Source organism: Schistocerca gregaria, unplaced genomic scaffold (genome assembly GCF_023897955.1).
Source record: "Schistocerca gregaria isolate iqSchGreg1 unplaced genomic scaffold, iqSchGreg1.2 ptg000317l, whole genome shotgun sequence".
Lineage (NCBI taxonomy): Eukaryota > Metazoa > Arthropoda > Insecta > Orthoptera > Acrididae > Schistocerca > Schistocerca gregaria.
This window is the reverse complement of record NW_026061795.1, coordinates 14,014,659-14,086,747: the sequence shown is the minus strand read 5'-3', so window position 1 is coordinate 14,086,747 and position 72,089 is coordinate 14,014,659.

The following is a 72,089-nucleotide window of genomic DNA, read 5'->3' as shown; positions in this document are numbered from 1 at the left end:
ATTATTGTTATTATTATTACTATTATTATTATTATTACTAATATTATTATTATTATTATTATTATTATTATTATTATTGATTTTTATAATTATTTTTTATTGTTATAATTATCATTATACTACTGTCATAATATCTATTTTTTTTCTTTAACATCAATTCTGCATAATAGGCTATATGTCCTTAATGTTAAGTAGAAACTGTAACTCGTTCAACCTGAGTATGCCTGGTTAGGTGTAAGAGAGGGCCTGAAGGCCCTAATCTTGCCAGGTAAAATAAATGTATAAATAAATAAAATAAATAAAGAAAGGAAAAAAGTCAATAATCTATAAATAAATCTTGGATTGTACTGCTTCTAACTGGCTATAACATCAACTTAGAAGCATCTTCTGTGTTCTACTATTTTGCTTTTAGTGTCTCTGCATACCGCAGCACGCGACATAGCTTTGCTGACGATAAATGTAACCGTCTCAGAGAGAAGAGCGGCCAATGTAACGATCTGGCTTTAAGTCGATTCGATAATAAATGAAGAAAACGGACGGATTTCTCAGTTTTTTATTACATATGAACACTTTTCACATTCTCCCGTTCAACGCAGCTGCTAGTCCTCCTCTGGTGCAAAATCTTAAGGTCCTAGCTCATGTCCAAGGCACTAAAGAAGGGTAAAAAGTCAATAATCGATAAATAAATCTTGGATTGTACTGCTTCTAACTGGCTATAACATCAACTTAGAAGCATCTTCTGTGTTCTACTATTTTGCTTTTAGTGTCTCTGCATACCGCAGCACGCGTAATTGCTTTGCAGACGATAAATGTAACCGTTTCAGAGAGTATAGCGGCCAATGTAACGATATAGCTTTAAGTCGATTCGATAATAAATGAAGAAAACGGACGGATTTCTCAGTTTTTTACTACATATGAACACTTTTCACATTCTCCCGTTCAACGCAGCTGCTAGTCCTCCTCTGGTGCAAAATCGTAAGGTCCTACCTCATGTCCAAGGCACTAAAGAAGGGTAAAAAGTCAATAATCGATAAATAAATCTTGGATTGTACTGCTTCTAACTGGCTATAACATCAACTTAGAAGCATCTTCTGTGTTCTACTATTTTGCTTTTAGTGTCGCTGCATACCGCAGCACGCGACATAGCTTTGCAGACGATAAATGTAACTGTTTCAGAGAGAAGAGCGGCCAATGTAACGATATGGCTTTAAGTCGATTCTATAATAAATGAAGAAAACGGACGGATTTCTGAGTTTTTTACTACATATGAACACTTTTCACATTCTCCCGTTCAACGCAGCTGCTAGTCCTCCTCTGGTGCAAAATCTTAAGGTCGTAGCTCATGTCCAAGGCACTAAAGAAGGGTAAAAAGTCAATAATCGATAAATAAATCTTGGATTGTACTGCTTCTAACTGGCTATAACATCAACTTAGAAGCATCTTCTGTGTTCTACTATTTTGCTTTTAGTGTCTCTGCATACCGCAGCACGCGACATAGCTTTGCAGACGATAAATGTAACCGTTTCAGAGAGAAGAGCGGCCAATGTAACGATCTGGCTTTAAGTCGATTCGATAATAAATGAAGAAAACGGACGGATTTCTCAGTTTTTTACTACATATGAACACTTTTCACATTCTCCCGTTCAACGCAGCTGCTAGTCCTCCTCTGGTGCAAAATCTTAAGGTCCTAGCTCATGTCAAAGGCACTAAAGAAGGGTAAAAAGTCAAAAATCGATAAATAAATCTTGGATTGTACTGCTTCTAACAGGCTATAACATCAACTTAGAAGCATCTTCTGTGTTCTACTATTTTGCTTTTAGTGTCTCTGCATACCGCAGCACGCGATATAGCTTTGCAGACGATAAATGTAACCGTTTCAGAGAGAAGAGCGGCCAATGTAACGATATGGCTTTAAGTCGATTCGATAATAAATGAAGAAAACGGACGGATTTCTCAGTTTTTTACTACATATGAACACTTTTCACATTCTCCCGTTCAACGCAGCTGCTAGTCCTCCTCTGGTGCAAAATCTTAAGGTCCTAGCTCATGTCCAAGGCACTAAAGAAGGGAAATAAGTCAATAATCGATTAATAAATCTTGGATTGTACTGCTTCTAACTGGCTATAACATCAACTTAGAAGCATCTTCTGTGTTCTACTATTTTGCTTTTAGTGTCGCTGCATACCGCAGCACGCGACATAGCTTTGCAGACGATAATTGTAACCGTATCAGAGAGAAGAGCGGCCAATGTAACGATATGGCTTTAAGTCGATTCTATAATAAATGAAGAAAACGGACGGATTTCTGAGTTTTTTACTACATATGAACACTTTTCACATTCTCCCGTTCAACGCAGCTGCTAGTCCTCCTCTGGTGCAAAATATTAAGGTCGTAGCTCATGTCCAAGGCACTAAAGAAGGGTAAAAAGTCAATAATCGATAAATAAATCTTGGATTGTACTGCTTCTAACTGGCTATAACATCAACTTAGAAGCATCTTCTGTGTTCTACTATTTTGCTTTTAGTGTCTCTGCATACCGCAGCACGCGACATAGCTTTGCAGACGATAAATGTAACCGTTTCAGAGAGAAGAGCGGCCAATGTACGATCTGGCTTTAAGTCGATTCGATAATAAATGAAGAAAACGGACGGATTTCTCAGTTTTTTACTACATATGAACACTTTTCACATTCTCCCGTTCAACGCAGCTGCTAGTCCTCCTCTGGTGCAAAATCTTAAGGTCCTAGCTCATGTCCAAGGCACTAAAGAAGGGTAAAAAGTCAAAAATCGATAAATAAATCTTGGATTGTACTGCTTCTAACTGGCTATAACATCAACTTAGAAGCATCTTCTATGTTCTACTATTTTGCTTTTAGTGTCTCTGCATACCGCAGCACGCGACATAGCTTTGCAGACGATAAATGTAACCGTTTCAGAGAGAAGAGCGGCCAATGTAACGATATGGCTTTAAGTCGATTCGATAATAAATGAAGAAAACGGACGGATTTCTCAGGTTTTTACTACATATGAACACTTTTCACATTCTCCCGTTCAACGCAGCTGCTAGTCCTCCTCTGGTGCAAAATCTTAAGGTCATACCTCATGTCCAAGGCACTAAACAAAGGTAAAAAGTCAATAATCGATAAATAAATCTTCGATTGTACTGCTTCTAACTGGCTATTACATCAAGTTAGATGCTTCTTCTTTGTTCTACTATGGTGCGGTTAGTTTCTCCGCATACCGCAGCACGCGACATAGCTTTGCAGACGATAAATGTAACCGTTTCAGAGAGAAGAGCGGCCAATGTAACGATCTGGCTTTAAGTCGATTCGATAATAAATGATGAAACGGACGGATTTCTCAGTTTGTTACTACATATGAACACTTTTCACATTCTCCCGTTCAACGCAGCTGCTAGTCCTCCTCTGGTGCAAAATCTTAAAGTCCTAGCTCATGTCCAAGGCACTAAAGAAGGGTAAAAAGTCAATAATCGATAAATAAATCTTGGATTGTACTGCTTCTAACTGGCTATTACATCAAGTTAGAAGCTTCTTCTGTGTTCTACTATGGTGCGGTTAGTTTCTCCGCATACCGGAGCACGCGACATAGCTTTGCAGACGATAAATGTAACCGTTTCAGAGAGAAGAGCGGCCAATGTAACGATATGGCTTTAAGTCGATTCGATAATAAATGAAGAAAACGGACGGATTTCTCAAGTTTTTACTACATATGAACACTTTTCACATTCTCCCGTTCAACGCAGCTGCTAGTCCTCCTCTGGTGCAAAATCTTACGGTCCTAGCTCATGTCCAATGCACTAAAGAAGGGAAAAAAGTCAATAATCTATAAATAAATCTTGGATTGTACTGCTTCTAACTGGCTATTACATCAAGTTAGAAGCTTCTTCTGTGTTCTACTATGGTGCGGTTAGTTTCTCCGCATACCGCAGCACGCGGTATAGCTTTGCAGACGATAAATGTAACCGTCTCAGAGAGAAGAGCGGCCAATGTAACGATCTGGCTTTAAGTCGATTCGATAATAAATGAAGAAAACGGACGGATTTCTCAGGTTTTTACTAGATATGAACACTTTTCACATTCTCCCGTTCAACGCAGCTGCTAGTCCTCCTCTGGTGCAAAATCTTAAGGTCCTACCTCATGTCAAAGGCACTAAAGAAGGGTAAAAAGTCAAAAATCGATAAATAAATCTTGGATTGTACTGCTTCTAACAGGCTATAACATCAACTTAGAAGCATCTTCTGTGTTCTACTATTTTGCTTTTAGTGTCTCTGCATACCGCAGCACGCGATATAGCTTTGCAGACGATAAATGTAACCGTTTCAGAGAGAAGAGCGGCCAATGTAACGATATGGCTTTAAGTCGATTCGATAATAAATGAAGAAAACGGACGGATTTCTCAGTTTTTTACTACATATGAACACTTTTCACATTCTCCCGTTCAACGCAGCTGCTAGTCCTCCTCTGGTGCAAAATCTTAAGGTCCTAGCTCATGTCCAAGGCACTAAAGAAGGCTAAAAAGTCAATAATCGATAAATAAACCTTGGATTGTACTGCTTCTAACTGGCTATAACATCAACTTAGAAGCATCTTCTGTGTTCTACTATTTTGCTTTTAGTGTCTCTGCATTCCGCAGCACGCGACATAGCTTTGGAGACGTAAATGTAACCGTTTCAGAGAGAACAGCGGCCAATGTAACGATATGGCTTTAAGTGGATTCGATAATAATGAAGAAAACGGACGGATTTCTCAGGTTTTTACTACATATGAACACTTTTCACATTCTCCCGTCCAACGCAACTGCTAGTCCTCCTCTGGTGCAAAATCATAAGGTCCTAGCTCATGTCCAAGGCACTAAAGAAGTGTATAAACTCAATAATCGATAAATAAATCTTGGTTTGTACTGCTTCTAACTGGCTATAACATCAACTTAGAAGCATCTTCTGTGTTCTACTATTTTGCTTTTAGTGTCTCTGCATACCGCAGCACGCGACATAGCTTTGCAGACGATAAATGTAACCGTTTCAGAGAGAAGAGCGGCCAATGTAACGATATGGCTTTAAGTCGATTCGATAATAAATGAAGAAAACGGACGGATTTCTCATGTTTTTACTACATATGAACACTTTTCACATTCTCCCGTTCAACGCAGCTGCTAGTCCTCCTCTGGTGCAAAATCTTAAGGTCCTACCTCATGTCCAAAGCACTAAAGAAAGGTAATAAGTCAATAATCGATAAATAAATCTTGGATTTACTGCTTCTAACTGGCTATTACATCAAGTTAGAAGCTTATTCTGTGTTCTACTATGGTGCGGTTAGTTTCTCCGCATACCGCAGCACGCGACATAGCTTTGCAGACGATAAATGTAACCGTCTCAGAGAGAAGAGCGGCCAATGTAACGATCTGGCTTTAAGTCGATTCGATAATAAATGAAGAAAACGGACGGATTTCTCAGTTTTTTACTACATATGAACACTTTTCACATTCTCCCGTTCAACGCAGCTGCTAGTCCTCCTCTGGTGCAAAATCTTAAGGTCCTAGCTCATGTCCAAGGCACTAAAGAAGGGTAAAAAGTCAATGATCGAGAAATAAATCTTGGATTGTACTGCTTCTAACTTGCTATAACATCAACTTAGAAGCATCTTCTGTGTTCTACTATTTTGCTTTTAGTGTCTCTGCATACCGCAGCACGCGACATAGCTTTGCAGACGATAAATGTAACCGTTTCAGAGAGAAGAGCGGCCAATGTAACGATCTGGCTTTAAGTCGATTCGATAATAAATGAAGAAAACGGACGGATTTCTCAGTTTTTTACTACATATGAACACTTTTCACATTCTCCCGTTCAACGCAGCTGCTAGTCCTCCTCTGGTGCAAAATCTTAAGGTCCTAGCTCATGTCCAAGGCACTAAAGAAGGGAAAAAAGTCAATAATCGATAAATAAATCTTGGATTGTACTGCTTCTAACTGGCTATAACATCAACTTAGAAGCATCTTCTGTGTTCTACTATGGTGCGGTTAGTTTCTCTGCATACCGCAGCACGCGACATAGCTTTGCAGACGATAAATGTAACCGTTTCAGAGAGAAGAGCGGCCAATGTAACGATATGGCTTTAAGTCGATTCGATTATAAATGAAGAAAACGGACGAATTTCTCAGGTTTTTACTACATATGAACACTTTTCACATTCTCCCGTTCAACGCAGCTGCTAGTCCTCCTCTGGTGCAAAATCTTACGGTCCTACATCATGTCCAAGGCACTAAAGAAGGGTAAAAAGTCAATAATCGATAAATAAATCTTGGATTGTACTGCTTCTAACTGGCTATAACATCAACTTAGAAGCATCTTCTGTGTTCTACTATTTTGCTTTTAGTGTCTCTGCATACCGCAGCACGCGACATAGCTTTGCAGACGATAAATGTAACCGTTTCAGAGAGAAGAGCGGCCAATGTAACGATCTGGCTTTAAGTCGATTCGATAATAAATGAAGAAAACGGACGGATTTCTCAGGTTTTCACTACATATGAACACTTTTCACATTCTCCCGTTCAACGCAGCTGCTAGTCCTCCTCTGGTGCAAAATCTTAAGGTCCTACCTCATGTCCAAGGCACTAAAGAATGGTAAAAAGTCAATAATCGATAAATAAATCTTGGATTGTACTGCTTTTAACTGGCTATTACATCAAGTTAGAAGCTTCTTCTGTGTTCTACTATGGTGCGGTTAGTTTCTCCGCATACCGGAGCACGCGACATAGCTTTGCAGACGATAAATGTAACCGTCTCAGAGAGAAGAGCGGCCAATGTAACGATCTGGCTTTAAGTCGATTCGATAATAAATGAAGAAAACGGACGGATTTCTCAGGGTTTTACTACATATGAACACTTTTCACATTCTCCCGTTCAACGCAGCTGCTAGTCCTCCTCTGGTGCAAAATCTTAAGGTCCTACCTCATGTCCAAGGCACTAAAGAAGGGTAAAAAGTCAATAATAGTTAAATAAATCTTTGATTGTACTGCTTCTAACTGGCTATTACATCAAGTTAGAAGCTTCTTCTGTGTTCTACTATGGTGCGGTTAGTTTCTCTGCATACCGCAGCACGCGACATAGCTTTGCAGACGATAAATGTAACCGTTTCAGAGAGAAGAGCGGCCAATGTAACGATATGGCTTTAAGTCGATTCGATAATAAATGAAGAAAACGGACGGATTTCTCAGGTTTTTACTACATATGAACACTTTTCACATTCTCCCGTTCAACGCAGCTGCCAGTCCTCCTCTGGTGCAAAATCTTAAGGTCCTACCTCATGTCCAAGGCACTAAAGAAGGGTAAAAAGTCTATAATCGATGAATAAATCTTGGATTGTACTGCTTCTAACTGGCTATTACATCAAGTTAGAAGCTTCTTCTGTGTTCTACTATGGTGCGGTTAGTTTCTCCGCATACCGCAGCACGCGAAATAGCTTTGCAGACGATAAATGTAACCGTTTCAGAGAGAAGAGCGGCCAATGTAACGATATGGCTTTAAGTCGATTCGATAATAAATGAAGAAAACGGACGGATTTCTCAGTTTTTTACTACATATGAACACTTTTCACATTCTCCCGTTCAACGCAGCTGCTAGTCCTCCTCTGGTGCAAAATCTTAAGATCCTAGCTCATGTCCAAGGCACTAAAGAAGGGTAAAAAGTCAATAATCGAGAAATAAATCTTGGATTGTACTGCTTCTAACAGGCTATAACATCAACTTAGAAGCATCTTCTGTGTTCTACTATGGTGCGGTTAGTTTCTCCGCATACCGCAGCACGCGACATAGCTTTGCAGACGATAAATGTAACCGTTTCAGAGAGAAGAGCGGCCAATGTAACGATATGGCTTTAAGTCGATTCGATAATAAATGAAGAAAACGGCCGGATTTCACAGGTTTTCACTACATATGAAAACTTTCCACATTCTCCCGTTCAACGCAGCTGCTAGTCCTCCTCTGGTGCAAAATCTTAAGGTCCTACCTCATGTACAAGGCACTAAAGAAAGGTAAAAAGTCAATAATCGATAAATAAATCTTGGATTGTACTGCTTCTAACTGGCTATTACATCAAGTTAGAAGCTTCTTCTGTGTTCTACAATGGTGCGGTTAGTTTCTTCGCATACCGCAGCACGCGACATAGCTTTGCAGACGATAAATGTAACCGTCTCAAAGAGAAAAGCGGCCAATGTAACGATCTGGCTTTAAGTCGATTCGATAATAAATGAAGAAAACGGACGGATTTCTCAGTTTTTTACTACATATGAACACTTTTCACATTCTCCCGTTCAACGCAGCTGCTAGTCCTCCTCTGGTGCAAAATCTTAAGGTCCTACCTCATGTCCAAGGCACTAAAGAAGTGTAAAAAGTCAATAATCGATAAATAAATCTTGGATTGTACTGCTTCTAACTGGCTATAACATCAACTTAGAAGCATCTTCTGTGTTCTACTATTTTGCTTTTAGTGTCTCTGCATACCGCAGCACGCGACATAGCTTTGCAGACGATAAATGTAACCGTTTCAGAGAGAAGAGCGGCCAATGTAACGATATGGCTTTAAGTCGATTCGATAATAAATGAAGAAAACGGACGGATTTCTCAGGTTTTTACTACATATGAACACTTTTCACATTCTCCCGTTCAACGCAGCTGCTAGTCCTCCTCTGGTGCAAAATCTTAAGGTCCTACCTCATGTCCAAGGCACTAAAGAAAGGTAAAAAGTCAATAATCGATAAATAAATCTTGGATTTACTGCTTCTAACTGGCTATTACATCAAGTTAGAAGCTTCTTCTGTGTTCTACTATGGTGCGGTTAGTTTCTCCGCATACCGCAGCACGCGACATAGCTTTGCAGACGATAAATGTAACCGTCTCAGAGAGAAGAGCGGCCAATGTAACGATCTGGCTTTAAGTCGATTCGATAATAAATGAAGAAAACGGACGGATTTCTCAGGTTTTTACTACATATGAACACTTTTCACATTCTCCCGTTCAACGCAGCTGCTAGTCCTCCTCTGGTGCAAAATCTTACGGTCCTACATCATGTCCAAGGCACTAAAGAAGGGTAAAAAGTCAATAATCGATAAATAAATCTTGGATTGTAGTGCTTCTAACTGGCTATTACATCAAGTTAGAAGCTTCTTCTGTGTTCTACTATGGTGCGGTTAGTTTCTCCGCATACCGCAGCACGCGACATAGCTTTGCAGACGATAAATGTAACCGTTTCAGAGAGAAGAGCGGCCAATGTAACGATATGGCTTTAAGTCGATTCGATAATAAATGAAGAAAACGGACGGATTTCTCAGTTTTTTACTACGTATGAACACTTTTCACATTCTCCCGTTCAACGCAGTTGCTAGTCCTCCTCTGGTGCAAAATCGTAAGGTCCTACCTCATGTCCAAGGCACTAAAGAAGTGTAAAAAGTCAATAATCGATAAATAAATCTTGGATTGTACTGCTTCTAACTGGCTATAACATCAAGTTAGAAGCATCTTCTGTGTTCTACTATTTTGCTTTTAGTGTCTCTGCATACCGCAGCACGCGACATAGCTTTGCAGACGATAAATGTAACCGTTTCAGAGAGAAGAGCGGCCAATGTAACGATATGGCTTTAAGTCGATTCGATAATAAATGAAGAAAACGGACGGATTTCTCAGTTTTTTACTACATATGAACACTTTTCACATTCTCCCGTTCAACGCAGCTGCTAGTCCTCCTCTGGTGCAAAATCTTAAGGTCGTAGCTCATGTCCAAGGCACTAAAGAAGGGTAAAAAGTCAATAATCGATAAATAAATCTTGGATTGTACTGCTTCTAACTGGCTATAACATCAACTTAGAAGCATCTTCTGTGTTCTACTATTTTGCTTTTAGTGTCTCCGCATACCGGAGCACGCGACATAGCTTTGCAGACGATAAATGTAACCGTCTCAGAGAGAAGAGCGGCCAATGTAACGATCTGGCATTAAGTCGATTCGATAATAAATGAAGAAAACGGACGGATTTCTCAGGTTTTTACTACATATGAACACTTTTCACATTCTCCCGTTCCACGCAGCTGCTAGTCCTCCTCTGGTGCAAAATCTTAAGGTCCTACCTTATGTCCAAGGCACTAAAGAAGGGTAAAAAGTCAATAATCGATAAATAAATCTTGGATTGTACTGCTTCTAACTGGCTATTACATCAAGTTAGAAGCTTCTTCTGTGTTCTACTATGGTGCGGTTAGTTTCTCTGCATTCCGCAGCACGCGACATAGCTTTGCAGACGATAAATGTAACCGTTTCAGAGAGAAGAGCGGCCAATGTAACGATATGGCTTTAAGTCGATTCGATTATAAATGAAGAAAACGGACGGATTTCTCAGGTTTTTACTACATATGAACACTTTTCACATTCTCCCGTTCAACGCAGTTGCTAGTCCTCCTCTGGTGCAAAATCTTAAGGTCCTACCTCATGTCCAAGGCACTAACGAAGTGTAAAAAGTCAATAATCGATAAATAAATCTTGGATTGTACTGCTTCTAACTGGCTATAACATCAACTTAGAAGCATCTTCTGTGTTCTACTATTTTGCTTTTAGTGTCTCTGCATACCGCAGCACGCGACATAGCTTTGCAGACGATAAATGTAACCGTTTCAGAGAGAAGAGCGGCCAATGTAACGATATGGCTTTAAGTCGATTCGATAATAAATGAAGAAAACGGACGGATTTCTCAGGTTTTTACTACATATGAACACTTTTCACATTCTCCCGTTCAACGCAGCTGCTAGTCCTCCTCTGGTGCAAAATCTTAAGGTCCTGCCTCATGTCCAAGGCACTAAAGAAAGGTAAAAAGTCAATAATCGATAAATAAATCTTGGATTTACTGCTTCTAACTGGCTATTACATCAAGTTAGAAGCTTCTTCTGTGTTCTACTATGGTGCGGTTAGTTTCTCCGCATACCGCAGCACGCGACATAGCTTTGCAGACGATAAATGTAACCGTCTCAGAGAGAAGAGCGGCCAATGTAACGATCTGGCTTTAAGTCGATTCGATAATAAATGAAGAAAACGGACGGATTTCTCAGGTTTTTACTACATATGAACACTTTTCACATTCTCCCGTTCAACGCAGCTGCTAGTCATCCTCTGGTGCAAAATCTTACGGTCCTACATCATGTCCAAGGCACTAAAGAAGGGTAAAAAGTCAATAATCGATAAATAAATCTTGGATTGTAGTGCTTCTAACTGGCTATTACATCAAGTTAGAAGCTTCTTCTGTGTTCTACTATGGTGCGGTTAGTTTCTCCGCATACCGCAGCACGCGACATAGCTTTGCAGACGATAAATGTAACCGTTTCAGAGAGAAGAGCCACCAATGTAACGATATGGCTTTAAGTCGATTCGATAATAAATGAAGAAAACGGACGGATTTCTCAGTTTTTTACTACGTATGAACACTTTTCACATTCTCCCGTTCAACGCAGCTGCTAGTCCTCCTCTGGTGCAAAATCTTAAGGTCCTACCTCATGTCCAAGGCACTAAAGAAGGGTAAAAAGTCAATAATCGATAAATAAATCTTGGATTGTACTGCTTCTAACTGGCTATAACATCAACTTAGAAGCATCTTCTGTGTTCTACTATTTTGCTTTTAGTGTCTCTGCATACCGCAGCACGCGACATAGCTTTGCAGACGATAAATGTAACCGTTTCAGAGAGAAGAGCGGCCAATGTAACGATCTGGCTTTAAGTCGATTCGATAATAAATGAAGAAAACGGACGGATTTCTCAGGTTTTCACTACATATGAACACTTTTCACATTCTCCCGTTCAACGCAGCTGCTAGTCCTCCTCTGGTGCAAAATCTTAAGGTCCTACCTCATGTCCAAGGCACTAAAGAAAGGTAAAAAGTCAATAATCGATAAATAAATCTTGGATTGTACTGCTTCTAACTGGCTATTACATCAAGTTAGAAGCTTCTTCTGTGTTCTACTATGGTGCGGTTAGTTTCTCCGCATACCGGAGCACGCGACATAGCTTTGCAGACGATAAATGTAACCGTCTCAGAGAGAAGAGCGGCCAATGTAACGATCTGGCTTTAAGTCGATTCGATAATAAATGAAGAAAACGGACGGATTTCTCAGGTTTTTACTACATATGAACACTTTTCACATTCTCCCGTTCAACGCAGCTGCTAGTCCTCCTCTGGTGCAAAATCTTAAGGTCCTAGCTCATGTCCAAGTCACTAAAGAAGGGTAAAAAGTCAATAATCGATAAATAAATCTTTGATTGTACTGCTTCTAACTGGCTATTACATCAAGTTAGAAGCTTCTTCTGTGTTCTACTATGGTGCGGTTAGTTTCTCTGCATACCGCAGCACGCGACATAGCTTTGCAGACGATAAATGTAACCGTTTCAGAGAGAAGAGCGGCCAATGTAACGATATGGCTTTAAGTCGATTCGATTATAAATAAAGAAAACGGACGGATTTCTCAGGTTTTTACTACATATGAACACTTTTCACATTCTCCCGTTCAACGCAGTTGCTAGTCCTCCTCTGGTGCAAAATCTTAAGGTCCTACCTCATGTCCAAGGCACTAAAGAAGTGTAAAAAGTCAATAATCGATAAATAAATCTTGGATTGTACTGCTTCTAACTGGCTATAACATCAACTTAGAAGCATCTTCTGTGTTCTACTATTTTGCTTTTAGTGTCTCTGCATGCCGCAGCACGCGACATAGCTTTGCAGACGATAAATGTAACCGTTTCAGAGAGAAGAGCGGCCAATGTAACGATCTGGCTTTAAGTCGATTCGATAATAAATGAAGAAAACGGACGGATTTCTCAGTTTTTTACTACATATGAACACTTTTCACATTCTCCCGTTCAACGCAGCTGCTAGTCCTTCTCTGGTGAAAAATCTTAAGGTCCTACCTCATGTCCAAGGCACTAAAGAAGGGTAAAAAGTCAATAATCGATAAATAAATCTTGGATTGTACTGCTTCTAACTGGCTATAACATCAACTTAGAAGCATCTTCTGTGTTCTACTATTTTGCTTTTAGTGTCTCTGCATACCGCAGCACGCGACATAGCTTTGCAGACGATAAATGTAACCGTTTCAGAGAGGAGAGCGGCCAATGTAACGATCTGGCTTTAAGTCGATTCGATAATAAATGAAGAAAACGGACGGATTTCTCAGGTTTTCACTACATATGAACACTTTTCACATTCTCCCGTTCAACGCAGCTGCTAGTCCTCCTCTGGTGCAAAATCTTAAGGTCCTAGCTCATGTCCAAGGCACTAAAGAAGTGTAAAAAGTCAATAATCGATAAATAAATCTTGGATTGTACTGCTTCTAACTGGCTATTACATCAAGTTAGAAGCTTCTTCTGTGTTCTACTATGGTGCGGTTAGTTTCTCCGCATACCGCAATACGCGACATAGCTTTGCAGACGATAAATGTAACCGTTTCAGAGAGAAGAGCGGCCAATGTAACGATATGGCTTTCAGTCGATTCGATAATAAATGAAGAAAACGGACGGATTTCTCAGGTTTCTACTACATATGAACACTTCTCACATTCTCCCGTTCAACGCAGCTGCTAGTCCTCTTCTGGTGCAAAATCTTAAGGTCCTACCTCATGTCCAAGGCACTACAGAAAGGTAAAAAGTCAATAATCGATAAATAAATCTTGGATTGTACTGCTTCTAACTGGCTATTACATCAAGTTAGAAGCTTCTTCTGTGTTCTACTATGGTGCGGTTAGTTTCTCCGCATACCGCAGCACGCGACATAGCTTTGCAGACGATAAATGTAACCGTCTCAGAGAGAAGAGCGGCCAATGTAACGATCTGGCTTTAAGTCGATTCGATAATAAATGAAGAAAACGGACGGATTTCTCAGGTTTTTACTACATATGAACACTTTTCACATTCTCCCGTTCAACGCAGCTGCTATTCCTCCTCTGGTGCAAAATCTTAAGGTCCTAGCTCATGTCCAAGGCACTAAAGAAGTGTAAAAAGTCAATAATCGATAAATAAATCTTGGATTGTACTGCTTCTAACTGGCTATAACATCAACTTAGAAGCATCTTCTGTGTTCTACTATTTTGCTTTTAGTGTCTCTGCATACCCCAGCACGCGACATAGGTTTGCAGACGATAAATGTAACCGTTTCAGAGAGAAGAGCGGCCAATGTAACGATCTGGCTTTAAGTCGATTCGATAATAAATGAAGAAAACGGACAGATTTCTCAGGTTTTTACTACATATGAACACTTTTCACATTCTCCCGTTCAACGCAGTTGCTAGTCCTCCTCTGGTGCAAAATCTTAAGGTCCTAGCTCATGTCCAAGGCACTAAAGAAGGGTAAAAAGTCAATAATCGATAAATAAATCTTGGATTGTACTGCTTCTAACTGGCTATAACATCAACTTAGAAGCATCTTCTGTGTTCTACTATTTTGCTTTTAGTGTCTCTGCATACCGCAGCACGCGACATAGCTTTGCAGACGATAAATGTAACCGTTTCAGGGAGAAGAGCGGCCAATGTAACGATATGGCTTTAAGTCGATTCGATAATAAATGAAGAAAACGGACGGATTTCTCAGTTTTTTACTACATATGAACACTTTTCACATTCTCCCGTTCAACGCAGCTGCTAGTCCTCCTCTGGTGCAAAATCTTAAGGTCCTAGCTCATGTCCAAGGCACTAAAGAAGGGTAAAAAGTCAATAATCGATAAATAAATCTTGGATTGTACTGCTTCTAACTGGCTATAACATCAATTTAGAAGCATCTTCTGTGTTCTACTATTTTGCTTTTAGTGTCTCTGCATACCGCAGCACGCGACATAGCTTTGCAGACGATAAGTGTAACCGTTTCAGAGAGAAGAGCGGCCAATGTAACGATCTGGCTTTAAGTCGATTCGATAATAAATGAAGAAAACGGACGGATTTCTCAGGTTTTCACTACATATGAACACTTTTCACATTCTCCCGTTCAACGCAGCTGCTAGTCCTCCTCTGGTGCAAAATCTTAAGGTCCTACCTCATGTCCAACGCACTAAAGAAAGGTAAAAAGTCAATAATCGATAAATGAATCTTGGATTGTACTGCTTCTAACTGGCTATTACACCAAGTTAGAAGCTTCTTCTGTGTTCTACTATGGTGCGGTTAGTTTCTCCGCATACCGCAGCACGCGACATAGCTTTGCAGACGATAAATGTAACCGTTTCAGAGAGAAGAGCGGCCAATGTAACGATATGGCTTTCAGTCGATTCGATAATAAATGAAGAAAACGGACGGATTTCTCAGGTTTCTACTACATATGAACACTTTTCACATTCTCCCGTTCAACGCAGCTGCTAGTCCTCCTCTGGTGCAAAATCTTAAGGTCCTACCTCATGTCCAACGCACTACAGAATGGTAAAAAGTCAATAATCGATAAATAAATCTTGGATTTTACTGCTTCTAACTGGCTATTACATCAAGTTAGAAGCTTCTCCTGTGTTCTACTATGGTGCGGTTAGTTTCTCCGCATACCGCAGCACGCGACATAGCTTTGCAGACGATAAATGTAACCGTCTCAGAGAGAAGAGCGGCCAATGTAACGATCTGGCTTTAAGTCGATTCGATAATAAATGAAGAAAACGGACGGATTTCTCAGGTTTTTACTACATATGAACACTTTTCACATTCTCCCGTTCAACGCAGCTGCTAGTCCTCCTCTGGTGCAAAATCTTAAGGTCCTACCTCATGTCCAAGGCACTAAAGAAGTGTAAAAAGTCAATAATCGATAAATAAATCTTGGATTGTACTGCTTCTAACTGGCTATAACATCAACTTAGAAGCATCTTCTGTGTTCTACTATTTTGCTTTTAGTGTCTCTGCATACCGCAGCACGCGACATAGGTTTGCAGACGATAAATGTAACCGTTTCAGAGAGAAGAGCGGCCAATGTAACGATATGGCTTTAAGTCGATTCGATAATAAATGAAGAAAACGGACAGATTTCTCAGGTTTTTACTACATATGAACACTTTTCACATTCTCCCGTTCAACGCAGCTGCTAGTCCTCCTCTGGTGCAAAATCTTAAGGTCCTAGCTCATGTCCAAGGCACTAAAGAAGGGTAAAAAGTCAATAATCGATAAATAAATCTTGGATTGTACTGCTTCTAACTGGCTATAACATCAACTTAGAAGCATCTTCTGTGTTCTACTATTTTGCTTTTAGTGTCTCTGCATACCGCAGCACGCGATATAGCTTTGCAGACGATAAATGTAACCGTTTCAGAGAGAAGAGCGGCCAATGTAACGATATGGCTTTAAGTCGATTCGATAATAAATGAAGAAAACGGACGGATTTCTCAGTTTTTTACTACATATGAACACTTTTCACATTCTCCCGTTCAACGCAGCTGCTAGTCCTCCTCTGGTGCAAAATCTTAAGGTCCTAGCTCATGTCCAAGGCACTAAAGAAGGGAAAAAAGTCAATAATCGATAAATAAATCTTGGATTGTACTGCTTCTAACTGGCTATAACATCAATTTAGAAGCATCTTCTGTGTTCTACTATTTTGCTTTTAGTGTCTCTGCATACCGCAGCACGCGACATAGCTTTGCAGACGATAAATGTAACCGTTTCAGGGAGAAGAGCGGCCAATGTAACGATATGGCTTTAAGTCGATTCGATAATAAATGAAGAAAACGGACGGATTTCTCAGTTTTTTACTACATATGAACACTTTTCACATTCTCCCGTTCAACGCAGCTGCTAGTCCTCCTCTGGTGCAAAATCTTAAGGTCCTAGCTCATGTCCAAGGCACTAAAGAAGGGTAAAAAGTCAATAATCGATAAATAAATCTTGGATTGTACTGCTTCTAACTGGCTATAACATCAGTTTAGAAGCATCTTCTGTGTTCTACTATTTTGCTTTTAGTGTCTCTGCATACCGCAGCACGCGACATAGCTTTGCAGACGATAAGTGTAACCGTTTCAGAGAGAAGAGCGGCCAATGTAACGATCTGGCTTTAAGTCGATTCGATAATAAATGAAGAAAACGGACGGATTTCTCAGGTTTTCACTACATATGAACACTTTTCACATTCTCCCGTTCAACGCAGCTGCTAGTCCTCCTCTGGTGCAAAATCTTAAGGTCCTACCTCATGTCCAACGCACTAAAGAAAGGTAAAAAGTCAATAATCGATAAATGAATCTTGGATTGTACTGCTTCTAACTGGCTATTACACCAAGTTAGAAGCTTCTTCTGTGTTCTACTATGGTGCGGTTAGTTTCTCCGCATACCGCAGCACGCGACATAGCTTTGCAGACGATAAATGTAACCGTTTCAGAGAGAAGAGCGGCCAATGTAACGATATGGCTTTCAGTCGATTCGATAATAAATGAAGAAAAAAGGACGGATTTCTCAGGTTTCTACTACATATGAACACTTTTCACATTCTCCCGTTCAACGCAGCTGCTAGTCCTCCTCTGGTGCAAAATCTTAAGGTCCTACCTCATGTCCAAGGCACTACAGAATGGTAAAAAGTCAATAATCGATAAATAAATCTTGGATTTTACTGCTTCTAACTGGCTATTACATCAAGTTAGAAGCTTCTTCTGTGTTCTACTATGGTGCGGTTAGTTTCTCCGCATACCGCAGCACGCGACATAGCTTTGCAGACGATAAATGTCACCGTCTCAGAGAGAAGAGCGGCCAATGTAACGATCTGGCTTTAAGTCGATTCGATAATAAATGAAGAAAACGGACGGATTTCTCAGGTTTTTACTACATATGAACACTTTTCACATTCTCCCGTTCAACGCAGCTGCTAGTCCTCCTCTGGTGCAAAATCTTAAGGTCCTAGCTCATGTCCAAGGCACTAAAGAAGGGTAAAAAGTCAATAATCGATAAATAAATCTTGGATTGTACTGCTTCTAACTGGCTATAACATCAACTTAGAAGCATCTTCTGTGTTCTACTATTTTTCTTTTAGTGTCTCTGCATACCGCAGCACGCGACATAGCTTTGCAGACGATAAATGTAACCGTTTCAGAGAGAAGAGCGGCCAATGTAACGATATGGCTTTAAGTCGATTCGATAATAAATGAAGAAAACGGACGGATTTCTCAGTTTTTTACTACATATGAACACTTTTCACATTCTCCCGTTCAACGCAGCTGCTAGTCCTCCTCTGGTGCAAAATCTTAAGGTCCTAGCTCATGTCCAAGGCACTAAAGAAGTGTAAAAAGTCAATAATCGATAAATAAATCTTGGATTGTACTGCTTCTAACTGGCTATTACATCAAGTTAGAAGCTTCTTCTGTGTTCTACTATGGTGCGGTTAGTTTCTCCGCATACCGCAGCACGCGACATAGCTTTGCAGACGATAAATGTAACCGTTTCAGAGAGAAGAGCGGCCAATGTAACGATATGGCTTTCAGTCGATTCGATAATAAATGAAGAAAACGGACGGATTTCTCAGGTTTCTACTACATATGAACACTTTTCACATTCTCCCGTTCAACGCAGCTGCTAGTCCTCTTCTGGTGCAAAATCTTAGGGTCCTACCTCATGTCCAAGGCACTACAGAAAGGTAAAAAGTCAATAATCGATAAATAAATCTTGGATTGTACTGCTTCTAACTGGCTATTACATCAAGTTAGAAGCTTCTTCTGTGTTCTACTATGGTGCGGTTAGTTTCTCCGCATACCGCAGCACGCGACATAGCTTTGCAGACGATAAATGTAACCGTCTCAGAGAGAAGAGCGGCCAATGTAACGATCTGGCTTTAAGTCGATTCGATAATAAATGAAGAAAACGGACGGATTTCTCAGGTTTTTACTACATATTAACACTTTTCACATTCTCCCGTTCAACGCAGCTGCTAGTCCTCCTCTGGTGCAAAATCTTAAGGTCCTAGCTCATGTCCAAGGCACTAAAGAAGTGTAAAAAGTCAATAATCGATAAATAAATCTTGGATTGTACTGCTTCTAACTGGCTATAACATCAACTTAGAAGCATCTTCTGCGTTCTACTATTTTGCTTTTAGTGTCTCTGCATACCGCAGCACGCGACATAGGTTTGCAGACGATAAATGTAACCGTTTCAGAGAGAAGAGCGGCCAATGTAACGATATGGCTTTAAGTCGATTCGATAATAAATGAAGAAAACGGACAGATTTCTCAGGTTTTTACTACATATGAACACCTTTCACATTCTCCCGTTCAACGCAGCTGCTAGTCCTCCTCTGGTGCAAAATCTTAAGGTCCTAGCTCATGTCCAAGGCACTAAAGAAGGGTAAAAAGTCAATAATCGATAAATAAATCTTGGATTGTACTGCTTCTAACAGGCTATAACATCAACTTAGAAGCATCTTCTGTGTTCTACTATTTTGCTTTTAGTGTCTCTGCATACCGCAGCACGCGATATAGCTTTGCAGACGATAAATGTAACCGTTTCAGAGAGAAGAGCGGCCAATGTAACGATATGGCTTTAAGTCGATTCGATAATAAATGAAGAAAACGGACGGATTTCTCAGTTTTTTACTACATATGAACACTTTTCACATTCTCCCGTTCAACGCAGCTGCTAGTCCTCCTCTGGTGCAAAATCTTAAGGTCCTAGCTCATGTCCAAGGCACTAAAGAAGGGAAAAAAGTCAATAATCGATAAATAAATCTTGGATTGTACTGCTTCTAACTGGCTATAACATCAACTTAGAAGCATCTTCTGTGTTCTACTATTTTGCTTTTAGTGTCTCTGCATACCGCAGCACGCGACATAGCTTTGCAGACGATAAATGTAACCGTTTCAGAGAGAAGAGCGGCCAATGTAACGATCTGGCTTTAAGTCGATTCGATAATAAATGAAGAAAACGGACGGATTTCTCAGGTTTTCACTACATATGAACACTTTTCACATTCTCCCGTTCAACGCAGCTGCTAGTCCTCCTCTGGTGCAAAATCTTAAGGTCCTACCTCATGTCCAACGCACTAAAGAAAGGTAAAAAGTCAATAATCGATAAATGAATCTTGGATTGTACTGCTTCTAACTGGCTATTACACCAAGTTAGAAGCTTCTTCTGTGTTCTACTATGGTGCGGTTAGTTTCTCCGCATACCGCAGCACGCGACATAGCTTTGCAGACGATAAATGTAACCGTTTCAGGGAGAAGAGCGGCCAATGTAACGATATGGCTTTCAGTCGATTCGATAATAAATGAAGAAAACGGACGGATTTCTCAGGTTTCTACTACATATGAACACTTTTCACATTCTCCCGTTCAACGCAGCTGCTAGTCCTCCTCTGGTGCAAAATCTTAAGGTCCTACCTCATGTCCAAGGCACTAAAGAAAGGTAAAAAGTCAATAATCGATAAATAAATCTTGGATTTTACTGCTTCTAACTGGCTATTACATCAAGTTAGAAGCTTCTTCTGTGTTCTACTATGGTGCGGTTAGTTTCTCCGCATACCGCAGCACGCGACATAGCTTTGCAGACGATAAATGTAACCGTCTCAGAGAGAAGAGCGGCCAATGAAACGATCTGGCTTTAAGTCGATTCGATAATAAATGAAGAAAACGGACGGATTTCTCAGGTTTTTACTACATATGAACACTTTTCACATTGTCCCGTTCAACGCAGCTGCTAGTCCTCCTCTGGTGCAAAATCTTAAGGTCCTAGCTCATGTCCAAGGCACTAAAGAAGTGTAAAAAGTCAATAATCGATAAATAAATCTTGGATTGTACTGCTTCTAACTGGCTATAACATCAACTTAGAAGCATCTTCTGTGTTCTACTATTTTGCTTTTAGTGTCTGCATACCGCAGCACGCGACATAGCTTTGCAGACGATAAATGTAACCGTTTCAGAGAGAAGAGCGGCCAATGTAACGATATGGCTTTAAGTCGATTCGATAATAAATGAAGAAAACGGACGGATTTCTCAGGTTTTTACTACATATGAACACTTTTCACATTCTCCCGTTCAACGCAGCTGCTAGTCCTCCTCTGGTGCAAAATCTTATGGTCCTAGCTCATGTCCAAGGCACTAAAGAAGGGTAAAAAGTCAATAATCGATAAATAAATCTTGGATTGTACTGCTTCTAACTGGCTATAACATCAACTTAGAAGCATCTTCTGTGTTCTACTATTTTGCTTTTAGTGTCTCTGCATACCGCAGCACGCGACATAGCTTTGCAGACGATAAATGTAACCGTTTCAGAGAGAAGAGCGGCCAATGTAACGATATGGCTTTAAGTCGATTCGATAATAAATGAAGAAAACGGACGGATTTCTCAGTTTTTTACTACATATGAACACTTTTCACATTCTCCCGTTCAACGCAGCTGCTAGTCCTCCTCTGGTGCAAAATCTTAAGGTCCTAGCTCATGTCCAAGGCACTAAAGAAGGGAAAAAAGTCAATAATCGATAAATAAATCTTGGATTGTACTGCTTCTAACTGGCTATAACATCAATTTAGAAGCATCTTCTGTGTTCTACTATTTTGCTTTTAGTGTCTCTGCATACCGCAGCACGCGACATAGCTTTGCAGACGATAAATGTAACCGATTCAGGGAGAAGAGCGGCCAATGTAACGATATGGCTTTAAGTCGATTCGATAATAAATGAAGAAAACGGACGGATTTCTCAGTTTTTTACTACATATGAACACTTTTCACATTCTCCCGTTCAACGCAGCTGCTAGTCCTCCTCTGGTGCAAAATCTTAAGGTCCTACCTCATGTCCAAGGCACTAAAGAAGGGTAAAAAGTCAATAATCGATAAATAAATCTTGGATTGTACTGCTTCTAACTGGCTATTACATCAAGTTAGAAGCTTCTTCTGTGTTCTACTATGGTGCGGTTAGTTTCTCCGCATACCGCAGCACGCGACATAGCTTTTCAGACGATAAATGTAACCATTTCAGAGAGAAGAGCGGCCAATGTAACGATCTGGCTTTAAGTCGATTCGATAATAAATGAAGAAAACGGACGGATTTCTCAGGTTTTTACTACATATGAACACTTTTCACATTCTCCCGTTCAACGCAGCTGCTAGTCCTCCTCTGGTGCAAAATCTTAAGGTCCTACCTCATGTCCAAGGCACTAAAGAAGGGTAAAAAGTCAATAATCGAGAAATAAATCTTGGATTGTACTGCTTCTAACTGGCTATTACATCAAGTTAGAAGCTTCTTCTGTGTTCTACTATGGTGCGGTTAGTTTCTCTGCATACCGCAGCACGCGACATAGCTTTGCAGACGATAAATGTAACCGTTTCAGAGAGAAGAGCGGCCAATGTAACGATATGGCTTTAAGTCGATTCGATTATAAATGAAGAAAACGGACGGATTTCTCAGGTTTTTACTACATATGAACACTTTTCACATTCTCCCGTTCAACGCAGCTGCTAGTCCTCCTCTGGTGCAAAATCTTAAGGTCCTACCTCATGTCCTAGGCACTAAAGAAGTGTAAAAAGTCAATAATCGATAAATAAATCTTGGATTGTACTGCTTCTAACTGGCTATAACATCAACTTAGAAGCATCTTCTGTGTTCTACTATTTTGCTCTTAGTGTCTCTGCATACCGCAGCACGCGACATAGCTTTGCAGACGATAAATGTAACCGTTTCAGAGAGAAGAGCGGCCAATGTAACGATATGGCTTTAAGTCGATTCGATAATAAATGAAGAAAACGGACGGATTTCTCAGTTTTTTACTACATATGAACACTTTTCACATTCTCCCGTTCAACGCAGCTGCTAGTCCTCCTCTGGTGCAAAATCTTAAGGTCCTAGCTCATGTCCAAGGCACTAAAGAAGGGAAAAAAGTCAATAATCGATAAATAAATCTTGGATTGTACTGCTTCTAACTGGCTATAACATCAACTTAGAAGCATCTTCTGTGTTCTACTATTTTGCTTTTAGTGTCTCTGCATACCGCAGCACGCGACATAGCTTTGCAGACGATAAATGTAACCGTTTCAGAGAGAAGAGCGGCCAATGTAACGATATGGCTTTAAGTCGATTCGATAATAAATGAAGAAAACGGACGGATTTCTCAGTTTTTTACTACATATGAACACTTTTCACATTCTCCCGTTCAACGCAGCTGCTAGTCCTTCTCTGGTGAAAAATCTTAAGGTCCTACCTCATGTCCAAGGTACTAAAGGAGGGTAAAAAGTCAATAATCGATAAATAAATCTTGGATTGTACTGCTTCTAACTGGCTATAACATCAACTTAGAAGCATCTTCTGTGTTCTACTATTTTGCTTTTAGTGTCTCTGCATACCGCAGCACGCGACATAGCTTTGCAGACGATAAATGTAACCGTTTCAGAGAGAAGAGCGGCCAATGTAACGATCTGGCTTTAAGTCGATTCGATAATAAATGAAGAAAACGGACGGATTTCTCAGGTTTTCACTACATATGAACACTTTTCACATTCTCCCGTTCAACGCAGCTGCTAGTCCTCCTCTGGTGCAAAATCTTAAGGTCCTACCTCATGTCCAAGGCACTAAAGAAAGGTAAAAAGTCAATAATCGATAAATGAATCTTGGATTGTACTGCTTCTAACTGGCTATTACACCAAGTTAGAAGCTTCTTCTGTGTTCTACTATGGTGCGGTTAGTTTCTCCGCATACCGCAGCACGCGACATAGCTTTGCAGACGATAAATGTAACCGTTTCAGAGAGAAGAGCGGCCAATTTAACGATATGGCTTTCAGTCGATTCGATAATAAATGAAGAAAACGGACGGATTTCTCAGGTTTCTACTACATATGAACACTTTTCACATTCTCCCGTTCAACGCAGCTGCTAGTCCTCCTCTGGTGCAAAATCTTAAGGTCCTACCTCATGTCCAAGGCACTACAGAATGGTAAAAAGTCAATGATCGATAAATAAATCTTGGATTGTACTGCTTCTAACTGGCTATTACATCAAGTTAGAAGCTTCTTCTGTGTTCTACTATGGTGCGGTTAGTTTCTCCGCATACCGCAGCACGCGACATAGCTTTGCAGACGATAAATGTAACCGTTTCAGAGAGAAGAGCGGCCAATGTAACGATCTGGCTTTAAGTCGATTCGATAATAAATGAAGAAAACGGACGGATTTCTCAGGTTTTTACTACATATGAACACTTTTCACATTCTCCCGTTCAACGCAGCTGCTAGTCCTCCTCTGGTGCAAAAGCTTAAGGTCCTACCTCATGTCCAAGGCACTAAAGAAGTGTAAAAAGTCAATAATCGATAAATAAATCTTGGATTGTACTGCTTCTAACTGGCTATAACATCAACTTAGAAGCATCTTCTGTGTTCTACTATTTTGCTCTTAGTGTCTCTGCATACCGCAGCACGCGACATAGCTTTGCAGACGATAAATGTAACCGTTTCAGAGAGAAGAGCGGCCAATGTAACGATATGGCTTTAAGTCGATTCGATAATAAATGAAGAAAACGGACGGATTTCTCAGTTTTTTACTACATATGAACACTTTTCACATTCTCCCGTTCAACGCAGCTGCTAGTCCTCCTCTGGTGCAAAATCTTAAGGTCCTAGCTCATGTCCAAGGCACTAAAGAAGGGAAAAAAGTCAATAATCGACAAATAAATCTTGGATTGTACTGCTTCTAACTGGCTATAACATCAACTTAGAAGCATCTTCTGTGTTCTACTATTTTGCTTTTAGTGTCTCTGCATACCGCAGCACGCGACATAGCTTTGGAGACGATAAATGTAACCGTTTCAGAGAGAAGAGCGGCCAATGTAACGATCTGGCTTTAAGTCGATTCGATTATAAATGAAGAAAACGGACGGATTTCTCAGTTTTTTACTACATATGAACACTTTTCACATTCTCCCGTTCAACGCAGCTGCTAGTCCTCCTCTGGTGCAAAATCTTAAGGTCCTAGCTCATGTCCAAGGCACTAAAGAAGGGTAAAAAGTCAATAATCGATAAATAAATCTTGGATTGAACTGCTTCTAACTGGCTATTACATCAAGTTAGAAGCTTCTTCTGTGTTCTACTATGGTGCGGTTAGTTTCTCCGCATACCGCAGCATGCGACATAGCTTTGCAGACGATAAATGTAACCGTTTCAGAGAGAAGAGCGGCCAATGTAACGATATGGCTTTCAGTCGATTCGATAATAAATGAAGAAAACGGACGGATTTCTCAGGTTTCTACTACATATGAACACTTTTCACATTCTCCCGTTCAACGCAGCTGCTAGTCCTCCTCTGGTGCAAAATCTTAAGGTCCTACCTCATGTCCAAGGCACTACAGAAAGGTAAAAAGTCAATAATCGATAAATAAATCTTGGATTGTACTGCTTCTAACTGGCTATTACATCAAGTTAGAAGCTTCTTCTGTGTTCTACTATGGTGCGGTTAGTTTCTCCGCATACCGCAGCACGCGACATAGCTTTGCAGACGATAAATGTAACCGTCTCAGAGAGAAGAGCGGCCAATGTAACGATCTGGCTTTAAGTCGAATCGATTATAAATGAAGAAAACGGACGGATTTCTCAGGTTTTTACTACATATGAACACTTTTCACATTCTCCCGTTCAACGCAGCTGCTAGTCCTCCTCTGGTGCAAAATCTTAAGGTCCTAGCTCATGTCCAAGGCACTAAAGAAGGGTAAAAAGTCAATAATCGATAAATAAATCTTGGATTGTACTGCTTCTAACTGGCTATTACATCAAGTTAGAAGCTTCTTCTGTGTTCTACTATGGTGCGGTTAGTTTCTCCGCATACCGCAGCACGCGACATAGCTTTGCAGACGATAAATGTAACCGTTTCAGAGAGAAGAGCGGCCAATGTAACGATCTGGCTTTAAGTCGATTCGATAATAAATGAAGAAAACGGACGGATTTCTCAGGTTTTTACTACATATGAACACTTTTCACATTCTCCCGTTCAACGCAGCTGCTAGTCCTTCTCTGGTGAAAAATCTTAAGGTCCTACCTCATGTCCAAATCACTAAAGGAGAGTAAAAAGTCAATAATCGATAAATAAATCTTGGATTGTACTGCTTCTAACTGGCTATAACATCAACTTAGAAGCATCTTCTGTGTTCTACTATTTTGCTTTTAGTGTCTCTGCATACCGCAGCACGCGACATAGCTTTGCAGACGATAAATGTAACCGTTTCAGAGAGAAGAGCGGCCAATGTAACGATCTGGCTTTAAGTCGATTCGATAATAAATGAAGAAAACGGACGGATTTCTCAGGTTTTCACTACATATGAACACTTTTCACATTCTCCCGTTCAACGCAGCTGCTAGTCCTCCTCTGGTGCAAAATCTTAAGGTCCTACCTCATGTCCAAGGCACTAAAGAAAGGTAAAAAGTCAATAATCGATAAATGAATCTTGGATTGTACTGCTTCTAACTGGCTATTACACCAAGTTAGAAGCTTCTTCTGTGTTCTACTATGGTGCGGTTAGTTTCTCCGCATACCGCAGCACGCGACATAGCTTTGCAGACGATAAATGTAACCGTTTCAGAGAGAAGAGCGGCCAATGTAACGATATGGCTTTCAGTCGATTCGATAATAAATGAAGAAAACGGACGGATTTCTCAGGTTTCTACTACATATGAACACTTTTCACATTCTCCCGTTCAACGCAGCTGCTAGTCCTCCTCTGGTGCAAAATCTTAAGGTCCTACCTCATGTCCAAGGCACTACAGAATGGTAAAAAGTCAATAATCGATAAATAAATCTTGGATTGTACTGCTTCTAACTGGCTATTACATCAAGTTAGAAGCTTCTTCTGTGTTCTACTATGGTGCGGTTAGTTTCTCCGCATACCGCAGCACGCGACATAGCTTTGCAGACGATAAATGTAACCGTTTCAGAGAGAAGAGCGGCCAATGTAACGATCTGGCTTTAAGTCGATTCGATAATAAATGAAGAAAACGGACGGATTTCTCAGGTTTTTACTACATATGAACACTTTTCACATTCTCCCGTTCAACGCAGCTGCTAGTCCTCCTCTGGTGCAAAATCTTAAGGTCCTACCTCATGTCCAAGGCACTAAAGAAGGGTAAAAAGTCAATAATCGATAAATAAATCTTGGATTGTACTGCTTCTAACTGGCTGTTACATCAAGTTAGAAGCTTCTTCTGTGTTCTACTATGGTGCGGTTAGTTTCTCTGCATACCGCAGCACGCGACATAGCTTTGCAGACGATAAATGTAACCGTTTCAGAGAGAAGAGCGGCCAATGTAACGATATGGCTTTAAGTCGATTCGATTATAAATGAAGAAAACGGACGGATTTCTAAGGTTTTTACTACATATGAACACTTTTCACATTCTCCCGTTCAACGCAGCTGCTAGTCCTCCTCTGGTGCAAAAGCTTAAGGTCCTACCTCATGTCCAAGGCACTAAAGAAGTGTAAAAAGTCAATAATCGATAAATAAATCTTGGATTGTACTGCTTCTAACTGGCTATAACATCAACTTAGAAGCATCTTCTGTGTTCTACTATTTTGCTCTTAGTGTCTCTGCATACCGCAGCACGCGACATAGCTTTGCAGACGATAAATGTAACCGTTTCAGAGAGAAGAGCGGCCAATGTAACGATATGGCTTTAAGTCGATTCGATAATAAATGAAGAAAACGGACGGATTTCTCAGTTTTTTACTACATATGAACACTTTTCACATTCTCCCGTTCAACGCAGCTGCTAGTCTTCCTCTGGTGCAAAATCTTAAGGTCCTAGCTCATGTCCAAGGCACTAAAGAAGGGAAAAAAGTCAATAATCGATAAATAAATCTTGGATTGTACTGCTTCTAACTGGCTATAACATCAACTTAGAAGCATCTTCTGTGTTCTACTATTTTGCTTTTAGTGTCTCTGCATACCGCAGCACGCGACATAGCTTTGCCGACGATAAATGTAACCGTTTCAGAGAGAAGAGCGGCCAATGTAACGATCTGGCTTTAAGTCGATTCGATAATAAATGAAGAAAACGGACGGATTTCTCAGTTTTTTACTACATATGAACACTTTTCACATTCTCCCGTTCAACGCAGCTGCTAGTCCTCCTCTGGTGCAAAATCTTAAGGTCCTAGCTCATGTCCAAGGCACTAAAGAAGGGTAAAAAGTCAATAATCGATAAATAAATCTTGGATTGTACTGCTTCTAACTGGCTATTACATCAAGTTAGAAGCTTCTTCTGTGTTCTACTATGGTGCGGTTAGTTTCTCCGCATACCGCAGCATGCGACATAGCTTTGCAGACGATAAATGTAACCGTTTCAGAGAGAAGAGCGGCCAATGTAACGATATGGCTTTCAGTCGATTCGATAATAAATGAAGAAAACGGACGGATTTCTCAGGTTTCTACTACATATGAACACTTTTCACATTCTCCCGTTCAACGCAGCTGCTAGTCCTCCTCTGGTGCAAAATCTTAAGGTCCTAGCTCATGTCCAAGGCACTAAAGAAGGGTAAAAAGTCAAAAATCGATAAATAAATCTTGGATTGTACTGCTTCTAACTGGCTATAACATCAACTTAGAAGCATCTTCTGTGTTCTACTATTTTGCTTTTAGTGTCTCTGCATACCGCAGCACGCGACATAGCTTTGCAGACGATAAATGTAACCGTTTCAGAGAGAAGAGCGGCCAATGTAACGATCTGGCTTTAAGTCGATTCGATAATAAATGAAGAAAACGGACGGATTTCTCAGGTTTTTACTACATATGAACACTTTTCACATTCTCCCGTTCAACGCAGCTGCTAGTCCTCCTCTGGTGCAAAATCTTAAGGTCATACCTCATGTCCAAGGCACTAAACAAAGGTAAAAAGTCAATAATCGATAAATAAATCTTCGATTGTACTGCTTCTAACTGGCTATTACATCAAGTTAGATGCTTCTTCTTTGTTCTGCTATGGTGCGGTTAGTTTCTCCGCATACCGCAGCACGCGACATAGCTTTGCAGACGATAAATGTAACCGTTTCAGAGAGAAGAGCGGGCAATATAACGATATGGCTTTAAGTCGATTCGATAATAAATGAAGAAAACGGACGGATTTCTCAGTTTTTTACTACATATGAACACTTTTCACATTCTCCCGTTCAACGCAGCTGCTAGTCCTCCTCTGGTGCAAAATCTTAAGGTCCTAGCTCATGTCCAAGGCACTAAAGAAGGGAAAAAAGTCAATAATCGATAAATAAATCTTGGATTGTACTGCTTCTAACTGGCTATAACATCAACTTAGAAGCATCTTCTGTGTTCTACTATTTTGCTTTTAGTGTCTCTGCATACCGCAGCACGCGACATAGCTTTGCAGACGATAAATGTAACCGTTTCAGGGAGAAGAGCGGCCAATGTAACGATATGGCTTTAAGTCGATTCGATAATAAATGAAGAAAACGGACGGATTTCTCAGTTTTTTACTACATATGAACACTTTTCACATTCTCCCGTTCAACGCAGCTGCTAGTCCTCCTCTGGTGCAAAATCTTAAGGTCCTAGCTCATGTCCAAGGCACTAAAGAAGGGTAAAAAGTCAATAATCGATAAATAAATCTTGGATTGTACTGCTTCTAACTGGCTATTACATCAAGTTAGAAGCTTCTTCTGTGTTCTACTATGGTGCGGTTAGTTGCTCCGCATACCGCAGCACGCGACATAGCTTTGCAGACGATAAATGTAACCGTTTCAGAGAGAAGAGCGGCCAATGTAACGATATGGCTTTAAGTCGATTCGATAATAAATGAAGAAAACGGACGGATTTCTCAGGTTTTTACTACATATGAACACTTTTTATATTCTCCCGTTCAACGCAGCTGCTAGTCCTCCTCTGGTGCAAAATCTTAAGGTCCTAGCTCATGTCCAAGGCACTAAAGAAGGGTAAAAAGTCAATAATCGATAAATAAATCTTGGATGGTACTGCTTCTAACTGGCTATTACATCAAGTTAGAAGCTTCTTCTGTGTTCCACTATGGTGCGGTTAGTTTCTCCGCATACCGCAGCACGCGACATAGCTTTGCAGACGATAAATGTAACCGTTTCAGAGAGAAGAGCGGCCAATGTAACGATATGGCTTTTAGTCGATTCGATAATAAATGAAGAAAACGGACGGATTTCTCAGTTTTTTACTACATATGAACACTTTTCACATTCTCCCGTTCAACGCAGCTGCTAGTCCTCCTCTGGTGCAAAATCTTAAGGTCCTACCTCATGTCCAATGCACTAAAGGAGGGTAAAAAGTCAATAATCGATAAATAAATCTTGGATTGTACTGCTTCTAACTGGCTATAACATCAACTTAGAAGCATCTTCTGTGTTCTACTATTTTGCTTTTAGTGTCTCTGCATACCGCAGCACGCGACATAGCTTTGCAGACGATAAATGTAACCGTTTCAGAGAGAAGAGCGGCCAATGTAACGATCTGGCTTTAAGTCGATTCGATAATAAATGAAGAAAACGGACGGATTTCTCAGGTTTTCACTACATATGAACACTTTTCACATTCTCCCGTTCAACGCAGCTGCTAGTCCTCCTCTGGTGCAAAATCTTAAGGTCCTACCTCATGTCCAAGGCACTAAAGAAAGGTAAAAAGTCAATAATCGATAAATGAATCTTGGATTGTACTGCTTCTAACTGGCTATTACACCAAGTTAGAAGCTTATTCTGTGTTCTACTATGGTGCGGTTAGTTTCTCCGCATACTGCAGCACGCGACATAGCTTTGCAGACGATAAATGTAACCGTCTCAGAGAGAAGAGCGGCCAATGTAACGATATGGCTTTAAGTCGATTCGATATATAAATGAAGAAAACGGACGGATTTCTCAGGTTTTTACTACATATGAACACGTTTCACATTCTCCCGTTCAACGCAGCTGCTAGTCCTCCTCTGGTGCAAAATCGTAAGGTCCTACCTCATGTCCAAGGCACTAAAGAAGGGTAAAAAGTCAATAATCGATAAATAAATCTTGGATTGTACTGCTTCTAACTGGCTATTACATCAAGTTAGAAGCTTCTTCTGTGTTCTACTATGGTGCGGTTAGTTTCTCTGCATACCGCAGCACGCGACATAGCTTTGCAGACGATAAATGTAACCGTTTCAGAGAGAAGAGCGGCCAATGTAACGATATGGCTTTTAGTCGATTCGATTATAAATGAAGAAAACGGACGGATTTCTCAGTTTTTTACTACATATGAACATTTTTCACATTCTCCCGTTCAACTCAGCTGCTAGTCCTCCTCTGGTGCAAAATCTTAAGGTCCTAGCTCATGTCCAAAGCACTAAAGAAGTGTATAAAGTCAATAATCGATAAATAAATCTTGTTTTGTAGTGCTTCTAACTGGCTATAACATCAACTTAGAAGCATCTTCTGTGTTCTACTATTTTGCTTTTAGTGTCTCTGCATACCGCAGCACGCGGCATAGGTTCGCAGACGATAAATGTAACCGTTTCAGAGAGAAGAGCGGCCAATGTAACGATGTGGCTTTAAGTCGATTCGATAATAAATGAAGAAAACGGACGGATTTCTGAGTTTCTTACTACATATGAACACTTTTCACATTCTCCCGTTCAACGCAGCTGCTAGTCCTCCTCTGGTGCAAAATCTTAAGGTCCTAGCTCATGTCCAAGGCACTAAAGAAGGGTAAAAAGTCAATAATCGATAAATAAATCTTGGATTGTACTGCTTCTAACTGGCTATTACATCAAGTTAGAAGCTTCTTCTGTGTTCCACTATGGTGCGGTTAGTTTCTCCGCATACCGCAGCACGCGACATAGCTTTGCAGACGATAAATGTAACCGTTTAAGAGAGGAGAGCGGCCAATGTAACGATATGGCTTTAAGTCGATTCGATAATAAATGAAGAAAACGGACGGATTTCTCTGTTTTTTACTACATATGAACACTTTTCACATTCTCCCGTTCAACGCAGCTGCTAGTCCTCCTCTGGTGCCAAATCTTAAGGTCCTAGCTCATGTCCAAGGCACTAAATAAGGGAAAAAAGTCAATAATCGATAAATAAATCTTGGATTGTACTGCTTCTAACTGGCTATAACATCAACTTAGAAGCATCTTCTGTGTTCTACTATTTTGCTTTTAGTGTCTCTGCATACCGCAGCACGCGACATAGCTTTGCAGACGATAAATGTAACCGTTTCAGAGAGAAGAGCGGCCAATGTAACGATCTGGCTTTAAGTCGATTCGATAATAAATGAAGAAAACGGACGGATTTCTCAGGTTTTCACTACATATGAACACTTTTCACATTCTCCCGTTCAACGCAGCTGCTAGTCCTCCTCTGGTGCAAAATCTTAAGGTCCTACCTCATGTCCAAGGCACTAAAGAAAGGTAAAAAGTCAATAATCGATAAATGAATCTTGGATTGTACTGCTTCTAACTGGCTATTACACCAAGTTAGAAGCTTATTCTGTGTTCTACTATGGTGCGGTTAGTTTCTCCGCATACTGCAGCACGCGACATAGCTTTGCAGACGATAAATGTAACCGTCTCAGAGAGAAGAGCGGCCAATGTGACGATATGGCTTTAAGTCGATTCGATAATAAATGAAGAAAACGGACGGATTTCTCAGGTTTTTACTACATATGAACACGTTTCACATTCTCCCGTTCAACGCAGCTGCTAGTCCTCCTCTGGTGCAAAATCTTAAGGTCCTACCTCATGTCCAAGGCACTAAAGAAGGGTAAAAAGTCAATAATCGATAAATAAATCTTGGATTGTACTGCTTCTAACTGGCTATTACATCAAGTTAGAAGCTTCTTCTGTGTTCTACTATGGTGCGGTTAGTTTCTCTGCATACCGCAGCACGCGACATAGCTTTGCAGACGATAAATGTAACCGTTTCAGAGAGAAGAGCGGCCAATGTAACGATATGGCTTTAAGTCGATTCGATTATAAATGAAGAAAACGGACGGATTTCTCAGTTTTTTACTACATATGAACACTTTTCACATTCTCCCGTTCAACTCAGCTGCTAGTCCTCCTCTGGTGCAAAATCTTAAGGTCCTAGCTCATGTCCAAAGCACTAAAGAAGTGTATATAGTCAATAATCGATAAATAAATCTTGTTTTGTAGTGCTTCTAACTGGCTATAACATCAACTTAGAAGCATCTTCTGTGTTCTACTATTTTGCTTTTAGTGTCTCTGCATACCGCAGCACGCGGCATAGGTTCGCAGACGATAAATGTAACCGTTTCAGAGAGAAGAGCGGCCAATGTAACGATATGGCTTTAAGTCGATTCGATAATAAATGAAGAAAACGGACGGATTTCTGAGTTTCTTACTACATATGAACACTTTTCACATTCTCCCGTTCAACGCAGCTGCTAGTCCTCCTCTGGTGCAAAATCTTAAGGTCCTAGCTCATGTCCAAGGCACTAAAGAAGGGTAAAAAGTCAATAATCGATAAATAAATCTTGGATTGTACTCCTTCTAACTGGCTATTACATCAAGTTAGAAGCTTCTTCTGTGTTCTACTATGGTGCGGTTAGTTTCTCCGCATACCGCAGCACGCGACATAGCTTTGCAGACGATAAATGTAACCGTTTCAGAGAGAAGAGCGGCCAATGTAACGATCTGGCTTTAAGTCGATTCGATAATAAATGAAGAAAACGGACGGATTTCTCAGGTTTTTACTACATATGAACACTTTTCACATTCTCCCGTTCAACGCAGCTGCTAGTCCTCCTCTGGTGCAAAATCTTAAGGTCCTAGCTCATGTCCAAGGCACTAAAGAAGGGTAAAAAGTCAATAATCGATAAATAAATCTTGGATTGTACTGCTTCTAACTGGCTATTACATCAAGTTAGAAGTTTCTTCTGTGTTCCACTATGGTGCGGTTAGTTTCTCCGCATACCGCAGCACGCGATATAGCTTTGCAGACGATAAATGTAACCGTTTCAGAGAGAAGAGCGGCCAATGTAACGATATGGCTTTAAGTCGATTCGATAATAAATGAAGAAAACGGACGGATTTCTCAGTTTTTTTACTACATATGAACACTTTTCACATTCTCCCGTTCAACGCAGCTGCTAGTCCTCCTCTGGTGCGAAATCTTAAGGTCCTACCTCATGTCCAAGGCACTAAAGGAGGGTAAAAAGTCAATAATCGATAAATAAATCTTGGATTGTACTGCTTCTAACTGGCTATAACATCAACTTAGAAGCATCTTCTGTGTTCTACTATTTTGCTTTTAGTGTCTCTGCATACCGCAGCATGCGACATAGCTTTGCAGACGATAAATGTAACCGTTTCAGAGAGAAGAGCGGCCAATGTAACGATCTGGCTTTAAGTCGATTCGATAATAAATGAAGAAAACGGAAGGATTTCTCAGGTTTTCACTACATATGAACACTTTTCACATTCTCCCGTTCAACGCAGCTGCTAGTCCTCCTCTGGTGCAAAATCTTAAGGTCCTACCTCATGTCCAAGGCACTAAAGAAAGGTAAAAAGTCAATAATCGATAAATGAATCTTGGATTGTACTGCTTCTAACTGGCTATTACACCAAGTTAGAAGCTTCTTCTGTGTTCTACTATGGTGCGGTTAGTTTCTCCGCATACCGCAGCACGCGACATAGCTTCGCAGACGATAAATGTAACCGTCTCAGAGAGAAGAGCGGCCAATGTAACGATATGGCTTTAAGTCGATTCGATAATAAATGAAGAAAACGGACGGATTTCTCAGGTTTTTACTACATATGAACACTTTTCACATTCTCCCGTTCAACGCAGCTGCTAGTCCTCCTCTGGTGCAAAATCTTAAGGTCCTAGCTCATGTCCAAGGCACTAAAGAAGTGTAAAAAGTCAATAATCGATAAATAAATCTTGGATTGTACTGCTTCTAACTGGCTATAACATCAACTTAGAAGCATCTTCTGTGTTCTACTATTTTGCTTTTAGTGTCTCTGCATACCGCAGCACGCGACATAGGTTTGCAGACGGTAAATGTAACCGTCTCAGAGAGAAGAGCGGCCAATGTAACGATATGGCTTTAAGTCGAATCGATTATAAATGAAGAAAACGGACGGATTTCTCAGGTTTTTACTACATATGAACACTTTTCACATTCTCCCGTTCAACGCAGCTGCTAGTCCTCCTCTGGTGCAAAATCTTAAGGTCCTACCTCATGTCCAAGGCACTAAAGAAGTGTAAAAAGTCAATTATCGATAAATAAATCTTGGATTGTACTGCTTCTAACTGGCTATAACATCAACTTAGAAGCATCTTCTGTGTTCTACTATTTTGCTTTTAGTGTCTCTGCATACCGCAGCACGCGACATAGGTTTGCAGACGATAAATGTAACCGTTTCAGAAAGAAGAGCGGCCAATGTAACGATCTGGCTTTAAGTCGATTCGATAATAAATGAAGAAAACGGACGGATTTCTCAGTTTTTTACTACATATGAACATTTTTCACATTCTCCCGTTCAACGCAGCTGCTAGTCCTCCTCTGGTGCAAAATCTTAAGGTCCTAGCTCATGTCCAAGGCACTAAAGAAGGGTAAAAAGTCAATAATCGATAAATAAATCTTGGATTGTACTGCTTCTAACATGCTATAACATCAACTTAGAAGCATCTTCTGTGTTCTACTATTTTGCTTTTAGTGTCTCTGCATACCGCAGCACGCGACATAGCTTTGCAGACGATAAATGTAACCGTTTCAGAGAGAAGAGCGGCCAATATAACGATATGGCTTTAAGTCGATTCGATAATAAATGAAGAAAACGGACGGATTTCACAGTTTTTTACTACATATGAACACTTTTCACATTCTCCCGTTCAACGCAGCTGCTAGTCCTCCTCTGGTGCAAAATCTTAAGGTCCTAGCTCATGTCCAAGGCACTAAAGAAGGGAAAAAAGTCAATAATCGATAAATAAATCTTGGATTGTACTGCTTCTAACTGGCTATAACATCAACTTAGAAGCATCTTCTGTGTTCTACTATTTTGCTTTTAGTGTCTCTGCATACCGCAGCACGCAACATAGCTTTGCAGACGATAAATGTAACCGTTTCAGAGAGAAGAGCGGCCAATGTAACGATCTGGCTTTAAGTCGATTCGATAATAAATGAAGAAAACGGACGGATTTCTCAGGTTTTCACTACATATGAACACTTTTCACATTCTCCCGTTCAACGCAGCTGCTAGTCCTCCTCTGGTGCAAAATCTTAAGGTCCTACCTCATGTCCAAGGCACTAAAGAAGGGTAAAAAGTCAATAATCGATAAATAAATCTTGGATTGTACTGCTTCTAACTGGCTATTACATCAAGTTAGAAGCTTCTTCTGTGTTCTACTATGGTGCGGTTAGTTTCTCTGCATACCGCAGCACGCGACATAGCTTTGCAGACGATAAATGTAACCGTTTCAGAGAGAAGAGCGGCCAATGTAACGATATGGCTTTAAGTCGATTCGATTATAAATGAAGAAAACGGACGGATTTCTCAGTTTTTTACTACATATGAACACTTTTCACATTCTCCCGTTCAACTCAGCTGCTAGTCCTCCTCTGGTGCAAAATCTTAAGGTCCTAGCTCATGTCCAAAGCACTAAAGAAGTGTATATAGTCAATAATCGATAAATAAATCTTGTTTTGTAGTGCTTCTAACTGGCTATAACATCAACTTAGAAGCATCTTCTGTGTTCTACTATTTTGCTTTTAGTGTCTCTGCATACCGCAGCACGCGGCATAGGTTCGCAGACGATAAATGTAACCGTTTCAGAGAGAAGAGCGGCCAATGTAACGATATGGCTTTAAGTCGATTCGATAATAAATGAAGAAAACGGACGGATTTCTGAGTTTCTTACTACATATGAACACTTTTCACATTCTCCCGTTCAACGCAGCTGCTAGTCCTCCTCTGGTGCAAAATCTTAAGGTCCTAGCTCATGTCCAAGGCACTAAAGAAGGGTAAAAAGTCAATAATCGATAAATAAATCTTGGATTGTACTCCTTCTAACTGGCTATTACATCAAGTTAGAAGCTTCTTCTGTGTTCTACTATGGTGCGGTTAGTTTCTCCGCATACCGCAGCACGCGACATAGCTTTGCAGACGATAAATGTAACCGTTTCAGAGAGAAGAGCGGCCAATGTAACGATCTGGCTTTAAGTCGATTCGATAATAAATGAAGAAAACGGACGGATTTCTCAGGTTTTTACTACATATGAACACTTTTCACATTCTCCCGTTCAACGCAGCTGCTAGTCCTCCTCTGGTGCAAAATCTTAAGGTCCTAGCTCATGTCCAAGGCACTAAAGAAGGGTAAAAAGTCAATAATCGATAAATAAATCTTGGATTGTACTGCTTCTAACTGGCTATTACATCAAGTTAGAAGCTTCTTCTGTGTTCCACTATGGTGCGGTTAGTTTCTCCGCATACCGCAGCACGCGATATAGCTTTGCAGACGATAAATGTAACCGTTTCAGAGAGAAGAGCGGCCAATGTAACGATATGGCTTTAAGTCGATTCGATAATAAATGAAGAAAACGGACGGATTTCTCAGTTTTTTTACTACATATGAACACTTTTCACATTCTCCCGTTCAACGCAGCTGCTAGTCCTCCTCTGGTGCGAAATCTTAAGGTCCTACCTCATGTCCAAGGCACTAAAGGAGGGTAAAAAGTCAATAATCGATAAATAAATCTTGGATTGTACTGCTTCTAACTGGCTATAACATCAACTTAGAAGCATCTTCTGTGTTCTACTATTTTGCTTTTAGTGTCTCTGCATACCGCAGCATGCGACATAGCTTTGCAGACGATAAATGTAACCGTTTCAGAGAGAAGAGCGGCCAATGTAACGATCTGGCTTTAAGTCGATTCGATAATAAATGAAGAAAACGGAAGGATTTCTCAGGTTTTCACTACATATGAACACTTTTCACATTCTCCCGTTCAACGCAGCTGCTAGTCCTCCTCTGGTGCAAAATCTTAAGGTCCTACCTCATGTCCAAGGCACTAAAGAAAGGTAAAAAGTCAATAATCGATAAATGAATCTTGGATTGTACTGCTTCTAACTGGCTATTACACCAAGTTAGAAGCTTCTTCTGTGTTCTACTATGGTGCGGTTAGTTTCTCCGCATACCGCAGCACGCGACATAGCTTCGCAGACGATAAATGTAACCGTCTCAGAGAGAAGAGCGGCCAATGTAACGATATGGCTTTAAGTCGATTCGATAATAAATGAAGAAAACGGACGGATTTCTCAGGTTTTTACTACATATGAACACTTTTCACATTCTCCCGTTCAACGCAGCTGCTAGTCCTCCTCTGGTGCAAAATCTTAAGGTCTTAGCTCATGTCCAAGGCACTAAAGAAGTGTAAAAAGTCAATAATCGATAAATAAATCTTGGATTGTACTGCTTCTAACTGGCTATAACATCAACTTAGAAGCATCTTCTGTGTTCTACTATTTTGCTTTTAGTGTCTCTGCATACCGCAGCACGCGACATAGGTTTGCAGACGGTAAATGTAACCGTCTCAGAGAGAAGAGCGGCCAATGTAACGATATGGCTTTAAGTCGAATCGATTATAAATGAAGAAAACGGACGGATTTCTCAGGTTTTTACTACATATGAACACTTTTCACATTCTCCCGTTCAACGCAGCTGCTAGTCCTCCTCTGGTGCAAAATCTTAAGGTCCTACCTCATGTCCAAGGCACTAAAGAAGTGTAAAAAGTCAATTATCGATAAATAAATCTTGGATTGTACTGCTTCTAACTGGCTATAACATCAACTTAGAAGCATCTTCTGTGTTCTACTATTTTGCTTTTAGTGTCTCTGCATACCGCAGCACGCGACATAGGTTTGCAGACGATAAATGTAACCGTTTCAGAAAGAAGAGCGGCCAATGTAACGATCTGGCTTTAAGTCGATTCGATAATAAATGAAGAAAACGGACGGATTTCTCAGTTTTTTACTACATATGAACATTTTTCACATTCTCCCGTTCAACGCAGCTGCTAGTCCTCCTCTGGTGCAAAATCTTAAGGTCCTAGCTCATGTCCAAGGCACTAAAGAAGGGTAAAAAGTCAATAATCGATAAATAAATCTTGGATTGTACTGCTTCTAACATGCTATAACATCAACTTAGAAGCATCTTCTGTGTTCTACTATTTTGCTTTTAGTGTCTCTGCATACCGCAGCACGCGACATAGCTTTGCAGACGATAAATGTAACCGTTTCAGAGAGAAGAGCGGCCAATATAACGATATGGCTTTAAGTCGATTCGATAATAAATGAAGAAAACGGACGGATTTCACAGTTTTTTACTACATATGAACACTTTTCACATTCTCCCGTTCAACGCAGCTGCTAGTCCTCCTCTGGTGCAAAATCTTAAGGTCCTAGCTCATGTCCAAGGCACTAAAGAAGGGAAAAAAGTCAATAATCGATAAATAAATCTTGGATTGTACTGCTTCTAACTGGCTATAACATCAACTTAGAAGCATCTTCTGTGTTCTACTATTTTGCTTTTAGTGTCTCTGCATACCGCAGCACGCAACATAGCTTTGCAGACGATAAATGTAACCGTTTCAGAGAGAAGAGCGGCCAATGTAACGATCTGGCTTTAAGTCGATTCGATAATAAATGAAGAAAACGGACGGATTTCTCAGGTTTTCACTACATATGAACACTTTTCACATTCTCCCGTTCAACGCAGCTGCTAGTCCTCCTCTGGTGCAAAATCTTAAGGTCCTACCTCATGTCCAAGGCACTAAAGAAGGGTAAAAAGTCAATAATCGATAACTAAATCTTGGATTGTACTGCTTCTAACTGGCTATTACATCAAGTTAGAAGCTTCTTCTGTGTTCTACTATGGTGCGGTTAGTTTCTCCGCATACCGCAGCACGCGACATAGCTTTGCAGACGGTAAATGTAACCGTTTCAGAGAGAAGAGCGGCCAATGTAACGATCTGGCTTTAAGTCGATTCGATAATAAATGAAGAAAACGGACGGATTTCTCAGGTTTTTACTACATATGAACACTTTTCACATTCTCCCGTTCAACGCAGCTGCTAGTCCTCCTCTGGTGCAAAATCTTAAGGTCCTAGCTCATGTCCAAGGCACTAAAGAAGGGTAAAAAGTCAATAATCGATAAATAAATCTTGGATTGTACTGCTTCTAACTGGCTATTACATCAAGTTAGAAGCTTCTTCTGTGTTCCACTATGGTGCGGTTAGTTTCTCCGCATACCGCAGCACGCGACATAGCTTTGCAGACGATAAATGTAACCGTTTCAGAGAGAAGAGCGGCCAATGTAACGATCTGGCTTTAAGTCGATTCGATAATAAATGAAGAATACGGACGGATTTCTCAGTTTTTTACTACATATGAACACTTTTCACATTCTCCCGTTCAACGCAGCTGCTAGTCCTCCTCTGGTGCAAAATCTTAAGGTCCTACCTCATGTCCAAGGCACTAAAGGAGGGTAAAAAGGCAATAATCGATAAATAAATCTTGGATTGTACTGCTTCTAACTGGCTATAGCATCAACTTAGAAGCATCTTCTGTGTTCTACTATTTTGCTTTTAGTGTCTCTGCATACCGCAGCACGCGACATAGCTTTGCAGACGATAAATATAACCGTTTCAGAGAGAAGAGCGGCCAATGTAACGATCTGGCTTTAAGTCGATTCGATAATAAATGAAGAAAACGGACGGATTTCTCAGGTTTTCACTACATATGAACACTTTTCACATTCTCCCGTTCAACGCAGCTGCTAGTCCTCCTCTGGTGCAAAATCTTAAGGTCCTACCTCATGTCCAAGGCACTAAAGAAAGGTAAAAAGTCAATAATCGATAAATGAATCTTGGATTGTACTGCTTCTAACTGGCTATTACACCAAGTTAGAAGCTTCTTCTGTGTTCTACTATGGTGCGGTTAGTTTCTCCGCATACCGCAGCACGCGACATAGCTTTGCAGACGATAAATGTAACCGTCTCAGAGAGAAGAGCGGCCAATGTAACGATATGGCTTTAAGTCGATTCGATAATAAATGAAGAAAACGGACGGATTTCTCAGGTTTTTACTACATATGAACACTTTTCACATTCTCCCGTTCAACGCAGCTGCTAGTCCTCCTCTGGTGCAAAATCTTAAGGTCCTAGCTCATGTCCAAGGCACTAAAGAAGTGTAAAAAGTCAATAATCGATAAATAAATCTTGGATTGTACTGCTTCTAACTGGCTATAACATCAAATTAGAAGCATCTTCTGTGTTCTACTATTTTGCTTTTAGTGTCTCTGCATACCGCAGCACGCGACATAGGTTTGCAGACGGTAAATGTAACCGTCTCAGAGAGAAGAGCGGCCAATGTAACGATATGGCTTTAAGTCGAATCGATTATAAATGAAGAAAATGGACGGATTTCTCAGGTTTTTACTACATATGAACACTTTTCACATTCTCCCGTTCAACGCAGCTGCTAGTCCTCCTCTGGTGCAAAATCTTAAGGTCCTACCTCATGTCCAAGGCACTAAAGAAGTGTAAAAAGTCAATTATCGATAAATAAATCTTGGATTGTACTGCTTCTAACTGGCTATAACATCAACTTAGAAGCATCTTCTGTGTTCTACTATTTTGCTTTTAGTGTCTCTGCATACCGCAGCACGCGACATAGGTTTGCAGACGATAAATGTAACCGTTTCAGAGAGAAGAGCGGCCAATGTAACGATCTGGCTTTAAGTCGATTCGATAATAAATGAAGAAAACGGACGGATTTCTCAGTTTTTTACTACATATGAACACTTTTCACATTCTCCCGTTCAACGCAGCTGCTAGTCCTCCTCTGGTGCAAAATCTTAAGGTCCTACCTCATGTCCAAGGCACTAAAGAAGGGTAAAAAGTCAATAATCGATAAATAAATCTTGGATTGTACTGCTTCTAACTGGCTATAACATCAACTTAGAAGCATCTTCTGTGTTCTACTATTTTGCTTTTAGTGTCTCTGCATACCGCAGCACGCGACATAGCTTTGCAGACGATAAATGTAACCGTTTCAGAGACAAGAGCGGCCAATATAACGATATGGCTTTAAGTCGATTCGATAATAAATGAAGAAAACGGACGGATTTCTCAGTTTTTTACTACATATGAACACTTTTCACATTCTCCCGTTCAACGCAGCTGCTAGTCCTCCTCTGGTGCAAAATCTTAAGGTCCTAGCTCATGTCCAAGGCACTAAAGAAGGGTAAAAAGTCAATAATCGATAAATAAATCTTGGATTGTACTGCTTCTAACTGGCTATAACATCAACTTAGAAGCATCTTCTGTGTTCTACTATTTTGCTTTTAGTGTCTCTGCATACCGCAGCACGCGACATAGCTTTGCAGACGATAAATGTAACCGTTTCAGAGACAAGAGCGGCCAATATAACGATATGGCTTTAAGTCGATTCGATAATAAATGAAGAAAACGGACGGATTTCTCAGCTTTTTACTACATATGAACACTTTTCACATTCTCCCGTTCAACGCAGCTGCTAGTCCTCCTCTGGTGCAAAATCTTAAGGTCCTAGCTCATGTCCAAGGCACTAAAGAAGGGAAAAAAGTCAATAGTCGATAAATAAATCTTGGATTGTACTGCTTCTAACTGGCTATAACATCAACTTAGAAGCATCTTCTGTGTTCTACTATTTTGCTTTTAGTGTCTCTGCATACCGCAGCACGCGACATAGCTTTGCAGACGATAAATGTAACCGTTTCAGGGAGAAGAGCGGCCAATGTAACGATATGGCTTTAAGTCGATTCGATAATAAATGAAGAAAACGGACGGATTTCTCAGTTTTTTACTACATATGAACACTTTTCACATTCTCCCGTTCAACGCAGCTGCTAGTCCTCCTCTGGTGCAAAATCTTAAGGTCCTAGCTCATGTCCAAGGCACTAAAGAAGGGTAAAAAGTCAATAATCGATAAATAAATCGTGGATTGTACTGCTTCTAACTGGCTATTACATCAAGTTAGAAGCTTCTTCTGTGTTCTACTATGGTGCGGTTAGTTGCTCCGCATACCGCAGCACGCGACATAGCTTTGCAGACGATAAATGTAACCGTTTCAGAGAGAAGAGCGGCCAATGTAACGATATGGCTTTAAGTCGATTCGATAATAAATGAAGAAAACGGACGGATTTCTCAGGTTTTTACTACATATGAACACTTTTCACATTCTCCCGTTCAACGCAGCTGCTAGTCCTCCTCTGGTGCAAAATCTTAAGGTCCTAGCTCATGTCCAAGGCACTAAAGAAGGGTAAAAAGTCAATAATCGATAAATAAATCTTGGATTGTACTGCTTCTAACTGGCTATTACATCAAGTTAGAAGCTTCTTCTGTGTTCCACTATGGTGCGGTTAGTTACTCCGCATACCGCAGCACGCGACATAGCTTTGCAGACGATAAATGTAACCGTTTCAGAGAGAAGAGCGGCCAATGTAACGATATGGCTTTTAGTCGATTCGATAATAAATGAAGAAAACGGACGGATTTGTCAGTTTTTTACTACATATGAACACTTTTCACATTCTCCCGTTCAACGCAGCTGCTAGTCCTCCTCTGGTGCAAAATCTTAAGGACCTACCTCATGTCCAAGGCACTAAAGGAGGGTAAAAAGTCAATAATCGATAAATAAATCTTGGATTGTACTGCTTCTAACTGGCTATAACATCAACTTAGAAGCATCTTCTGTGTTCTACTATTTTGCATTTAGTGTCTCTGCATACCGCAGCACGCGACATAGCTTTGCAGACGATAAATGTAACCGTTTCAGGGTGAAGAGCGGCCATTGTAACGATATGGCTTTAAGTCGATTCGATAATAAATGAAGAAAACGGACGGATTTCTCAGTTTTTTACTACATATGAACACTTTTCACATTCTCCCGTTCAACGCAGCTGCTAGTCCTCCTCTGGTGCAAAATCTTAAGGTCCTACCTCATGTCCAAGGCACTAAAGAAGTGTAAAAAGTCAATTATCGATAAATAAATCTTGGATTGTACTGCTACTAACTGGCTATAACATCAACTTAGAAGCATCTTCTGTGTTCCACTATTTTGCTTTTAGTGTCTCTGCATACCGCAGCACGCGACATAGCTTTGCAGACGATAAATGTAACCGTTTCAGAGAGAAGAGCGGCCAATGTAACGATCTGGCTTTAAGTCGATTCGATAATAAATGAAGAAAACGGACGGATTTCTCAGGTTTTCACTACATATGAACACTTTTCACATTCTCCCGTTCAACGCAGCTGCTAGTCCTCCTCTGGTGCAAAATCTTAAGGTCCTACCTCATGTCCAAGGCACTAAAGAAAGGTAAAAAGTCAATAATCGATAAATGAATCTTGGATTGTACTGCTTCTAACTGGCTATTACACCAAGTTAGAAGCTTATTCTGTGTTCTACTATGGTGCGATTAGTTTCTCCGCATACCGCAGCACGCGACATAGCTTTGCAGACGATAAATGTAACCGTCTCAGAGAGAAGAGCGGCCAATGTAACGATATGGCTTTAAGTCGAATCGATAAGAAATGAAGAAAACGGACGGATTTCTCAGTTCTTTACTACATATGAACACGTTTCACATTCTCCCGTTCAACGCAGCTGCTAGTCCTCCTCTGGTGCAAAATCTTAGGGTCCTACCTCATGTCCAAGGCACTAAAGAAGGGTAAAAAGTCAATAATCGATAAATAAATCTTGGATTGTACTGCTTCTAACTGGCTATTACATCAAGTTAGAAGCTTATTCTGTGTTCTACTATGGTGCGGTTAGTTTCTCTGCATACCGCAGCACGCGACATAGCTTTGCAGACGATAAATGTAACCGTTTCAGAGAGAAGAGCGGCCAATGTAACGATATGGCTTTAAGTCGATTCGATAATAAATGAAGAAAACGGACGGATTTCTCAGTTTTTTACTACATATGAACACTTTTCACATTCTCCCGTTCAACTCAGCTGCTAGTCCTCCTCTGGTGCAAAATCTTAAGGTCCTAGCTCATGTCCAAAGCACTAAAGAAGTGTATAAAGTCAATAATCGATAAATAAATCTTGTTTTGTAGTGCTTCTAACTGGCTATAACATCAACTTAGAAGCATCTTCTGTGTTCTACTATTTTGCTTTTAGTGTCTCTGCATACCGCAGCACGCGGCATAGGTTTGCAGACGATAAATGTAACCGTTTCAGAGAGAAGAGCGGCCAATGTAACGATATGGCTTTAAGTCGATTCGATAATAAATGAAGAAAACGGACGGATTTCTCAGTTTCTTACTACATATGAACACTTTTCACATTCTCCCGTTCAACGCAGCTGCTAGTCCTCCTCTGGTGCAAAATCTTAAGGTCCTAGCTCATGTCCAAGGCACTAAAGAAGGGTAAAAAGTCAATAATCGATAAATAAATCTTGGATTGTACTGCTTCTAACTGGCTATTACATCAAGTTAGAAGCTTCTTCTGTGTTCCACTATGGTGCGGTTAGTTTCTCCGCATACCGCAGCACGCGACATAGCTTTGCAGACGATAAATGTAACCGTTTAAGAGAGGAGAGCGGCCAATGTAACGATATGGCTTTAAGTCGATTCGATAATAAATGAAGAAAACGGACGGATTTCTCAGTTTTTTACTACATATGAACACTTTTCACATTCTCCCGTTCAACGCAGCTGCTAGTCCTCCTCTGGTGCCAAATCTTAAGGTCCTAGCTCATGTCCAAGGCACTAAAGAAGGGAAAAAAGTCAATAATCGATAAATAAATCTTGGATTGTACTGCTTCTAACTGGCTATAACATCAACTTAGAAGCATCTTCTGTGTTCTACTATTTTGCTTTTAGTGTCTCTGCATACCGCAGCACGCGACATAGCTTTGCAGACGATAAATGTAACCGTTTCAGAGAGAAGAGCAGCCAATGTAACGATCTGGCTTTAAGTCGATTCGATAACAAATGAAGAAAACGGACGGATTTCTCAGGTTTTCACTACATATGAACACTTTTCACATTCTCCCGTTCAACGCAGCTGCTAGTCCTCCTCTGGTGCAAAATCTTAAGGTCCTACCTCATGTCCAAGGCACTAAAGAAAGGTAAAAAGTCAATAATTGATAAATGAATCTTGGATTGTACTGCTTCTAACTGGCTATTACACCAAGTTAGAAGCTTATTCTGTGTTCTACTATGGTGCGGTTAGTTTCTCCGCATACCGCAGCACGCGACATAGCTTTGCAGACGATAAATGTAACCGTCTCAGAGAGAAGAGCGGCCAATGTAACGATATGGCTTTAAGTCGATTCGATAAGAAATGAAGAAAACGGACGGATTTCTCAGGTTTTTACTACATATGAACACGTTTCACATTCTCCCGTTCAACGCAGCTGCTAGTCCTCCTCTGGTGCAAAATCTTAAGGTCCTACCTCATGTCCAAGGCACTAAAGAAGGGTAAAAAGTCAATAATCGATAAATAAATCTTGGATTGTACTGCTTCTAACTGGCTATTACATCAAGTTAGAAGCTTCTTCTGTGTTCTACTATGGTGCGGTTAGTTTCTCTGCATACCGCAGCACGGGACATAGCTTTGCAGACGATAAATGTAACCGTTTCAGAGAGAAGAGCGGCCAATGTAACGATATGGCTTTAAGTCGATTCGATTATAAATGAAGAAAACGGACGGATTTCTCAGTTTTTTACTACATATGAACACTTTTCACATTCTCCCGTTCAACTCAGCTGCTAGTCCTCCTCTGGTGCAAAATCTTAAGGTCCTAGCTCATGTCCAAAGCACTAAAGAAGTGTATAAAGTCAATAATCGATAAATAAATCTTGTTTTGTACTGCTTCTAACTGGCTATAACATCAACTTAGAAGCATCTTCTGTGTTCTGATATTTTGGTTTTAGTGTCTCTGCATACCGCAGCACGCGGCATAGGTTTGCAGACGATAAATGTAACCGTTTCAGAGAGAAGAGCGGCCAATGTAACGATATGGCTTTAAGTCGATTCGATAATAAATGAAGAAAACGGACGGATTTCTCAGTTTCTTACTACATATGAACACTTTTCACATTCTCCCGTTCAACGCAGCTGCTAGTCCTCCTCTGGTGCAAAATCTTAAGGTCCTAGCTCATGTCCAAGGCACTAAAGAAGGGTAAAAAGTCAATAATCGATAAATAAATCTTGGATTGTACTGCTTCTAACTGGCTATTACATCAAGTTAGAAGTTTCTTCTGTGTTCCACTATGGTGCGGTTAGTTTCTCCGCATACCGCAGCACGCGACATAGCTTTGCAGACGATAAATGTAACCGTTTCAGAGAGGTGAGCGGCCAATGTAACGATATGGCTTTAAGTCGATTCGATAATAAATGAAGAAAACGGACGGATTTCTCAGTTTTTTACTACATATGAACACTTTTCACATTCTCCCGTTCAACGCAGCTGCTAGTCCTCCTCTGGTGCCAAATCTTAAGGTCCTAGCTCATGTCCAAGGCACTAAAGAAGGGAAAAAAGTCAATAATCGATAAATAAATCTTGGATTGTACTGCTTCTAACTGGCTATAACATCAACTTAGAAGCATCTTCTGTGTTCTACTATTTTGCTTTTAGTGTCTCTGCATACCGCAGCACGCGACATAGCTTTGCAGACCATAAATGTAACCGTTTCAGAGAGAAGAGCGGCCAATGTAACGATATGGCTTTAAGTCGATTCGATAATAAATGAAGAAAACGGACGGATATCTCAGTTTTTTACTACATATGAACACTTTTCACATTGTCCCGTTCAACGCAGCAGCTAGTCCTCCTCTGGTGCAAAATCTTAAGGTCCTAGCTCATGTCCAAGGCACTAAAGAAGGGTAAAAAGTCAATAATCGATAAATAAATCTTGGATTGTACTGTTTCTAACTGGCTATTACATCAAGTTAGAAGCTTCTTCTGTGTTCTACTATGGTGCGGTTAGTTTCTCCGCATACCGCAGCACGCGACATAGCTTTGCAGACGATAAATGTAACCGTCTCAGAGAGAAGAGCGGCCAATGTAACGATATGGCTTTAAGTCGATTCGATTATAAATGAAGAAAACGGACGGATTTCTCAGGTTTTTACTACATATGAACACTTTTCACATCCTCCCGTTCAACGCAGCTGCTAGTCCTCCTCTGGTGCAAAATCTTAAGGTCCTAGCTCATGTCCAAGGCGCTAAAGAAGTGTATAAAGTCAATAATCGATAAATAAATCTTGGATTGTACTGCTTCTAACTGGCTATAACATCAACTTAGAAGCATCTTCTGTGTTCTACTATTTTGCTTTTAGTGTCTCTGCATACCGCAGCACGCGACATAGGTTTGCAGACGATAAATGTAACCGTTTCAGAGAGAAGAGCGGCCAATGTAACGATATGGCTTTAAGTCGATTTGATAATAAATGAAGAAAACGGACGGATTTCTCAGTTTTTTACTACATATGAACACTTCTCACATTCTCCTGTTCAACGCAGCTGCTAGTCCTCCTCTGGTGCAAAATCTTAAGGTCCTACCTCATGTCCAAGGCACTAAAGAAGGGTAAAAAGTCAATAATCGATAAATAAATCTTGGATTGTACTGCTTCTAACTGGCTATAACATCAACTTAGAAGCATCTTCTGTGTTCTACTATTTTGCTTTTAGTGTCTCTGCATACCGCAGCACGCGACATAGCTTTGCAGACGATAAATGTAACCGTTTCAGAGAGAAGAGCGGCCAATGTAACGATCTGGCTTTAAGTCGATTCGATAATAAATGAAGAAAACGGACGGATTTCTCAGTTTTTTACTACATATGAACACTTTTCACATTCTCCCGTTCAACGCAGCTGCTAGTCCTCCTCTGGTGCAAAATCTTAAGGTCCTAGCTCATGTCCAAGGCACTAAAGAAGGGAAAAAGTCAATAATCGATAAATAAATCTTAGATTGTACTGCTTCTAACTGGCTATAACATCAACTTAGAAGCATCTTCTGTGTTCTACAATTTTGCTTTTAGTGTCTCTGCATACCGCAGCACGCGACATAGCTTTGCAGACGATAAATGTAACCGTTTCAGAGAGAAGAGCGGCCAATGTAACGATATGGCTTTAAGTCGATTCGATAATAAATGAAGAAAACGGACGGATTTCTCAGTTTTTTACTACATATGAACACTTTTCACATTCTCCCGTTCAACGCAGCTGCTAGTCCTCCTCTGGTGCAAAATCGTAAGGTCCTAGCTCATGTCCAAGGCACTAAAGAAGGGTAAAAAGTCAATAATCGATAAATAAATCTTGGATTGTACTGCTTCTAACTGGCTATTACATCAAGTTAGAAGCTTCTTCTGTGTTCTACTATGGTGCGGTCAGTTTCTCCGCATACCGCAGCACGCGACATAGCTTTGCAGACGATAAATGTAACCGTTTCAGAGAGAAGAGCGGCCAATGTAACGATATGGCTTTAAGTCGATTCGATAATAAATGAAGAAAACGGACGGATTTCTCAGTTTTTTTTTACATATGAACACTTTTGAAATTCTTCCGTTCAACGCAGCTGCTAGTCCTCCTCTGGTGCAAAATCTTAAGGTCCTAGCTCATGTCCAAGGCACTAAAGAAGGGTAAAAAGTCAATAATCGATAAATAAATCTTGGATTGTACTGCTTCTAACTGGCTATTACATCAAGTTGGAAGCTTCTTCTGTGTTCTACTATGGTGCGGTTAGTTTCTCCGCATACCGCAGCACGCGACATAGCTTTGCAGACGATAAATGTAACCGTTTCAGAGAGAAGAGCGGCCAATGTAACGATATGGCTTTAAGTCGATTCGATAATAAATGAAGAAAACGGACGGATTTCTCAGGTTTTTACTACATATGAACACTTTTCACATTCTCCCGTTCAACGCAGCTGCTAGTCCTCCCCTGGTGCAAAATCTTAAGGTCCTAACTCATGTCCAAGGCACTAAAGAAGGGTAAAAAGTCAATAATCGATAAATAAGTCTTGGATTGTACTGCTTCTAATTCGCTATAACATCAACTTAGAAGCATCTTCTGTGTTCTACTATGTTGCGTTTAGTGTCTCTGCATACCGCAACACGCGACATAGCTTAGCAGACGATAAATGTAAACGTTTCAGATAGAAGAGCGGCCAATGTAACGATATGGCTTTAAGTCGATTCGATAATAAATGAAGAAAACGGACGGATTTCTCAGTTTTTTACTACATATGAACACTTTTCACATTCTCCCGTTCAACGCAGCTGCTAGTCCTCCTCTGGTGCAAAATCTTAAGGTCCTAGCTCTTGTCCAAAGCACTAAAGAAGGGTAAAAAGTCAATAATCGATAATTAAATCTTGGTTTGTACTGCTTCTATCTGGCTATTACATCAAGTTAGAAGCTTCTTCTGTGTTCTACTATGGTGCGGTTAGTTTCTCCGCATACCGCAGCACGCGACGTAGCTTTGCAGACGATAAATGTAACTGTTTCAGAGAGAAGAGCGGCCAATGTAACGATCTGGCTTTAAGTCGATTCGATAATAAATGAAGAAAACGGACGGATTTCTCAGGTTTTTACTACATTTGAACATTTTTCACATTCTCCCGTTCAACCCAGCTGCTAGTCCTCCTCTGGTGCAAAATCTTAAGGTCCTACCTCATGTCCAAGGCACTAAAGAAAGGTAAAAAGTCAATAATCGATAAATAAATCTTGGATTGTACTGCTTCTAACTGGCTATTACATCAAGTTAGAAGCTTCTTCTGTATTCTACTATGGTGCGGTTAGTTTCTCCGCATACCGCAGAACGCGACATAGCTTTGCAGACGATAAATGTAACCGTCTCAGAGAGAAGAGCGGCCAATGTAACGATCTGGCTTTAAGTCGATTCAATAATAAATGAAGAAAACGGACGGATTTCTCAGTTTTTTACTGCATATGAAAACTTTTCACATTCTCCCGTTCAACGCAGCTGCTAGTCCTCCTCTGGTGCAAAATCGTAAGGTCCTAGCTCATGTCCAAGGCACTAAAGAAGGGTAAAAAGTCAAAAATCGTTAAATAAATCTTGGATTGTACTGCTTCTAACTGGCTATAACATCAACTTAGAAGCATCATCTGTGTTCTACTATTTTGCTTTTAGTGTCTCTGCATTCCGCAGCACGCGACATAGCTTTGCAGACGATAAATGTAACCGTTTCAGAGAGAGAAGAGCGGCCAATGTAACGATATGGCTTTAAGACGATTCGATAATAAATGAAGAAAACGGACGGATTTCTCAGTTTTTTACTACATATGAACACTTTTCACATTCTCCCGTTCAACGCAGCTGCTAGTCCTCCTCTGGTGCAACATCTTAAGGTCCTAGCTCATGTCCAAGGCACTAAAGAAAGGTAAAAAGTCAATAATCGATAATTAAATCTTGGATTGTACTGCTTCTATCTGGCTATTACATCAAGTTAGAAGCTTCTTCTATGTTCTACTATGGTGCGGTTAGTTTCTCCGCATACCGCAGCACGCGACGTAGCTTTGCAGACGATAAATGTAACCGTTTCAGAGAGAAGAGCGGCCAATGTAACGATCTGGCTTTAAGTCGATTCGATAATAAATGAAGAAAACGGACGGATTTCTCAGGTTTTTACTACATTTGAACACTTTTCACATTCTCCCGTTCAACCCAGCTGCTAGTCCTCCTCTGGTGCAAAATCTTAAGGTCCTACCTCATGTCTAAGGCACTAAAGAAGGGTAAAAAGTCAATAATCGATAAATAAATCTTGGATTGTACTGCTTCTAACTGGCTATAACATCAACTTAGAAGCATCTTCTGTGTTCTACTATTTTGCTTTTAGTGTCTCTGCAGACCGCAGCACGCGACATATCTATGTAGACGATAAATGTAACCGTTTCAGAGAGAAGAGCGGCCAATGTAACGATATGGCTTTAAGTCGATTCGATAATAAATGAAGAAAACGTACGGATTTCTCAGTTTTTTACTACATATGAACACTTTTCACATTCTCCAGTTCAACGCAGCTGCTAGTCCTCCTCTGGTGCAACATCTTAAGGTCCTAGCTCATGTCCAAGGCACTAAAGAAGGGTAAAAAGTCAATAATCGATAATTAAATCTTGGATTGTACTGCTTCTATCTGGCTATTACATCAAGTTAGAAGCTTCTTCTGTGTTCTACTATGGTGCGGTTAGTTTCTCCGCATACCGCAGCACGCGACGTAGCTTTGCAGACGATAAATGTAACCGTTTCAGAGAGAAGAGCGGCCAATGTAACGATCTGGCTTTAAGTCGATTCGATAATAAATGAAGAAAACGGACGGATTTCTCAGGTTTTTACTACATTTGAACACTTTTCACATTCTCCCGTTCAACCCAGCTGCCAGTCCTCCTCTGGTGCAAAATCTTAAGGTCCTAGCTCTTGTCCAAGGCACTAAAGAAGGGTAAAAAGTCAATAATCGATAATTAAATCTTGGATTGTACTGCTTCTATCTGGCTATTACATCAAGTTAGAAGCTTCTTCTGTGTTCTACTATGGTGCGGTTAGTTTCTCCGCATACCGCAGCACGCGACGTAGCTTTACAGACGATAAATGTAAACGTTTCAGATAGAAGAGCGGCCAATGTAACGATATGGCTTTAAGTCGATTCGATAATAAATGAAGAAAACGGACGGATTTCTCAGTTTTTTACTACATATGAACACTTTTCACATTCTCCCGTTCAACGCAGCTGCTAGTCCTCCTCTGGTGCAAAATCTTAAGGTCCTAGCTCTTGTCCAAGGCACTAAAGAAGGGTAAAAAGTCAATAATCGATAATTAAATCTTGGATTGTACTGCTTCTATGTGGCTATTACATCAAGTTAGAAGCTTCTTCTGTGTTCTACTATGGTGCGGATAGTTTCTCCGCATACCGCAGCACGCGACGTAGCTTTGCAGACGAAAAATGTAACCGTTTCAGAGAGAAGAGCGGCCAATGTAACGATCTGGCTTTAAGTCGATTCCATAATAAATGAAGAAAACGGACGGATTTCTCAGGTTTTTACTACATTTGAACACTTTTCACATTCTCCCTTTCAACCCAGCTGCTAGTCCTCTTCTGGTGCAAAATCTTAAGGTCCTACCTCATGTCCAAGGCACTAAAGAAAGGTAAAAAGTCAATAATCGATAAATAAATCTTGGATTGTACTGCTTCTAACTGGCTATTACATCAAGTTAGAAGCTTCTTCTGTATTCTACTATGGTGCGGTTAGTTTCTCCGCATACTGCAGAACGCGACATAGCTTTGCAGACGATAAATGTAACCGTCTCAGAGAGAAGAGCGGCCAATGTAACGATCTGGCTTTAAGTCGATTCGATAATAAATGAAGAAAACGGACGGATTTCTCAGTTTTTTACTGCATATGAAAACTTTTCACATTCTCCCGTTCAACGCAGCTGCTAGTCCTCCTCTGGTGCAAAATCGTAAGGTCCTAGCTCATGTCCAAGGCACTAAAGAAGGGTAAAAAGTCAATAATCGATAAATAAATCTTGGATTGTACTGCTTCTAACTGGCTATAACATCAACTTAGAAGCATCTTCTGTGTTCTACTATTTTGCTTTTAGTGTCTCTGCAGACCGCAGCACGCGACATAGATATGTAGACGATAAATGTAACCGTTTCAGAGAGAAGAGCGGCCAATGTAGCGATATGGCTTTAAGTCGATTCGATAATAAATGAAGAAAACGGACGGATTTCTCAGTTTTTTACTACATATGAACACTTTTCACATTCTCCAGTTCAACGCAGCTGCTAGTCCTCCTCTGGTGCAACATCTTAAGGTCCTAGCTCATGTCCAAGGCACTAAAGAAGGCTAAAAAGTCAATAATCGATAAATAAATCTTGGATTGTACTGCTTCTATCTGGCTATTACATCAAGTTAGAAGCTTCTTCTGTGTTCTACTATGGTGCGGTTAGTTTCTCCGCATACCGCAGCACGCGACATAGCTTTGCAGACGATAAATGTAACCGTATCAGAGAGAAGAGCGGCCAATGTAACGATCTGGCTTTAAGTCGATTCGATAATAAATGAAGAAAACGGACGGATTTCTCAGTTTTTTACTACATATGAACACTTTTCACATTCTCCCGTTCAACTCAGCTGCTAGTCCTCCTCTGGTGCAAAATCTTAAGGTCCTAGCTCTTGTCCAAGGCACTAAAGAAGGGTAAAAAGTCAATAATCGATAATTAAATCTTGGATTGTACTGCTTCTATCTGGCTATTACATCAAGTTAGAAGCTTCTTCTGTGTTCTACTATGGTGCGGTTAGTTTCTCCGCATACCGCAGCACGCGACGTAGCTTTACAGACGATAAATGTAACCGTTTCAGAGAGAAGAGCGGCCAATGTAACAATCTGGCTTTAAGTCGATTCGATAATAAATGAAGAAAACGGACGGATTTCTCAGTTATTTACTACATATGAACACTTTTCACATTCTCCCGTTCAACGCAGCTGCTAGTCCTCCTCTGGTGCAACATCTTAAGGTCCTAGCTCATGTCTAAGGCACTAAAGAAGGGTAAAAAGTCAATAATCGATAAATAAATCTTGGATTGTACTGCTTCTAACTGGCTATTACATCAAGTTAGAAGCTTCTTCTGTGTTCTACTATGGTGCGGTTAGTTTCTCCGCATACCGCAGCACGCGACATAGCTTTGCAGACGATAAATGTAACCGTTTCAGAGAGAAGAGCGGCCAATGTAACGATCTGGCTTTAAGTCGATTCGATAATAAATGAAGAAAACGGACGGATTTCTCAGTTTTTTACTACATATGAACACTTTTCACATTCTCCCGTTCAACGCAGCTGCTAGTCCTCCTCTGGTGCAAAATCGTAAGGTCCTACCTCATGTCCAAGGCACTAAAGAAAGGTAAAAAGTCAATAATCGATAAATAAATCTTGGATTGTACTGCTTCTAACTGGCTATTACATCAAGTTAGAAGCTTCTTCTGTATTCTACTATGGTGCGGTTAGTTTCTCCGCATACCGCAGAACGCGACATAGCTTTGCAGACGATAAATGTAACCGTCTCAGAGAGAAGAGCGGCCAATGTAACGATCTGGCTTTAAGTCGATTCGATAATAAATGAAGAAAACGGACGGATTTCTCAGTTTTTTACTACATATGAAAACTTATCACATTCTCCCGTTCAACGCAGCTGCTAGTCCTCTTCTAGTGCAAAATCTTAAGGTCCTAGCTCATGTCCAAGGCACTAAAGAAGGGTAAAAAGTCAATAATCGATAAATAAATCTTGGATTGTACTGCTTCTAACTGGCTATTACATCAACTTAGAAGCATCTTCTGTGTTCTACTATTTTGCTTTTAGTGTCTCCGCATACCGCAGCACGCGACATAGCTTTGCAGACGATAAATGTAACCGTTTCAGAGAGAATAGCGGCCAATGTAACGATATGGCTTTAAGTCGATTCGATAATAAATGAAGAAAACGGACGGATTTCTCAGTTTTTTACTACATATGAACACTTTTCACATTCTCCCGTTCAACGCAGCTGCTAGTCCTCCTCTGGTGCAAAATCTTAAGGTCCTAGCTCTTGTCCAAGGCACTAAAGAAGGGTAAAAAGTCAATAATCGATAATTAAATCTTGGATTGTACTGCTTCTATCTGGCTATTACATCAAGTTAGAAGCTTCTTCTGTGTTCTACTATGGTGCGGTTAGTTTCTACGCATACCGCAGCACGCGACGTAGCTTTGCAGACGATGAATGTAACCGTTTCAGAGAGAAGAGCGGCCAATGTAACGATCTGGCTTTAAGTCGATTCGATAATAAATGAAGAAAACGGACGGATTTCTCAGGTTTTTACTACATTTGAACACTTTTCACATTCTCCCGTTCAACCCAGCTGCTAGTCCTCCTCTGGTGCAAAATCTTAAGGTCCTACCTCATGTCCAAGGCACTAAAGTAAGGTAAAAAGTCAATAATCGATAAATAAATCTTGGATTGTACTGCTTCTAACTGGCTATTACATCAAGTTAGAAGCTTCTTCTGTATTCTACTATGGTGCGGTTAGTTTCTCCGCATACCGCAGAACGCGACATAGCTTTGCAGACGATAAATGTAACCGTCTCAGGGAGAAGAGCGGCCAATGTAACGATCTGGCTTTAAGTCGATTCGATAATAAATGAAGAAAACGGACGGATTTCTCAGTTTTTTACTGCATATGAAAACTTTTCACATTCTCCCGTTCAACGCAGCTGCTAGTCCTCCTCTGGTGCAAAATCGTAAGGTCCTAGCACATGTCCAAGGCACTAAAGAAGTGTAAAAAGTCAATAATCGATAAATAAATCTTGGATTGTACTGCTTCTAACTGGCTATAACATCAACTTAGAAGCATCTTCTGTGTTCTACTATTTTGCTTTTAGTGTCTCTGCATTCCGCAGCACGCGACATAGCTTTGCAGACGATAAATGTAACCGTTTCAGAGAGAGAAGAGCGGCCAATGTAACGATATGGCTTTAAGACGATTCGATAATAAATGAAGAAAACGGACGGATTTCTCAGTTTTTTACTACATATGAACACTTTTCACATTCTCCCGTTCAACGCAGCTGCTAGTCCTCCTCTGGTGCAACATCTTAAGGTCCTAGCTCATGTCTAAGGCACTAAAGAAGGGTAAAAAGTCAATAATCGATAAATAAATCTTGGATTGTACTGCTTCTAACTGGCTATAACATCAACTTAGAAGCATCCTCTGTGTTCTACTATTTTGCTTTTAGTGTCTCTGCAGACCGCAGCACGCGACATAGCTTTGTAGACGATAAATGTAACCGTTTCAGAGAGAAGAGCGGCCAATGTAACGATATGGCTTTAAGTCGATTCGATAATAAATGAAGAAAACGGACGGATTTCTCAGGTTTTTACTACATATGAACACTTTTCACATTCTCCAGTTCAACGCAGCTGCTAGTCCTCCTCTGGTGCTACATCTTAAGGTCCTAGCCCATGTCCAAGGCACTAAAGAAGGGTAAAAAGTCAATAATCGATAAATAAATCTTGGATTGTACTGCTTCTAACTGGCTATTACATCAAGTTAGAAGCTTCTTCTGTGTTCTACTATGGTGCGGTTAGTTGCTCCGCATACCGCAGCACGCGACATAGCTTTGCAGACGATAAATGTAACCGTTTCAGAGAGAAGAGCGGCCAATGTAACGATCTGGCTTTAAGTCGATTCGATAATAAATGAAGAAAACGGACGGATTTCTCAGTTTTTTACTACATATGAACACTTTTCACATTCTCCCGTTCAACGCAGCTGCTAGTCCTCCTCTGGTGCAAAATCTAAAGGTCCTAGCACTTGTCCAAGGCACTAAAGAAGGGTAAAAAGTCAATAATCGATAATTAAATCTTGGATTGTACTGCTTCTATCTGGCTATTACATCAAGTTAGAAGCTTCTTCTGTGTTCTACTATGGTGCGGTTAGTTTCTCCGCATACCGCAGCACGCGACGTAGCTTTGCAGACGATAAATGTAACCGTTTCAGAGAGAAGAGCGGCCAATGTAACAATCTGGCTTTAAGTCGATTCGATAATAAATGAAGAAAACGGACGGATTTCTCAGGTTTTTACTACATTTGAACAGTTTTCACATTCTCCCGTTCAACCCAGCTGCTAGTCCTCCTCTGGTGCAAAATCATAAGGTCCTACCTCATGTCCAAGGCACTAAAGAAAGGTAAAAAGTCAATAATCGATAAATAAATCTTGGATTGTACTGCATCTAACTGGCTATTACATCAAGTTAGAAGGTTCTTCTGTATTCTACTATGGTGCGGTTAGTTTCTCCGCATACCGCAGAACGCGACATAGCTTTGCAGACGATAAATCTAACCGTCTCAGAGAGAAGAGCGGCCAATGTAACGATCTGGCTTTAAGTCGATTCGATAATAAATGAAGAAAACGGACGGATTTCTCAGTTTTTTACTGCATATGAAAACTTTTCACATTCTCCCGTTCAACGCAGCTGCTAGTCCTCCTCTGGTGCAAAATCTTAAGGTCCTAGCTCATGTCAAAGGCACTAAAGAAGGGTAAAAAGTCAATAATCGAAAAATAAATCTTGGATTGTACTGCTTCTAACTGGCTATAACATCAACTTAGATGCATCTTCTGTGTTCTACTATTTTGCTTTTAGTGTCTCTGCATTCCGCAGCACGCGACATAGCTTTGCAGACGATAAATGTAACCGTTTCAGAGAGAGAAGAGCGGCCAATGTAACGATATGGCTTTAAGTCGATTCGATAATAAATGAAGAAAACGGACGGATTTCTCAGTTTTTTACTACATATGAACACTTTTCACATTCTCCCGTTCAACGCAGCTGCTAGTCCTCCTCTGGTGCAACATCTTAAGGTCCTAGCTCATGTCTAAGGCACTAAAGAAGGGTAAAAAGTCAATAATCGATAAATAAATCTTGGATTGTACTGCTTCTAACTGGCTATTACATCAAGTTAGAAGCTTCTTCTGTGTTCTACTATTTTGCTTTTAGTGTCTCCGCATACCGCAGCACGCGACATAGCTTTGCAGACGATAAATGTAACCGTTTCAGAGAGAATAGCGGCCAATGTAACGATATGGCTTTAAGTCGATTCGATAATAAATGAAGAAAACGGACGGATTTCTCAGTTTTTTACTACATATGAACACTTTTCACATTCTCCCGTTCAACGCAGCTGCTAGTCCTCCTCTGGTGCAAAATCTTAAGGTCCTAGCTCTTGTCCAAGGCACTAAAGAAGGGTAAAAAGTCAATAATCGATAATTAAATCTTGGATTGTACTGCTTCTATCTGGCTATTACATCAAGTTAGAAGCTTCTTCTGTGTTCTACTATGGTGCGGTTAGTTTCTACGCATACCGCAGCACGCGACGTAGCTTTGCAGACGATGAATGTAACCGTTTCAGAGAGAAGAGCGGCCAATGTAACGATCTGGCTTTAAGTCGATTCGATAATAAATGAAGAAAACGGACGGATTTCTCAGGTTTTTACTACATTTGAACACTTTTCACATTCTCCCGTTCAACCCAGCTGCTAGTCCTCCTCTGGTGCAAAATCTTAAGGTCCTACCTCATGTCCAAGGCACTAAAGTAAGGTAAAAAGTCAATAATCGATAAATAAATCTTGGATTGTACTGCTTCTAACTGGCTATTACATCAAGTTAGAAGCTTCTTCTGTATTCTACTATGGTGCGGTTAGTTTCTCCGCATACCGCAGAACGCGACATAGCTTTGCAGACGATAAATGTAACCGTCTCAGGGAGAAGAGCGGCCAATGTAACGATCTGGCTTTAAGTCGATTCGATAATAAATGAAGAAAACGGACGGATTTCTCAGTTTTTTACTGCATATGAAAACTTTTCACATTCTCCCGTTCAACGCAGCTGCTAGTCCTCCTCTGGTGCAAAATCGTAAGGTCCTAGCACATGTCCAAGGCACTAAAGAAGTGTAAAAAGTCAATAATCGATAAATAAATCTTGGATTGTACTGCTTCTAACTGGCTATAACATCAACTTAGAAGCATCTTCTGTGTTCTACTATTTTGCTTTTAGTGTCTCTGCATTCCGCAGCACGCGACATAGCTTTGCAGACGATAAATGTAACCGTTTCAGAGAGAGAAGAGCGGCCAATGTAACGATATGGCTTTAAGACGATTCGATAATAAATGAAGAAAACGGACGGATTTCTCAGTTTTTTACTACATATGAACACTTTTCACATTCTCCCGTTCAACGCAGCTGCTAGTCCTCCTCTGGTGCAACATCTTAAGGTCCTAGCTCATGTCTAAGGCACTAAAGAAGGGTAAAAAGTCAATAATCGATAAATAAATCTTGGATTGTACTGCTTCTAACTGGCTATAACATCAACTTAGAAGCATCCTCTGTGTTCTACTATTTTGCTTTTAGTGTCTCTGCAGACCGCAGCACGCGACATAGCTTTGTAGACGATAAATGTAACCGTTTCAGAGAGAAGTGCGGCCAATGTAACGATATGGCTTTAAGTCGATTCGATAATAAATGAAGAAAACGGACGGATTTCTCAGGTTTTTACTACATATGAACACTTTTCACATTCTCCAGTTCAACGCAGCTGCTAGTCCTCCTCTGGTGCTACATCTTAAGGTCCTAGCCCATGTCCAAGGCACTAAAGAAGGGTAAAAAGTCAATAATCGATAAATAAATCTTGGATTGTACTGCTTCTACCTGGCTATTACATCAAGTTAGAAGCTTCTTCTGTGTTCTACTATGGTGCGGTTAGTTGCTCCGCATACCGCAGCACGCGACATAGCTTTGCAGACGATAAATGTAACCGTTTCAGAGAGAAGAGCGGCCAATGTAACGATCTGGCTTTAAGTCGATTCGATAATAAATGAAGAAAACGGACGGATTTCTCAGTTTTTTACTACATATGAACACTTTTCACATTCTCCCGTTCAACTCAGCTGCTAGTCCTCCTCTGGTGCAAAATCTAAAGGTCCTAGCTCTTGTCCAAGGCACTAAAGAAGGGTAAAAAGTCAATAATCGATAATTAAATCTTGGATTGTACTGCTTCTATCTGGCTATTACATCAAGTTAGAAGCTTCTTCTGTGTTCTACTATGGTGCGGTTAGTTTCTCCGCATACCGCAGCACGCGACGTAGCTTTGCAGACGATAAATGTAACCGTTTCAGAGAGAAGAGCGGCCAATGTAACAATCTGGCTTTAAGTCGATTCGATAATAAATGAAGAAAACGGACGGATTTCTCAGGTTTTTACTACATTTGAACACTTTTCACATTCTCCCGTTCAACCCAGCTGCTAGTCCTCCTCTGGTGCAAAATCATAAGGTCCTACCTCATGTCCAAGGCACTAAAGAAAGGTAAAAAGTCAATAATCGATAAATAAATCTTGGATTGTACTGCATCTAACTGGCTATTACATCAAGTTAGAAGGTTCTTCTGTATTCTACTATGGTGCGGTTAGTTTCTCCGCATACCGCAGAACGCGACATAGCTTTGCAGACGATAAATCTAACCGTCTCAGAGAGAAGAGCGGCCAATGTAACGATCTGGCTTTAAGTCGATTCGATAATAAATGAAGAAAACGGACGGATTTCTCAGTTTTTTACTGCATATGAAAACTTTTCACATTCTCCCGTTCAACGCAGCTGCTAGTCCTCCTCTGGTGCAAAATCTTAAGGTCCTAGCTCATGTCAAAGGCACTAAAGAAGGGTAAAAAGTCAATAATCGAAAAATAAATCTTGGATTGTACTGCTTCTAACTGGCTATAACATCAACTTAGATGCATCTTCTGTGTTCTACTATTTTGCTTTTAGTGTCTCTGCATTCCGCAGCACGCGACATAGCTTTGCAGACGATAAATGTAACCGTTTCAGAGAGAGAAGAGCGGCCAATGTAACGATATGGCTTTAAGTCGATTCGATAATAAATGAAGAAAACGGACGGATTTCTCAGTTTTTTACTACATATGAACACTTTTCACATTCTCCCGTTCAACGCAGCTGCTAGTCCTCCTCTGGTGCAACATCTTAAGGTCCTAGCTCATGTCTAAGGCACTAAAGAAGGGTAAAAAGTCAATAATCGATAAATAAATCTTGGATTGTACTGCTTCTAACTGGCTATTACATCAAGTTAGAAGCTTCTTCTGTGTTCTACTATGGTGCGGTTAGTTTCTCCGCATACCGCAGCACGCGACATAGCTTTGCAGACGATAAATGTAACCGTATCAGAGAGAAGAGCGGCCAATGTAACGATCTGGCTTTAAGTCGATTCGATAATAAATGAAGAAAACGGACGGATTTCTCAGTTTTTTACTACATATGAACACTTTTCACATTCTCCCGTTCAACGCAGCTGCTAGTCCTCCTCTGGTGCAAAATCTTAAGGTCCTAGCTCATGTCCAAGGCACTAAAGAAAGGTAAAAAGTCAATAATCGATAAATAAATCTTGGATTGTACTGCTTCTAACTGGCTATTACATCAAGTTAGAAGCTTCTTCTGTATTCTACTATGGTGCGGTTAGTTTCTCCGCATACCGCAGAACGCGACATAGCTTTGCAGACGATAAATGTAACCGTCTCAGAGAGAAGAGCGGCCAATGTAACGATCTGGCTTTAAGTCGATTCGATAATAAATGAAGAAAACGGACGGATTTCTCAGTTTTTTACTACATATGAAAACTTATCACATTCTCCCGTTCAACGCAGCTGCTAGTCCTCTTCTGGTGCAAAATCTTAAGGTCCTAGCTCATGTCCAAGGCACTAAAGTAGGGTAAAAAGTCAATAATCGATAAATAAATCTTGGATTGTACAGCTTCTAACTGGCTATAACATCATCTTAGAAGCATCTTCTGTGTTCTACTATTTTGCTTTTAGTGTCCCTGCATTCCGCAGCACGCGACATAGCTTTGCAGACTATAAATGTAACCGTTTCAGAGAGAGAAGAGCGGCCAATGTAACGATATGGCTTTAAGTCGATTCGATAATAAATGAAGAAAACGGACGGATTTCTCAGTTTTTTACTACATATGAACACTTTTCACATTCTCCCGTTCAACGCAGCTGCTAGTCCTCCTCTGGTGCAACATCTTAAGGTCCTAGCTCATGTCTAAGGCACTAAAGAAGGGTAAAAAGTCAATAATCGATAAATAAATCTTGGATTGTACTGCTTCTAACTGGCTATTACATCAAGTTAGAAGCTTCTTCTGTGTTCTACTATGGTGCGGTTAGTTTCTCCGCATACCGCAGCACGCGACATAGCTTTGCAGACGATAAATGTAACCGTATCAGAGAGAAGAGCGGCCAATGTAACGATCTGGCTTTAAGTCGATTCGATAATAAATGAAGAAAACGGACGGATTTCTCAGTTTTTTACTACATATGAACACTTTTCACATTCTCCCGTTCAACGCAGCTGCTAGTCCTCCTCTGGTTTAAAATCTTAAGGTCCTAGCTCATGTCCAAGGCACTAAAGAAAGGTAAAAAGTCAATAATCGATAAATAAATCTTGGATTGTACTGCTTCTAACTGGCTATTACATCAAGTTAGAAGCTTCTTCTGTATTCTACTATGGTGCGGTTAGTTTCTCCGCATACCGCAGAACGCGACATAGCTTTGCAGACGATAAATGTAACCGTCTCAGAGAGAAGAGCGGCCAATGTAACGATCTGGCTTTAAGTCGATTCGATAATAAATGAAGAAAACGGACGGATTTCTCAGTTTTTTACTACATATGAAAACTTATCACATTCTCCCGTTCAACGCAGCTGCTAGTCCTCTTCTGGTGCAAAATCTTAAGGTCCTAGCTCATGTCCAAGGCACTAAAGAAGGGTAAAAAGTCAATAATCGATAAATAAATCTTGGATTGTACAGCTTCTAACTGGCTATAACATCAACTTAGAAGCATCTTCTGTGTTCTACTATTTTGCTTTTAGTGTCTCTGCATTCCGCAGCACGCGACATAGCTTTGCAGACTATAAATGTAACCGTTTCAGAGAGAGAAGAGCGGCCAATGTAACGATATGGCTTTAAGTCGATTCGATAATAAATGAAGAAAACGGACGGATTTCTCAGTTTTTTACTACATATGAACACTTTTCACATTCTCCCGTTCAACGCAGCTGCTAGTCCTCCTCTGGTGCAAAATCTTAAGGTCCTAGCTCATGTTAAGGCACTAAAGAAGGGTAAAAAGTCAATAATCGATAAATAAATCTTGGATTGTACTGCTTCTAACTGGCTATAACATCAACTTAGAAGCATCTTCTGTGTTCTACTATTTTGCTTTTAGTGTCTCCGCATACCGCAGCACGCGACATAGCTTTGCAGACGATAAATGTAACCGTTTCAGAGAGAAGAGCGGCCAATGTAACGATATGGCTTTAAGTCGATTCGATAATAAATGAAGAAAACGGACGGATTTCTCAGGTTTTTACTACATTTGAACACTTTTCACATTCTCCCGTTCAACGCAGCTGCTAGTCCTCCTCTGGTGCAACATCTTAAAGTCCTAGCTCATGTCCAAGGCACTAAAGAAGGGTAAAAAGTCAATAATCGATAAATAAATCTTGGATTGTACTGCTTCTATCTGGCTTTTACATCAAGTTAGAAGCTTCTTCTGTGTTCTACTGTGGTGCGGTTAGTTTCTCCGCATACCGCAGCACGCGACATAGCTTTGCAGACGATAAATGTAACCGTGTCAGAGAGAAGAGCGGCCAATGTAACGATATGGCTTTAAGTCGATTCGATAATAAATGAAGAAAACGGGCGGTTTTCTCAGTTTTTTACTACATATGAACACTTTTCACATTCTCCCGTTCAACGCAGCTGCTAGTCCTCCTCTGGTGCAAAATCTTAAGGTCCTAGCTCATGTCCAAGGCACTAAAGAAGGGTAAAAAGTCAATAATCGATAAAAAATATCTTGGATTGTACTGCTTCTAACTGGCTATAACATCAACTTAGAAGCATCTTCTGTGTTCTACTATTTTGCTTTTAGTGTCTCTGCATTCCGCAGCACGCGACATAGCTTTGCAGACGATAAATGTAACCGTTTCAGAGAGAAGAGCGGCCAATGTAACGATATGGCTTTAAGTCGATTCGATAATAAATGAAGAAAACGGACGGATTTCTCAGGTTTTTACTACATATGAACACTTTTCACATTCTCCCGTTCAACGCAGCTGCTAGTCCTCCTGCGGTGCAACATCTTAAGGTCCTAGCTCATGTCCAAGACACTAAAGAAGGGTAAAAATTCAATAATCGATAAATAAATCTTGGATTGTACTGCTTCTAACTGGCTATTACATCAAGTTAGAAGCTTCTTCTGTGTTCTACTATGGTGCGGTTAGTTTCTCCGCATACCGCAGCACGCGACATAGCTTTGCAGACGATAAATGTAACCGTGTCAGAGAGAAGAGCGGCCAATGTAACGATATGGCTTTAAGTCGATTCGATAATAAATGAAGAAAACGGGCGGTTTTCTCAGTTTTTTACTACATATGAACACTTTTCACATTCTCCCGTTCAACGCAGCTGCTAGTCCTCCTCTGGTGCAAAATCTTAAGGTCCTAGCTCATGTCCAAGGCACTAAAGAAGGGTAAAAAGTCAATAATCGATAAATAAATCTTGGATTGTACTGCTTCTAACTGGCTATAACATAAACTTAGAAGCATCTTCTGTGTTCTACTGTTTTGCTTTTAGTGTCTCCGCATACCGCAGCACGCGACATAGCTTTGCAGACGATAAATGTAACCGTTTCAGAGAGAAGAGCGGCCAATGTAACGATATGGCTTTAAGTCGATTCGATAATAAATGAAGAAAACGGACGGATTTCTCAGGTTTTTACTACATATGAACACTTTTCACATTCTCCCGTTCAACGCAGCTGCTAGTCCTCCTCTGGTGCAACATCTTAAGGTCCTAGCTCATGTCCAAGGCACTAAAGAAGGGTAAAAAGTCAATAATCGATAAATAAATCTTGGATTGTACTGCTTCTAACTGGCTATTACATCAAGTTAGAAGCTTCTTCTGTGTTCTACTATGGTGCGGTTAGTTTCTCCGCATACCGCAGCACGCGACATAGCTTTGCAGACGATCAATGTAACCGTCTCAGAGAGAAGAGCGGCCAATGTAACGATCTGGCTTTAAGTCGATTCGATAATAAATGAAGAAAACGGACGGATTTCTCAGTTTTTTACTACATATGAAAACTTTTCACTTTCTCCCGTTCAACGCAGCTGCTAGTCCTCCTCTGGTGCAAAATCTTAAGGTCCTAGCTCATGTCCAAGGCACTAAAGAAGGGTAAAAAGTCAATGATCGATAAATAAATCTTGGATTGTACTGCTTCTAACTGGCTATAACATCAACTTAGAAGCATCTTCTGTGTTCTACTATTTTGCTTTCAGTGTCTCTGCATTCCGCAGCACGCGACATAGGTTTGCAGATGATAAATGTAACCGTTTCAGAGAGAAGAGCGGCCAATGTAACGATATGGCTTTAAGTCGATTCGATAATAAATGAAGAAAACGGACGGATTTCTCAGGTTTTTACTACATATGAACACTTTTCACATTCTCCCGTTCAACGCAGCTGCTAGTCCTCCTGCGGTGCAACATCTTAAGGTCCTAGCTCATGTCCAAGACACTAAAGAAGGGTAAAAATTCAATAATCGACAAGACGCCTCCTGAGACGCGGCAAGGCAGGAGTAGGCAAAATGCAACAAGGAATAACAATATTAATGTGCTAATAGTAAACTGCAGAAGCGTCTATAGAAAGGTCCCAGAACTGCTCTCATTAATAAACGGTCACAACGCCCATATAGTACTAGGAACAGAAAGTTGGCTGAAACCAGACGTAAACAGTAATGAAATCCTAAACTCTAATTGGAATGTATACCGCAGAGATAGGCTGGACAGTGAAGGGGGAGGCGTGTTTATAGCGATAAGAAGTGCAATAGTATCGAAGGAAATTGACGGAGATTCGAATTGTGAAATGATTTGGGTGAAGGTCACGGTTAAAGCAGGCTCAGACATGGTAATTGGATGTCTCTATAGGCCCCCGGGCTCAGCAGCTTTGTGGCTCAGCACCTGAAGAATAATTTGGAAAATATTTCGAGTAGATTTCCCCACCATGTTATAGTTCTGGGTGGAGATTTTAATTTGCCGGATATAGACTGGGAGACTCAAACGTTCATAACGGGTGGCAGGGACAAAGAATCCAGTGAAATATTTTTAAGTGCTTTATCTGAAAACTACCTTGAGCAGTTAAACAGAAAACCGACTCGTGGCGATAATATATTAGACCTTCTGGTGACAAACAGACCCGAACTATTTGAATCAGTTAATGCAGAACAGGGAATTAGCGACCATAAAGCGGTTACTGCGTCGATGATTTCAGCCGTAAATAGAAATATCAAAAAAGGTAGGAAGATTTTTCTGTTTAGCAAAAGTGACAAAAAGCAGATTACAGAGTACCTGACGGCTCAACACAAAAGTTTTGTCTCAAGTGCAGATAGTGTTGAGGATCAGTGGACAAAGTTCAAAACCATGGTACAATATGCGTTAGATGAGTATGTGCCAAGCAAGATCGTAAGAGATGGAAAAGAGCCACCGTGGTACAACAACCGAGTTAGAAAACTGCTGCGGAAGCAAAGGGAACTTCACAGCAAACATAAACATAGCCAAAGCCTTGCAGACAAACAAAAATTACGCGAAGCGAAATGTAGTGTGAGGAGGGCTATGCGAGAGGCTTTCAATGAATTCGAAAGTAAAGTTCTATGTACTGACTTGGCAGAAAATCCTAAGAAATTTTGGTCCTATGTCAAAGCGGTAGGTGGATCAAAACAAAATGTCCAGACACTCTGTGACCAAAATGGTACTGAAACAGAGGATGACAGACTAAAGGCCGAATTACTAAATGTCTTCTTCCAAAGCTGTTTGACAGAGGAAGACTGCACTGTGCTTCCTTCTCTAGATTGTCGCACAGTTGACAAAATGGTAGATATCGAAGTAGACGACAGAGGGATAGAGAAACAATTAAAATCGCTCAAAAGAGGAAAGGCAACTGGTCCTGATGGGATACCAGTTCGATTTTACACAGAGTACGCGAAGGAACTTGCCCCCCTTCTTGCAGCGGTGTACCGTAGGTCTCTAGAAGAGCGAAGCGTTCCAAAGGATTGGAAAAGGGCACAGGTCATCCCCGTTCTCAAGAAGGGACGTCGAACAGATGTGCAGAACTATAGACCTATATCTCTAACGTCGATCAGTTGTAGAATTTTGGAACACGTATTATGTTCGAGTATAATGTCTTTTCTGGAGACTAGAAATCTACTCTGTAGGAATCAGCATGGGTTTCGAAAAAGACGATCGTGTGAAACCCAGCTCGCGCTATTCGTCCACGAGACTCAGAGGGCCTTAGACACGGGTTCACAGGTAGATGCCGTGTTTCTTGACTTCCGCAAGGCGTTTGACACAGTTCCCCACAGTCGTTTAATGAACAAAGTAAGAGCATACGGACTATCAGATCAATTGTGTGATTGGATTGAGGAGTTCCTAGATAACAGAACGCAGCACGTCATTCTCAATGGAGAGAAGTCTTCCGAAGTAAGAGTGATTTCAGGTGTGCCGCAGGGGAGTGTCATAGGACCGTTGCTATTCACAATATACATAAATGACCTGGTGGATGACATCGGAAGTTCACTGAGGCTTTTTGCAGATGATGCTGTGGTGTATCGAAAGGTTGCAACAATGGAAAATTGTACTGACATGCAGGAGGATCTGCAGCGAATTGACGCATGGTGCACGGAATGGCAATTGAATCTCAATGTAGCGAAGTGTAATGTGATGCGAATACATAGAAAGATAGGTCCCTTATCATTTAGCTACAAAATAGCAGGTCAGCAACTGGAAGCAGTTAATTCCATAAATTATCTGGGAGTACGCATTAGGAGTGATTTAAAATGGAATGATCATATGAAGTTGATCGTCGGTAAAGCAGATGCCAGACTGAGATTCATTGGAAGAATCCTAAGGAAATGCAATCCGACAACAAAGGAAGTAGGTTACAGTACGCTTGTTCGCCCAATGCTTGAATACTGCTCAGCAGTGTGGGATCCGCACCAGGTAGGGTTGATAGAAGAGATAGAGAAGATCCAACGGAGAGCAGCGCGCTTCGTTACAGGATCATTTAGTAATTGCGAAAGCGTTACGGAGATGATAGATAAACTCCAGTGGAAGACTCTGCAGGAGAGACGCTCAGTAGCTCGGTACGGGCTTTTGTTAAAGTTTCGAGAACATACCTTCACCGAAGAGTCAAGCAGTATATTGCTCCCTCCTACGTATATCTCGCGAAGAGACCATGAGGATAAAATCAGAGAGATTAGAGCCCACACAGAAGCATACCGACAATCCTTCTTTCCACGTACAATACGAGACTGGAATAGAAGGGAGAACCGATAGAGGTACTCAGGGTACCCTCCGCCACACACCGTCAGGTGGCTTGCGGAGTACGGATGTAGATGTAGATGTAGATGTAGATAAATAAATCTTGGATTGTACTGCTTCTAACTGGCTATTACATCAAGTTAGAAGCTTCTTCTGTGTTCTCCTATGGTGCGGTTAGTTTCTCCGCATACCGCAGCACGCGACATAGCTTTGCAGACGATAAATGTAACCGTGTCAGAGAGAAGAGCGGCCAATGTAACGATCTGGCTTTAAGTCGATTCGATAATAAATGAAGAAAACGGACGGATTTCTCAGTTTTTTACTACATATGAAAACTTTTCACTTTCTCCCGTTCAACGCAGCTGCTAGTCCTCCTCTGGTGCAAAATCTTAAGGTCCTAGCTCATGTCCAAGGCACTAAAGAAGGGTAAAAAGTCAATGATCGATAAATAAATCTTGGATTGTACTGCTTCTAACTGGCTATAACATCAACTTAGAAGCATCTTCTGTGTTCTACTATTTTGCTTTCAGTGTCTCTGCATTCCGCAGCACGCGACATAGGTTTGCAGATGATAAATGTAACCGTTTCAGAGAGAAGAGCGGCCAATGTAACGATATGGCTTTAAGTCGATTCGATAATAAATGAAGAAAACGGACGGATTTCTCAGGTTTTTACTACATATGAACACTTTTCACATTCTCCCGTTCAACGCAGCTGCTAGTCCTCCTGCGGTGCAACATCTTAAGGTCCTAGCTCATGTCCAAGACACTAAAGAAGGGTAAAAATTCAATAATCGACAAGACGCCTCCTGAGACGCGGCAAGGCAGGAGTAGGCAAAATGCAACAAGGAATAACAATATTAATGTGCTAATAGTAAACTGCAGAAGCGTCTATAGAAAGGTCCCAGAACTGCTCTCATTAATAAACGGTCACAACGCCCATATAGTACTAGGAACAGAAAGTTGGCTGAAACCAGACGTAAACAGTAATGAAATCCTAAACTCTGATTGGAATGTATACCGCAGAGATAGGCTGGACAGTGAAGGGGGAGGCGTGTTTATAGCGATAAGAAGTGCAATAGTATCGAAGGAAATTGACGGAGATTCGAATTGTGAAATGATTTGGGTGAAGGTCACGGTTAAAGCAGGCTCAGACATGGTAATTGGATGTCTCTATAGGCCCCCGGGCTCAGCAGCTTTGTGGCTCAGCACCTGAAGAATAATTTGGAAAATATTTCGAGTAGATTTCCCCACCATGTTATAGTTCTGGGTGGAGATTTTAATTTGCCGGATATAGACTGGGAGACTCAAACGTTCATAACGGGTGGCAGGGACAAAGAATCCAGTGAAATATTTTTAAGTGCTTTATCTGAAAACTACCTTGAGCAGTTAAACAGAAAACCGACTCGTGGCGATAATATATTAGACCTTCTGGTGACAAACAGACCCGAACTATTTGAATCAGTTAATGCAGAACAGGGAATTAGCGACCATAAAGCGGTTACTGCGTCGATGATTTCAGCCGTAAATAGAAATATCAAAAAAGGTAGGAAGATTTTTCTGTTTAGCAAAAGTGACAAAAAGCAGATTACAGAGTACCTGACGGCTCAACACAAAAGTTTTGTCTCAAGTGCAGATAGTGTTGAGGATCAGTGGACAAAGTTCAAAACCATGGTACAATATGCGTTAGATGAGTATGTGCCAAGCAAGATCGTAAGAGATGGAAAAGAGCCACCGTGGTACAACAACCGAGTTAGAAAACTGCTGCGGAAGCAAAGGGAACTTCACAGCAAACATAAACATAGCCAAAGCCTTGCAGACAAACAAAAATTACGCGAAGCGAAATGTAGTGTGAGGAGGGCTATGCGAGAGGCTTTCAATGAATTCGAAAGTAAAGTTCTATGTACTGACTTGGCAGAAAATCCTAAGAAATTTTGGTCCTATGTCAAAGCGGTAGGTGGATCAAAACAAAATGTCCAGACACTCTGTGACCAAAATGGTACTGAAACAGAGGATGACAGACTAAAGGCCGAATTACTAAATGTCTTCTTCCAAAGCTGTTTGACAGAGGAAGACTGCACTGTGCTTCCTTCTCTAGATTGTCGCACAGTTGACAAAATGGTAGATATCGAAGTAGACGACAGAGGGATAGAGAAACAATTAAAATCGCTCAAAAGAGGAAAGGCAACTGGTCCTGATGGGATACCAGTTCGATTTTACACAGAGTACGCGAAGGAACTTGCCCCCCTTCTTGCAGCGGTGTACCGTAGGTCTCTAGAAGAGCGAAGCGTTCCAAAGGATTGGAAAAGGGCACAGGTCATCCCCGTTCTCAAGAAGGGACGTCGAACAGATGTGCAGAACTATAGACCTATATCTCTAACGTCGATCAGTTGTAGAATTTTGGAACACGTATTATGTTCGAGTATAATGTCTTTTCTGGAGACTAGAAATCTACTCTGTAGGAATCAGCATGGGTTTCGAAAAAGACGATCGTGTGAAACCCAGCTCGCGCTATTCGTCCACGAGACTCAGAGGGCCTTAGACACGGGTTCACAGGTAGATGCCGTGTTTCTTGACTTCCGCAAGGCGTTTGACACAGTTCCCCACAGTCGTTTAATGAACAAAGTAAGAGCATACGGACTATCAGATCAATTGTGTGATTGGATTGAGGAGTTCCTAGATAACAGAACGCAGCACGTCATTCTCAATGGAGAGAAGTCTTCCGAAGTAAGAGTGATTTCAGGTGTGCCGCAGGGGAGTGTCATAGGACCGTTGCTATTCACAATATACATAAATGACCTGGTGGATGACATCGGAAGTTCACTGAGGCTTTTTGCAGATGATGCTGTGGTGTATCGAAAGGTTGCAACAATGGAAAATTGTACTGAAATGCAGGAGGATCTGCAGCGAATTGACGCATGGTGCACGGAATGGCAATTGAATCTCAATGTAGCGAAGTGTAATGTGATGCGAATACATAGAAAGATAGGTCCCTTATCATTTAGCTACAAAATAGCAGGTCAGCAACTGGAAGCAGTTAATTCCATAAATTATCTGGGAGTACGCATTAGGAGTGATTTAAAATGGAATGATCATATGAAGTTGATCGTCGGTAAAGCAGATGCCAGACTGAGATTCATTGGAAGAATCCTAAGGAAATGC